General features: G+C 33.8%; 4 protein-coding genes across 4 annotated transcripts; 2 read left to right on the forward strand and 2 right to left on the reverse strand.

Annotated features, from left to right (window-relative positions):
* Nucleotides 1-18,482: 18,482 nt before the first annotated feature.
* On the forward strand, nucleotides 18,483-24,770 carry LOC132269436 (serine/threonine-protein kinase PCRK1). The gene is made up of 4 exons (XM_059770623.1): nucleotides 18,483-19,240; nucleotides 21,306-21,566; nucleotides 23,373-23,495; nucleotides 23,815-24,770. The coding sequence occupies exons 1-4, from the start codon at nucleotides 18,851-18,853 to the stop codon at nucleotides 24,367-24,369; spliced, it is 1,329 nt and encodes a 442-aa protein (XP_059626606.1). The 5' UTR covers nucleotides 18,483-18,850; the 3' UTR covers nucleotides 24,370-24,770.
* Nucleotides 24,771-27,279: 2,509 nt separating this feature from the next.
* On the reverse strand, nucleotides 27,280-31,181 carry LOC132269437 (probable serine/threonine-protein kinase PBL9). The gene is made up of 7 exons (XM_059770624.1): nucleotides 30,890-31,181; nucleotides 30,575-30,697; nucleotides 29,760-30,091; nucleotides 29,307-29,442; nucleotides 29,071-29,213; nucleotides 28,844-28,967; nucleotides 27,280-28,140 (listed from the first exon to the last, which is right to left on the reverse strand). Exons 2-7 carry the CDS (start codon nucleotides 30,624-30,626, stop codon nucleotides 27,701-27,703), a joined length of 1,227 nt encoding a protein of 408 aa, XP_059626607.1. The 5' UTR covers nucleotides 30,627-30,697; nucleotides 30,890-31,181; the 3' UTR covers nucleotides 27,280-27,700.
* Nucleotides 31,182-36,277: 5,096 nt separating this feature from the next.
* LOC132269438 (triosephosphate isomerase, cytosolic) lies at nucleotides 36,278-42,213 on the reverse strand. Its single transcript, XM_059770625.1, has 9 exons — nucleotides 42,086-42,213; nucleotides 40,966-41,041; nucleotides 40,637-40,760; nucleotides 39,433-39,517; nucleotides 39,130-39,262; nucleotides 38,697-38,791; nucleotides 38,018-38,096; nucleotides 36,710-36,792; nucleotides 36,278-36,612 (listed from the first exon to the last, which is right to left on the reverse strand). Exons 1-9 carry the CDS (start codon nucleotides 42,122-42,124, stop codon nucleotides 36,568-36,570), a joined length of 759 nt encoding a protein of 252 aa, XP_059626608.1. The 5' UTR covers nucleotides 42,125-42,213; the 3' UTR covers nucleotides 36,278-36,567.
* Nucleotides 42,214-56,423: 14,210 nt separating this feature from the next.
* On the forward strand, nucleotides 56,424-60,615 carry LOC132269439 (uncharacterized). The gene is made up of 3 exons (XM_059770626.1): nucleotides 56,424-56,962; nucleotides 57,731-57,947; nucleotides 58,143-60,615. Exons 1-3 carry the CDS (start codon nucleotides 56,717-56,719, stop codon nucleotides 58,631-58,633), a joined length of 954 nt encoding a protein of 317 aa, XP_059626609.1. The 5' UTR covers nucleotides 56,424-56,716; the 3' UTR covers nucleotides 58,634-60,615.
* Nucleotides 60,616-72,089: the final 11,474 nt, after the last annotated feature.

The following is a 72,089-nucleotide window of genomic DNA, read 5'->3' on the forward strand; positions in this document are numbered from 1 at the left end:
GAGAAGGAGCACAAGAGCTGAAACACGCACCGGGGACGAAGGCTCACACAGGAGGTGAGAGCCGGCTCCATGGAAGTGGGAGCCGGCTCCCACAACAAAGTGGAGCCGGCTCTAAGAAGTCCTAGAGCCGGCTCTAGGCTGGAAAAGAGCCTGCTCCAAATTCTGGAGCAGGCTCCCTTGTTCTTTTTGGTTTATTTTAATCTTTTTTAAGTTTTTCTACGTACTAGGTTCACTGTTTGGGCAATCTGGGTTATTAACCGATTTTAAAATTCTAGTTGGGTGTTAAATAATAATTTTAACTTGTAACTAAGCTCTTGAATTGTATAAATTTACCCCTTAGTTTAAATGGAATTAACAGTACGCTATTTGATAACTTTGCGTACAGTTAACGGCTGGAAGGAGATTTGTTGATTAATTTTAATCTGATGGTTTAGGGTGCTATAAAATGATTCTAAATTTATTTTTGACGCACGATGAAGTCTTTTAAAGTAATATATTGGACTTGTGGCATAGTGGGGGCTCTGTGCTAAAGGCTACAACACAGTATAAGTATATGACTTAGTATTCTATTACCGGATGGAGGGAACTAGATCGCTTAGTTTAATCTAGCGATTTATTGGACTATAATATTATTATAGAACTAATTTTAAATACATGATAGGGTCATTGTTTTTATTAAATTTGAACTATGCATGTGTTGGATGTTAATTGTTAGAATAGTTTATTCTCCGATGCAATTACATGAATTATTACTGGATTTTATTTGCTAGATTGTTAAGATTCCTTCTGCAAGTATTGGATGGTGGTTTTTGGACTGTAAATTATTGAACTGTTATATATGTTGTAATTTACATGGATATGGAGGATTGTATGTACCGGTATGGGACGGTGACATACTAGGGACGGTTTAGCTCAAAACGCATAAACCTAACCTAATGGATTAATGGAATGGATTAAAAGATATCGAATCCTAATGGTGGCTAAGTCAGATCAGCTGTAACCAAGTTGGATGACTTCCTGGATTAACGGATGGTAGTTAAGTCATATCCACTGAATAAGTTGAGTGACTAACTAGTTGGTTTATTGTAGGTCAGTTTAATAAATAGTTGAACTGCTTACCCTGGATTTGGACAGACTTTATATATATGTTTATGGTACCATGAGTTGAGCTTGAGTCTCAGACTCGTTGGTTAGGGTGCGTATATGCAGGGGATGCGTAGCTGGTTATAATAGGTCGAGGTGTACCCTGTTAGGTCTAGGTATTCATGCCCACCCTTGGGTGCGTATTCGCATGTTGCCTTCTATTCAGGTTGAGACCCCTATTATAGACTAGTGAATGTCCCTTAGTGTGGATATATTTATACGTATGGACTAGATAGATATTGTGAGGTGTCTACGGTGTATCTGCGTATCGGGTCACTGTATGGATTGCAGTTAGATTAGAACTTGCTCGTGGGTCTGACCCACTCCTTCATTATTCTTTTCAGGTACAGGACGGTTCCAACCTTAGAACTTGATCGTGCTTGTCGAGGACAGTCTCACATCCATCTGACTACGTAGGACTTCCCTCGATGTTTCTAGTATTATTTATTTTCAGTTTTCAGTTTCAGTTGAACTTTTAGTTAGGGGTCCATCAGTGGATTCCCAAGTTGTAACTTTGAAGTTTTGGAGGATTGGAGTTTCACTTTTTTGTTACACATGGAGGATTTTATTATTGTTATTTCTTTCAGTTTTATTATATCTTTGTTGTTCTTTTTGTCATCTGTGTTCGGTTTAAAATACTTTAATTGTTTGATATTCCCTCAGGTTTGGGCCTGGACCTGATCAACCCGTGTCTCGGATCCGAGGGGTATCACACTAACCCTAGGCAATTCAGAAAAAGGCCTTAGTATAAAAATCAAAAGATAAATAAAGATACGAAGGACAACAAAAACAAAGATAATAAGGTAAACACTTTACCCACAAAGGAAAGACACTGCAAATGTTTTATTTGTGGAGATCCAGGACACATTAGACCAAATTGCCCTCATCGATACAAACAAAACCCTATTAAAATGATACAAGACAAGATCAACATACTCGAAGATATTGACGAATAGATAGAGGAATTATATGAATTAGAAAGCATTTATGACTCTGACGATGATAATGAAAGTATATATAGTATCGAGAGCTTAGATAGCAACTTTGATAATGATGAAGACTTTGAACAAGGACTTCTTTCATTAGAAGATTTCGTTTATATTATAAGTAATCCATCATGTCAGTATAACGCGGTTAGTTTTCAATTTTCTTCTTTTAATTGTAAACAGTGCAACATATCTATTAAAAAAGGTCATTACTGTGAAAACCATTGTAAAACTTTATTATGTCATAATTGTTATACAAAATATGAAGATAAACAAGAAGATATTTTAGTTGAATCTATAAATTCAATATATAAACCATCTAGTTTAATTCAATTCCTAGTAACATTAGAATTTAGAGAAAAATTAGTTTAAACCTCAGCTATGCTTGATACTGGAGCATCTAAAAGTATAATTCAAAAACATTTAGTCCAAGACGAAGCCTTAGTAAAGTTAAATTATAATGTTAACATGAGCCAGTATAATAATGAAAAACTTTCAATAACCCATTGTTTTCAGAACATTCCTATATTAATTAATAATGAAAAATTTGTTTTACCCCAAACTTATATAGTTAATAATATTCCTCGCACCTATGATTTTATCTTAGGATTAAATTTTATAAACTCACTTACTGGAGGATTTATGTATACCCCTACAAGCTTACAGTTTTTTAAGAAAGGAACCTTTATTCCGTCTAAAAATCCTTTTATTCCTTAAAAAGATAAAAGAGCAATTACATATGTTAATACTCTACCTATGACAGAAGAAACAACAGAAAATTTATTTGATGTATCCGAATTTTTAGAAGACGTTTCTGAAGCCTTAATGTTTCTTAGTCATCTTGATGAACCAAAGATTTTCCTTAATAATAAAGTCATATTAAAAAACCCCAAACTAAACATTGATGTAGGAGTCCAGCTTTTAGGTGAAGATCCTCAGAAACACTAGTATAAAAATAAAATTGAAGCAAAATTAAATATAATAAATCCTTTTATAACTATAAAGATACAAGATAATCCTCATACCTTAGATGATCAAGAAGAATTCCAAAGACATATTAAGGAACTGTTATTACTAAAAGTAATACGAAAAAGTAATAGTAGATATAGGAGTCCAGCTTTTATGGTTAGAAATCATGCCGAAATAAAAAGAGGAAAGGCTCGTATGGTTATAAATTATAAAAGATTAAATGATAATGCCTATGATGATAGTTATAAAATCCCTAATAAAGATGTTTTAATAAATCGAATCCAAGATCGAAAATGGTTTTCTAAATTTGACTGTAAATCAGGATTTTGGCAAATCCGGATGGCTGATGAATCCATTGAATGGACAGCGTTCACATGTCCTGAAAGACATTATGAGTGGTTTGTTATGCCTTTTGGATTAAAAAATGCACTCCAAAAGTTTCAGCGAAAAATAGATACTATATTTAATAAACAATCAAAATTCTGTTGCGTTTACATCGACGATATCTTAGTCTTCAGTTAAACTAAAGACGAGTATAGAAAATATCTTGAAATTATATTCACTGAGTTCATAACATAAGGACTCATTATAAGTAGTAAAAAGATGATATTAGAAAAATAAGATATTGAATTCTTAGGTTTATACATAAAAGATGGAAAAATAGAATTACAATCTCATATTATTAAAAAGATTTTAGACTTTCCTGATAAATTATAAGAGACTAAGTTGTTACAAGCATTTTTAGGATTATTAAACTATGGTCGCAATTTTATTCCAAAATTAGGACAACTAGTTGGACCTTTATATTCAAAACTAGAAAAACATGGTCAAAAGTATTTCAATACCCAAGATATAGAGTTAGTTAAGAAAATTAAATCTTTAGTTTTTTAGTTAGAACCTTTACAACTCCCACTTGAAAAAAGTTATAAAATTATTCAAACAGATGCATCAGCTCAAGGATGGGCAGGGTTACTTCTTCAAAGACCAACAAAAGAGTCTTCCCGAGATGAAGAACAAATTTGTCGCCATACTAGTGGAACCTTTAATAAAGCACAATCTATTTTACCCTCCACGGACTTAGAAATTTTAGGGGTAACCAACTCTATTGAAAAATTTCAGATTTTCCTTGATAAAGAATTTCTTATACGAACAGATTGTGATAATATAGTTAAATTTGCAAATAAAGCAAAACAACAGCGGATGTCTGCTAAGAGATGGATTTCCTTTATTGACTGTATTACTAGACGAGATTTTAAACATATATTTGAACATGTCAGAGGAAAAAATAATTATTTAGCAGATATTCTATCTCGTTTACTTATCGATTGTTAAATTTTGCAGGAATGGAGATCAAGAGCAACAATAGCTATAGCCTTATACCAGACACTTCAAATCCTCTTTTAATTATCCAAAACCCAGCTCAACAGTTCCGCGCTAGACATAATCTTTTTCTTGACCAAAAACTTATTTTAGATAATATTTGGTTTTCCAGAAACAACCCCGATAGAACCCTCGTTAGAAATCTAAACACCTTAAGTGAATATTTTGTATCAACTAATACAGCATATCAGAATTTACAAAAGGAGCACGAGATTCTTATATCTCATTATAAAAAGTTAAATTTAGCCTATTAAAGATCAACAGAAAACCCCACAGAGCTAACTATTTCTGAACAGATAACTGTAATACCCCTAAAATTAAAAAGGATAAAATTGGGATTTAAATTTCATTCTATGTGCATTTTTGTCTATTGATTTTGTAATTGTTGTATTTTGTTTGTTTTATTTAATTATTTGTAAATTGTTAATTGTGTATTTGTATTTCCTTATTTGGTTAATTATTTTCTTTATTTGAATTATGGTTTGTTTAGTTATCTGAGTTATTGTATTATTTGTTTTATTTTAAATTGTATTTTAAATGCCTTATTTGGTTAATTATTTAATTGTCTTTAATAAGTGCTTAAGTAGAAGTTGAATTAACAGTTTTCAGTTAGGGTTTCTTGGAGCCGTCATACAAGTATTTAACGTGTATGTGACTTAAGTTTATGGGCCGACTCTAGTTTAATTAGGATTCTGCCTTAGCTCTAGTTTAATTAGGGTTTTCTAAAGGCCTATATATATATAGTTTAATTAGGATTTTCCAAAAGCCTATATATATACGTGTATGAGTTTCACTAAGGGTTTTGGAAGAACCCTATTCATGGCACAGTAAAAATAGAACGTAACAAAGAGAGAGTTGAGATAATAGAGGCAATTATAAGAGCTACCAAGGACAAGAACAGAGAGGGTCAATGGAGGGTTGTGGTGGATTAGATCACACCCATAAGAGGCTTGAAGGAAGTTAGTAGTTGCCGGAAACTTAGAGACGATGCCGGGATTTCATAACTGAAATCACAGGCAAGTTCTTCTCTTTCTCTTTCTCTTTGGCTCGTGTTATATGCACCTAGATAATCTCTAGGGTTTAATCAATCAATAACTGGAAGTTATATGTTTAATATATGTTATATGAATGATCTGTTTGCCGTAAATTCAATTCTGTTTACAGTTCATGTATGGTTGCTCCCAATTTTGTTCTTAAAAGCATATTAAGTTTTGTTGTAATGTTTGTTACTGTACTTGCTTCCATCTTCTATAAAAGAACCATGGGGATGTTAATGGGGTGATAGAAGACTTTAGGTTCAGTATTATTGAGGAACAGAGGGGTTGGAATGGAGCTGTGGTTGCAAAATAGTTTCAGTGTTGTCTCTAAAGCATGTCTAGTTCGGTAGCAAATTTGATCTATGTAATTGATTTAAATGGTTAAAATCAAACCTTTGGAATGCTAGTGGATATTAATAAGACCCTTAGGATCAGTTTTTGAAACCAATTGAAGGGCAGAGACATGCCGGAGAAGAAGCAGAAAGTCAGAACGGAGCAGAACGGGGACAGAGGCTCTCAAAGGAGGTGAGAGCCGGCTCCATGGATGTGGGAGCTGGCTCCCATACTCATTGAGCCGGCTCTAAATTCTATAGAGCCGGCTCCAGGCTCAAAAAGAGCCTGCTCTTGGAATTTAGAGCAGGCTCTTTCAAATAGTGGTTTTCTGAATTTTTTTTTTTACGATCTGTTTGCAACTGTTGAAGCATGGGAACTGTTTGGATGGGTCTGGGTCTACACAGAGGTATTAAGAAATTTGTTTTGGGTGTAATTAAGACTTTAAGTTGATTAAAGTTGACCTCTAAGTCAATGGGATAAACAGTATAAAATTAAGAAATTTTCTATGCTGTTAACGGATGGAAGAGAAATAAATTGCTTAATTAAATTTCAACAATTGTTATGGGATTTAGTAAGTTTTTAAAACTTATTTTATATGTAGGGTGAAGTATTTTAATTAACCAATTGGACTTGTGGCACAGTGTATGGCTCTGTACTAAAAGATGAAATAGAATACGAGTATACAACTTAGTATGCTGTTATGGGACGAAAGGAACTAAATTGCCTAGATTAGTTTAGCAATTGATTGGACTATAATATGATTATAAAACTTATTTGTAATGCATGATAGAGTCATTGATATATTAGATGTGATCTACGCATGCTTTGGATGCTAGTTGTTGAACCTTTAAACCGTTTCCTGCAAATACATGGTTTAACTCTTGGATTTAAATTGCTGAAACTATAAATAGTCTCCTGCAAGTATTTGGGATGGTTTTGGATTGTAAATTGCTAAACTGTTAATTATGTGTTGTAATTTACATGGGTTGGATGTTAATTGTGAAATCTTATATATTATTCTACAATAAATTGGATTATGGTTTTGAACTGTAATTGTTGTGGCATTGTATAAACTATTATGCAATAATATGGATAATAGTTTTGGACTGTAAATTACTTGCTTATTATTTATATGTTATAATTTACATGGATATGGAGGATTGTATGCACCGGTATGGTTTAGATCAAGACGCTCATTCCTACCTTATGGATTTTAATTGGTGAACAGTTTTATCTGTTCAATCAATTATATGGATTTTGTGGATTGTATGCACCGGTATGGGACGGTGGCATACTAGGGACAGACTGATTCAAAATAACTCAGTCCTACCTATTTTGGATTAAGGGTTCGAATTATAAAAACATAATTCTCCTTATATTTAAGTCTGTGCAGCTGAATAAGCTGAACGATTTATTGGATTTCCTATGGATGGATATGAATGGATTTTAAATATATGTTTATGGTACCACGAAATGAGCTTGAGTCTCAGACTCGTTGGTTAGGGTGCGTATATGCAGTGGATGCGTAGCTGGCTATAGTAGGTTGAGGTGTACCCTGTTAGGCCTAGGTACTCATGCCCACCTTTGGGTGCATTTTCGCATGTTGCCTTCTATTCAGGTTGAGACCCCTACTGTAATCCAGTGAATGTCCCTTAGTGTGGATATATCTATATGTATGGACTAGATAGCTATTGTTGAGACATCTAGGGTGTATCTGCGTATCGAGTCACTGTTTAGATTGTAGTTAGAGAAGAATTTGCATGTGGGCCTGACCCACTCTTATTTTTACAGGTGTTCGTTAGTTCCAGACTCAGAGCTGGATCGTGCTGAACAGATACAGTCATTCACTCCACCGATGCTGTAGGACTTTGTTTCATGTTTTAGACATGAGTTTCTTCCCAGCTATGTAAAGTTTCAATTGGGATTGTTAGGGGTCCACTAGATGAATTCCCGAGTTGTATTAGAAATGGAGAATTTGAATATATCAGAATAATTCTTTATTAATAAAATTTTATTCTAAGGTTTTTGGATTTTTATTCTAGTTTCTTTTCCGCAATTTATTTATTCCTGTTTTCTTAATTGTATTATGTGCTTGATTATTGCTAATTGGTTTGATACCCCTCGGGTAATCGGGCGTGGGCCTGGCCAACCCGCATCCGAAAATCCAGGGGTATCACAATAACTAATGAAGATGAAAATCTTTAGAAAGTTCAATTTTTGCAGGTACAAACCAAGTATGCTAAGCTTCTACCCCTCTTTTCCTCAACTTATAGAGAAATCCTAAGACAACAAGTTGAGCTCTTCCCTGATGATCTCAAAGACCTTATTCTCGAAGAGATTAAGTCTGATGGTTTCACATAGTGGGTTGATATCCAAAACTACCTCAAAAATAAAAGTCCACCCAAAGGAACCCGATATAACTACTTTTTCCTACGATTTATACAAACAGGTACCCAGATACCAATGTCCGTTATCTTGTTAGATGTAGATCCTATTTTCTTTATTCCTTTTGAAATAACTAGAAAAACCCTAGTCTCTACCAAAACAACCATTTGTTATTTAAGCAAGCTGTTAGAACTAGGAATAATCTACAGTGTCACAATACCCAAGGATACGCCCTTAGAATATCTTAATTCTCTGTGTAATTTTCCCAACCGTCTAAACCAAGCCATCGCCTTTGAACAAAAACTAACCCAGAGTTTTATGCCAGAAAGTCCAATTCTCCTTCAAATCCACAGTACTCCCCCAGAATGGGTAAAAGATGGAGCGATAATTTTGGGACAGCATCAAATTTACATTCATTCTGATCCAACTGAAGTCAAGATTCTAACACGACATGTTGATTTTGCAAATAACTTTCGTGTTGAAATTGACCCTACTACCTTTAACCATTTGGTATACTATAAAGCTTATCGACAAATTAACCAAAGCTACAATCCTGGTTTCAGACTCTACGATCATAATATCAATATGGAAATTTTTGTTAAGGCAAGAATTCCTCATGTCATTAAGTCTCCTCCAGAGATTGAGATATCACCAGAAGTTGAAGAAATAATAAATGAAGAAAAGATGTTGTTAGAATAGCTTGAGCTAGCCTACAGAAACGATGAAACTAGTTCACCAGACAGCACTGATAAATATCTGGCCCGCATGCACAGAGGAGATATCTCACCAGCTAGCCCAACCGACAGAGATTTGGATAATATGCACGAATTTTAAGCAAAAACAGATTCTCTACAGTATAAAGATAAAGGCAACTTCAGCATCCAAGAAAAAGTAGATCCTCAAAAGTGTACAGATAAAAGCAAATCCACCGAAAGCAGATTCCCAATAGCAAAAGTTGATATAATTCTCCAGAAGACGACATCTACAGTTCAGCAATAATTCATGTCATCTTATCTAAAACATCTTGAATCTCAACCATCAATGCAGCATCTTCAATCTCAACCGCCGACTTATCCCTCTCTTCTGTTATAAAAGGAACCTCCCTGCTCAAATGAAGATCATTGAGTTTTAGAATAAACAAGTCTCGCACCATCAAGCATCTCAGCCTTCAGTTTCCAGTGTGTTTTCTTTTGTGATTTCCTTCAGTATATATTTCCTTTGTAATATAGTGTGAGAGTGTATCATAAACAGTGTGTATCCATGTATATATTTCCCATGAAATAAATCATCCAGTTTGTTCCTATTCAAAAATTTCTTTTCCTTATTTAGAATTTTCAATACTTTCGGGCAAAAGACTTCTGTCGACAAATAGATCAAATATATAGATTTTATTTAGCCAGACAGTATAGATCCTAGAATTTTCTTGAATCCAACCGGTACAAGTAGCCTTGGTTTTAATTTTTCAATTCTTTCTGTGAGTTGACTCGAACTGTTGGCTTGTTGGCCCGTTCTTTGCCGGTATTCAGGTGTTTCTACAGGGCGTTATCAGAGCGTTATCAGGTTCGTTAGTCATTTCTGTGATTTAATTGTTAAATTAATTCTATGTTATTTTGCATGCTTCTATCTGGTCAGATCCAACTCAATTTTGGTATCAGAGCCATACTGTTTCGTTAAATTTAATTTATATATTCGATCTTTTGTCTAAAGAAGTCTATAAGTCTTTATTAAGCTACTGTCTAATTTTAATTTACCGTCAAAAAATTAAAAAGAAAAGAAAAATATTAAATATTTTGTTCAAAAAACCTTTCTGTAATTTTATTTCATGATCCAAGGCTTTTGTTCTATTAAAATATTACTTTGGGTCATTTTAAGTAATATAAGTTCTTTTGTGGTATAAAGCATAAAGTGGAATCCATTTTAGAGAAATATTCTCTAGGTCAATCCTTTTAGAGAAAATCAAGACTTTATCTCCATTTTAGAGTAACATTTGGGCCTTAAGCCCATGTATTAGTAATTATCCCAAAAAAAAATGGGTCAAAGCATTATAAAATAATATATACTAATATAAATAAACAAACAAACATCATTGAGGCCAGGGACAAGAGATTCAGAAAAACAAAAAAAAAGATTTTTTATTTTAAAATATGTTAAAAGAAGTAAAGATGATATAATAAATTATATATATATATATATATATATTAACTAAAAAATTCCTTACGGGGGCTAAAGGTACTCATTACCTTACACAAGTTTATACTAAATTGTTTTAAAATTATACTAACAAAAGATACTAATTTTTTTTGCAGGGGCCAGGCCCCCCCTCGCCTACCCCTAGCTCCGCCCCTGGTTTCAGGTCGGCTTTAGTGCGCGAGATTGGACCTATTTTTCGTGGTGGGTCTGGTTAATTCGGCGATGGTTTTGGTGGAGAAGAGAGGTGGGTCTGTGAATTTGGCAAACGGGTGTGGATGATCTCAGAATGTGCCGAGGACACTTTGGACTAAAAGAGTAGATTGGTAAATTTTTTTGGATAAGGTTTAAACCACTCATATATAGTAGCAGTGAGATGATTGAAATAATTGTAAATACATACCTAACTTTGTAATTTTGTACATTGCATAAAAAATTTTCATAATTGTAATTTAAGATCCTAGATCTAATTTTCTCTATTAAATAATAAGTGAGATTTTTATGAATATGCAACAATATATATCAATTATGTGGTTTAATAGCACTCGGGGGCTTGACCGAGTTGGTAAGGTAACGACCAGGGAACGCTCATGTTTCAGGTTCGAACCCGTCCAACGCCATTATAACTCTCGACTGAAATTGTTACTGAGGTGTGGGGCTATTTGTAGCCTGGGGTGGGCCAACCATAAACTAATAACTTTTAAAAGGGTTAAATGCAAAAAAAAAAAACCCCTGAACTATTGGCTAATTAACAACAAACCCCCTTGAACTGCAAAAATTGCAGGAAACCCCCTAAACTATACATTTTTGTTACAAATGACTCCATCCAGAGACACTCTGATTGAATCTCACCGGTAAAATGAACATGTGCAATCACGTGACCCAAAATATCTAACTTTATGACGACCATATTGTCCTTTATAAGCATGAAAAGACTCTATTGCCCTTCTTATGACCATTCCACTCCCACATCTTTAACTTACTTTTCCACCCAAACACACCCTTAGAAATACTATTCATCTTCTCCGCGAGCCTTCGCAGGGATGAGGGAATAACCTTATTAACTTCTCTGACTATTGATCTCTCTCCTTCTCTATATATATATTTGCGTTATAATTCATCCATTACAGATTGTCCAGAGAATCGAACAATTTTCAGAATCGAACAATTTCAGAAACAATGATGGGGTCACATGAATATAGAGATGAATCAACAAATTCAGAAACACGTTTGAATAAAACAGAGTATTTGAAACCCTAATTTGGTATACACTGAGTAAACATTTAAAAAAAAAAAAAAAAAACCCACACCACACAACTCTTGAGCTGAACTGTGATAAAAAAATAAAATAATAAAAAAAATAACAAAATCAATGGCAAACACATTCTAGCAGAAACTCAGAAACCCAATTTCTCACCGGACTTGTTTCTACACCGTCGGTTCGTTATCGCCGGTGCACCACCCACCGATTCCATTGGCCAAGCCCGTCCTCACTACTGTCCGTCCTCTCCACCGTCCAAGTTCATCCTCGCCGAAGCTTTCCACCTTGCTCGCAAGCTCGCCAACGAGTCTCCACGGCCGATCTTGTCGCCCACCGCTGAGCCATTCCTTCACCATCTACTCACAGCCGTCGCCACCGCCGGGCTGTTCGCTGCCGCTGCCGATCCGAACCAGCCTCATCTTCATCGTCCAAGTCAACCAGCTGGCATCGCAAACATCACTCTAAGCTGTGCTCTTTCTGCTCACCGCTGCCGATCCGAACCAGCCTTATCGTCATCGTCCAAGTCAACTAGCTGGCATCGCAAACATCACTCCAAGCTGTGCTCTTTCTGCTCACCGCCGCCTTCTCGCTGGAAAAGGAAGATCCTGGCCGCCGTTCTCATCACCGGTGGGTGTCTGTCGAGTTCCTCACAGCGACACACCACCATCACAACACTGAAATACACAATCAATACAGACAGTCTCACTTATATATACACAAAATGCAAGTCAGTCATTTTCCCATCCTCTCCAAACCCTAATTTATACATAAAATAATATACATATATACACATTTATATATCTGTATCTATATACACACAACAAAATTAGGCACCGATAATGATGGAGTGACCTGAACTCCTTATCATCATTGACCAATTAGTCTCTGTATCCCTCAACTTGATTGATGATGGTGCAACCACCACCATCGTCGCGATAGCTGCATCTGGTCCACTGCTGCCCTTATAATCCTCTTCCTCCCCGTTTCTCTGACCCAAGGGTCGTTGTTGATCCTCGGAGCCCGTTGACGACAACCCAGTTGATGGCGATCTTGCACGACCAATTCTTATGTGCCAGGCTTCCCGACATTCCGTAGCCGTGCGCCGCCTTCTTTGGGCTCGGGTCGATGGTAGATGAAGGTCAATTTATTACGCGTATGCTCGTTTAACCTCTGTGTTCAGCCTTTCCACGGCCTTGCAACTCTGAAACTGCGTCGTTTTATTGGAAGGGCAATTTAGTCCTCTTTTTTTCAGTGGCCTGAGTGGGCAAATTGCAAAAAATTAATAGTTTATGGGGTTTCTTTTAGTTCAGGGGGGGTTAGTTGCAAAGCCCCTATAGTTCAAGGGTTTTTTTTGCATTTAACCCCTTTTAAAATGATAAACAAAGTGGGTGTTTAAAGAGGTTGGAGTGTCTCATAAGTACAGCGAATTAATAAATAAATAGCACATACATTCTTCAAAACTATATACAATTTTGCCACAATTAGGATAGAAACATAGCTGAAACCTGCATTAGTCAAATAAATAAAAACACTTACGTTTACCTATAAATATCGAGCATGACAAATAATACTCATATTTTTTAGTTAAAACATACAACACACACATTAAACATTTTTTCACTCTAAAACCTTATAAAAAAATTATTCCCTTCAATTATTTTATCCTAACAAATAATGAATTTTAACTAATAGTTGTCCTAACCATTTCATTATCTCAATCAACAAGAAAGTTAATATTTTATATCTTATGAGCTAGCCAAAACTAGTTTAGTGTAATAGTAGAGTGAATTAGTTCAATAATTATATGTACTCTGCTAAAACTTTACCGAATTTGAGATATATGTTTTGAGTTAATGAAAATAGAATATCCAAACAAATAAATATGTAACTCTTATATCTTTGTATAAAACTTTATATAACTAGCGAGGTTTTTTTTTTTTTTTTTTTTTTTTTTTTTCTCCCTCTCTTAATTCGGTTGAATATTGTAGGGGTGCACATGGTCCGATTTGAATTGAATTGGGAGTATTTTGGGACCAAACCATTTATAACGGTTCCACTATTATTGAAACCAGACCGAACCATAATGTCCATAGAACCAAACCAAACCACGAAAAACCGGTTTGGTTTGGTTTGGTTTGTCGGTTTCAATTGATTTCCTTTTTATTTTATTTTAATTTAGAGGGGACAAAGTTTTTTTTTTTTTAAAAAAAAAAAATCAACTAACATTGATATAACAATAAAGAATTTTAAGAAGAAATAAAGGAAAGAAAATGGAGATATATTTGAAAAGGGAAGTATGACTTTTAAAAAAATGAATTTAAAGAACAAAAGAAATAAAGGGGGCACGTGAGAACTTTACTTGATTTAGGTTTAGGATATGATATACATATATAAATATATATATATATATATATATATATTATTATATAACATAGTAATGGTTCGGTCCTGACTGGTACGGTCCAGCACGACCCTAAACCAGGACCGGACCGAAAAATTACAGTTCCATAATTTTGGGTCCAGGACCGGACCAAACCGCTATATAACTAGCCTAATCCGCCTAATTTAGTATGGTCCGATTCGATTTTTCGGTTTACCAGATTTTTTGAACACCCCTAGAATATTGTGACATTATAGAAAATATTAAATAATAATAGTTGTGGTATATCTAAATATATGTAATTAAAAAAACAAATAAAAGGTAATATATCGTTGTATAATACTCTAAGTTTGGTCACATTAGCATTAACTTGAGCATGCAATTCTTGCATAAATTTGGATAGACTATAAAAAGAGAAAAACAAAACTCACCTTGCCTTAAACTCGTCACAAGTAGTTAAAAATTATCTGTACATGTTATTAAAAACTACTCTTTTATATATTCCTAAATTCACGATTTTTTGATCTCGAATTACGAAATTCAAAAAATTATGCAGACAACCGACAACTCTATAGGTATCATTTGTTACTTAGATTTTTGATAAAAGAAAAATATATCGAAACAAACTCATGTTGAAATTAAAACATAAATGAATAAGATGACTCTGTATATTGAAGTTGCTATGGAATTATTATTATATTCTTTTTCATAATTATAAAAATTAGACTGATTTAAAATCCATGTTGAAATTGAGATAGCAATGAAAAGAATATTTAAGAAAAGTTAAAATTTTTAAGGAGAAAAGAAAAAAAAAACAAAAACATTTGGTAATCACAACTAGAGCCTAACCTAATAAACTCAAGTCACACCAAAAACTTTGTCAATGAAGTTGGTGAGGAAAGCGAAAGGCAGTGGGTTCTTTTTGAAATAATGACACCCTTGGTCATAATAAATTTTTATTTTTTATAATATCTATATATTTCCTATCACACATTTTGCAAATTTTATTTTAAAACTCTCCTTCGATTTTTCTAAAGTTAAATTAACAATAACGAAACACGTTTTTCAATATTTCTATTGTTGAAAATAGAAAAATAAAAGAAAATAACATACATTCTAGAAGGGCTTTCACAGGGACAGCCCATCCGGATGGACAACTAAGTTATAACGCACCCATGACCCGGTCAGCACGCACTTTCAGAAATGTGGCAATTATTATGAATGGAATGTTACGTTATTGAAGTGGATAGTATTTTGTGAGTCACAGTTTTTAAATGTGATATTTTTTATAAAATATGAAAGTATATATATATATATATATATATTTGTGAGTGTGTTTTTTTTAGTGTTACTGTGTTACCCTTACAATTTAAATTTTTAGTTTGGAAAAGAAAACACTCAATATGTTATTTTTGGTATGGAGTTAGATTCAATATTTAATTTGGCATTACACCAAGAATTTAGTTATGAGGCATCTGGATGAACACGCGGGTAGACAAAGTGATCCAATCGCAACAAGGGTGTTACAACTTTTGGTTCAAACAGTCGAAACATATGGCTCGTTATAACTTAAACTTTTAGGACAAACTGTGGAAACTAACATGTAGATTTAGATTGAAAGTGAAATGCCTTAAGTGTTACATAATAACATTTGTAGGGGATGCAGCCCACTGAGCCACATAGCACACCCTGAGTCACTTGGTTCGGCTCGAGTCTGATATTACCAATGATACTACATGCCTCGACTGCAACACTGATAATCATATTAATGAATCCCAGCTACTGTCCCCTTCGAAAAGATGTGCATTTAATGTAATGGTACCTATCCTCGAACCAAAAGACCAGAATATCCCTATTAAAGCCTATAAGGTCATGATGGCTACTAGGAGGGGTCTCGAGGGACTTCGAGATTCTGGTAAAGGTCTGAGACTATAAATATAAGCTTGGATGCATGAAAGAAGAGGGACTTTTGGTTAATGCTATATTGTATCTTGTATTTATATATCGCCCTCTATCATTTGTACTATTGACATATATTCAAGAACCCCGACAACCTTTTAGATCGGAACGTTGAAACATTCTTAAGATCTTTTTTTAGAGTCAGTTTGGTGCAATGGAAAAGGGAGGAAAGGGAAGGGAAGGTGATTAAAAATTTATGTTTGGCTCAAATGGTTGAAAAGGGAAGGTTTTGGAGGGTTAACAGAAGGCTTCAACAGTAGATTTCTTAACTTCCTAAAAATGGGAGGAAAGGAAAGGAAAAGGAAGGCGAGGCTTGGTGTGTGATTTTTGTTGCAAAATTTGCCCTTGATTACACCATACTTACAAGTTAGTAGTTGTAGAGAGAGAGAGACGGGGGCAAGCTTGAGAGTTGAGAGAAAGAGGGCCAGCGGCTGAAGCTTGGGTTTTGATTTTTTGAACAATCTGAAATGATGCCGTGGGTTTTGAACTTTGATTCTTGTAGACAAGTATATAAATTGAAATATATGGGTTTTGAACTTCTAATTCTTGTAGTAGTTTGCAGTTGCAGAGAGAGAGAGAAGGAGGGAGGGGTCAAGTTCAGAGTTGGGAACGAGAATAGAGACGGAGGCTGAAATGTTTTGCCCTAAAATCTGAAATGATTTGCCCTAAAATTTGGTTTCCTTTTCTGATGGCCTATCCATGGGCCATTATATAGGAGCCAATATAATATATATATATATATATATATATATATATATATATATCTTTTAAAATATAAAAGTGCACAATAATAAATTTATTAAAATTATTGTCTTTTCTTTCATTTCTTTTTCTAAACACGATTATTATTCTTTTCTTTTTTTTTTTCTTTTTTTTTCTATTCATTAATTAGCCATAGGAGATTAAAATTATCCTTTCATTATAACTAATGTTATTCTCCCCCTTTAAACCCACCGTACCAAATATACCCTTAAAAAAACAAAACCAAGGTATGGACTTGATTTTCTTGGATCACTTTTTTCTTCCTGTTTCAAAAGTTCAAATAAACGCACATATATATTTTTGTTTCCAACACTCAGCTTCTTTAGAAGATATTGACTACTATAATTCATTGGCAATTCTGTTAGACCACTCATTCAACTAATGAGTCAAATCACGGCGATGAGTGTTCGGTCCTATCCTTTAAAGAAAAGAATACAATTTTGAAACGAAATACTCAATTGTCCAATTTTGTACAGAAATGAACATGACATAGATATGCTAATAAATATAGCATGTTATTACGTGTACAAATAATTGACTCACCAATGGATTAGTGACTTAGTTATATAAGTCTTTTCCCTTCTAAAGAAAGAATAGAGATTTATGTCTCTAAACAAATAAGCGTGTGTGAGTATTAATTAAAAAAAAAAAAAACAAAACAAATAAACAAATATCGGACTCACAAATATCATGGCTGGATAGTGGTGTTTTTATTTTTCAAAATTATATACATAAAATGTTTTAATTATATTGCGACTCTATATTTAAGAGAAAAAATTACAAAATGCTCTAGCGTGTCTTGAGTCTTAGCCATGTGCTAGTCATACACGTGTTGAACACCTATTATGATACCAAGTAAACGAGTGTTTGTGTTTTTAAATCTATCTCTTTTAAAAAATAAGGTTTCGTTTGTTTTGACGTATAATATTTTTTTTGAATTTTTTTTTTCTCTTTCAAAGAATATATACAACCTCGTTCGATGGATACAATTTAGACCTAAACCTTTATCAAATATATATATATATATATATATATATATATATATATATATATATTTGATAAAGGTTTAGGTCTAAATTGTATCCATCGAACGAGGTTTGTACAATAACTTATTAAAAATTGATGAATAAGTTATTTTATTAAATTATAATACTTTTTATAAATATTTTAAGATAATTAAATACTAAAAAATAAAAAATATTTTACATTCAAACAAACAATCTAAAAAAAGAAAATTGTGAGATTAAACACACAACACTCTTTTTAAATGTGATATTTTTTTCTCTTTAAGATAAAATATTTTTTATTTTTTATTTTTATGTAAAATAATTTGTTTAAAATTGGTGAATAAGTTATTTTGTGAAATTATAATTTTTTTTATAAATATTTTAAGATAACTAAATATTAAAAAATAAAAAACATTTTGTAAAAAGTATTTTATATTCAAAAACAACCTAAAGGAATAAAATTGTGAATTAAACACACAACTCTCTTTTTACGACTCTTTTGTATTCAAAGTTCTCTTTTTATGACTCTTTTGTATTCAAAGTTCTCCGAAAAATAAATAAATAAATAAATATTCAAAGTTCAAACACACTCAAATTATGAGTTAGGGCCCAACAAATTAAAATTCCCTCTCTAACCCTCACGTGCTTTCGTGTCAAGGGTCCCTTTATCGAGTCATACACGCTCCAGTTGCAGACCCGCTCTCTCCTCGTGACCCACACTCTCTCTAAAACAGTCTCTCTCTCTAGAAAAACATGCTGGCTCTGTTTATCTGCAGACGCTGCACCGCAACAATGGTCCAAACCAAGAAAACCTGCTCTCTTTGTTTTGTATATTGTAGACCGCAATCTAATTCATAATATTTTATACAACATTTCGCTTTCTACTGATTAAATTTATTTTCCAATACATTCACGAATCCAAGTTTCGGCGATCCCTATTGACTCTTATCTCTACGCACTTTCTCTATCTAAAAACAACAAAATTTCTTCTCTCCCTCCGCACCACTGTCCATGTCCATTTCTAGGGCTTATCACTGTCTGTTTATCGATTCACTCAAGACATGAAGTGCTTTCATTTCTCCAACGGAGAGACAAGGGACGATGAAGACGTCATCGTTTCCAGGGCTTCGAAGGTGTCGTGGGCTCGGTCGATGAGTGTAGCATCGAGCGGTTTCGATACGAGACGGTCCGAGTTTGATTCGGAGTCGAGGGACTTCACCGACTCGGTTGGGCTCTACGAGTTCTTGTCTCAGCGGAGGGCTAATGATCTGCGGGTATTCACGTTCGCCGAGTTGAAATCGGCGACGAAAGGGTTCAGCCGAGCTTTGATGATCGGGGAGGGAGGATTTGGGTGTGTTTACAGAGGAGTTGTTAGGATCTATGATGATCAGAATAGTCATGATTCGAAGATGGATGTCGCAATCAAACAGTTGAATCGCAATGGATTCCAGGCACGCCCTTTGTTCCATGTTCAATAATGTATTTACATCCATCCATACATATCTATCAAATTATGATGTGTGTGAATATATATATATATATATATATATATATATATATATATATGCTTAATTAGATTTTAATTAGTATCAGCCCATGTGGATGCATACGGAGTAAAACTTGGATTTTTATTTTTATTTTTTCTGGTGGTGTAAATTTTTAGGTTTCAGTGTTTTGTTATACGTGGTTAATTTGCTTTGCAATATATGATCTTAGGTTGTATTATAATAAAGAATTATGCTTTGATCTATAATTTTGTAGGCAGATTATAGGTCGAGTGTGTATTTTCCAGACTTAGATGTTTCGGTATCAATGTGTCATACAGGGGCTATTATTTTACATTTCGGTGTGTGTTAAATTTCCATGGAAATTGAAATGCCCCATTCTGTTATTTACAGATGTATAATTGTGGATTGACATGGATCTGCAAAATCAAATTCATGGCCTTAACTGGTAGCTCCGGTAATACTTAATGACCCAATTCCCAATGATCAACCAACAAAATCTATATCAAGAGCAAGTAAGTTATTCAAACTCCTCGGGTGTCAAACCACATCCTCAGGGTTTGGGATTGTTACAGAAGTCTATGCCCCACCTCACAGAGTCACAATCACATAAGGATAGGGGTGCACACGGTTCGGATTGGACCAGTTTGGGAGTAATTTGGAACCAAAATGGACCGTGAGAACTAATGGAACCGAACCGAACCAAAATGGACCGTGAGGGATTTGTTTGGTTCCTCGGTTCACCACAGAGAGAGAAAGAGAGGACCTGAATAAATTCTTCAAATTTCTTTCAATCCAGTCGTTTTCCCTAATAGACATACAAGCAAGCAAAAAATAATCACGATTCGATTGCAGTCAAGGAAAACAACAACCAAAAAAAAAGATACATTAGGATTTGAAAGAGAGAGGAAATGGAAAATGCTTTAATTGTTTTTTTAAAAGAATTATGTTGAAGAAGAATCCAACCAGACTAAGAAGATAACTGAGGTTTCAGCGTTACCTGAAGCAACAATATTTTTCCTGTGATGTTTACAGAGAGAATTTGGAGTCGAAGAAGTGTATAGAGAGAGAGAGAGAAGAATAGCAGTGGCTCGAGAACGAGATTGATGGTTTAGAGGATGTTGGAGATCGACGGTGGCAAGGAAGACAGTGTTAGCCTGGGCAACAGATGGAGGATTGATGGCAGTGGCAACAGCCTGTTCACCAGAGAGAAGGAAAGAGAGAGAGATGTGGGTGCGGCTGAGAGGAAATTAGAAGAGACTGAGAGTTAGGGTTAGGAAATGAAATTATATAAATATATTTTCTAATTTCTATTAGATATATTATATAATATATAATTATTATATATCTATACAGTAAACAGTTCGGTTCGATTTGGTCCTGAAGGATCCGAAATCAGAACCGAAACGTAAAATAATGGTTCAAAATGGACCAAACTAACCAGTCCGGTTTGTTTGTTCCACCAGTTTTTTGTGCACCCCTAGATAAGGATTGTTGTTCTGCCTTCCTAGCTTTGTGAATATGATAATTTCCTCGTCTGAATTCAGCTAAAAATGAAATGCTCTGAATATGATAATTTCCTAGTCTGAATTCAGCTAAAAAGGAAATTCTCTGAATATGATACCTTTCTCATCTGAATTCAGCTAAAAAAGAAATGCTCTGATTTTAGCTTTTCAATAAGACGGACATTTACTTGCCTATGTTAACTACAGCAATGACTTTATCCTGCAATGACGGACTATTTTCTCATACCGCATATAATATTTTGAATGTTTTGGAGTTGTTAAATAGCTAATTAAATCATCACTCATCCATGTCACTGACCACATAATGGACCAGTCGGTAGGTTCTTTTAATAGCACTCTCATTATCTTGTTTATCCATTACAGACTGATGAAGAATTAAACACAGTTTTTACTGCACAATTGAACTTTCAGAACATTACTTGAAAAACATTACTTTATACTTTGGGTGGTCTGACGAGGTTTCACAATTTTACGTTCTAGTTCAGGGGCATAAGGAATGGATAAATGAAGTAAATTTTTTGGGTGTAGTCAAGCACCCAAATCTTGTGAAGTTAGTGGGATATTGTGCAGAGGACGATGAAAGAGGTATTCAACGACTTTTAGTTTATGAGCTTATGCATAATAGAAGTCTGGAGGACCATCTATTGGCGCGGATGTCATCTCCTCTCACGTGGACGCTAAGATTAAAAATTGCTCAAGATGCAGGTCGAGGTTTGGCTTATCTGCACGAAGAAATGGATTTTCAGGTGTTCTACTCTCTTCTTTCATATGCACCTCATACAAATTTTCTTTTTCTAGCATTTAGAATTATGGTTCAGAAGTTGCTCATTCCGGGTGGAATTCACTGATTGTTATCATAATTTCTGGTTTGACATATGGCGTGTTTATGACTTGATTAATTATAGGACTGATATATGCCTTTGTGTCATTGTGCGTGTAGATGCATCTAGAGGAATCTGTTTTTGTTGCTGCAACCTCATATAAAAAGGTTCTAAAAAAAGAAAGAGAAAAAAAAAGAAAAGAGGAAGAAGAAAGGAATAGAAAAAATATATATTATAGATGCTGTGAACTAAGAAAACTTCTACAATGTTAAATGTTTCCAAATTCACACATTTTGATATTCTTTAGTATCAGCGTCTGCTCATCACTATTAGTATGTCCAACTGTTTCTCGATTTAGTTTTTGTTTCCCCTAATAAATCCAACTTTCTTGATGAAATTTTTGCAATTCAACGGGTGATTAACTACTTTTATTTGGGAAATAATGTTGCATTCCATGTCTTTTTGTCTGTATTGCAACTTGATGGGGTCATGCAAGATATATTAATTGCCTTCATTCTAACTTGACGGGGGCGTATAAAATATAATGTACATTCTGTCCAACAAAGGTTTGCTAATAAATGACTGGAGACCGTCTCTAACGTTCTTTTTCATTAGTCTCAATGCCTGGGAGAGGATTATGCTTTTTAGTTTTCGCATACCAGATAAAAGAAGAATCTATCTACTCATGTTTCTTTAAATTCATTTTCTCCAGAAGTATCTTTATTGGTACCAACCCTACTGTTCCGTTATCATCAACTGTTCTTTCATGCAATAACCGCAAAATAATTAATCAAGCATGTTGCAGCGGGATTTCAGATTAAGAACTACAATTGCCTCATTTATTCTGCCGCGCCAAGAAAAAAAAGGAAGTGGTATCGGATACTTTAAGTAGTAGGCGGAGATTGCTAATATAGAACATGATAAAAGCAACTTATATCACTATATATTTTAGTGTCAAGTTATATACTTCAAATAAAATCTATATTTCCTTTGCTTCGCTGGGAAGCTGGATGAAATGTTTAGATGATTGAGAAGAGAGAAGAGAGCTGCATGGGCAAGAAAGCCAAATTACTAATTGAGGTTCTCAATCTAGTGATAAATGAAATCCTGAATGCTCCTTAATGAAGTTAGTCTGCCACCACTAAGTTTTAGTTTTATTATACTACAATATCATGCTATATTCCTTCATTGGAGAATATTCTTATTGAAGAACTTGATAAATGTAATGCTTTGGGAAGGGAATTATCATCATATACCAAACTATCTTGACCAAGGTGTTGATTTATGTTGGTCACAGATTCACAGGATATGCGAGGCTCAAACTCATAATAGCCTATTCCTATTCAATCATTGAGCAGTGATTGTCTTCTTGTTGATTATTGTTAGACATATATTTTTAGTCAGTGCCTAAGAGGACTATAGCCCTGCACTTGTTATGTTCATAGTCTATATGCCAAAGCAATCTTCTTGCCAATTAAAATGCTAGTGCGTCTACCTTTGTTATTATCACTATAAAAATAATTTAGAATATGGACTTGTAGATGGAACACATAAATCTGAGATCAGAGTATGCATTTGCTAGACAAAAGAAAGAATAACGGTGAAGCTTTAGTTCCTTTTACAATTCTTTTTCTTTTTTTATGATGTAGCCCTTAATTCTGCAGCAACTAGGTTAGTTTTCTCTACTGTAAATTTCATTGTAATATTTGATCTGCTTTATATTTGGTGCAGCTAATATTTCGTGATTTCAAAACTTCAAACATTCTTCTTGATGAGGACTTCAATGCAAAGCTCTCAGACTTTGGACTGGCCAGACAGGGTCCAGCTGCTGGACTAAGTCACGTCTCAACATCAGTGAGTTTGTTTTTCTACGAATATCATAAAATTAACACAAAATATATGGGTATGCAACTCTCGTTGGGGGTTTAATACACAAGCTCCAAAAAGGAGATTAAAAACAAAGAGAAGAAGAGAAAAAAAAAATCCTCCTTTTCTCACAGCTTGGTAGGTGGGCTTGTCATAACACTCTATAACTCTAATACAACACATGCGTACTGGGTAAATGCCAGCCACCGACTAATAATATATGTCTGACATGGTGCGTCTTAAATGGAATCTGTTGAATGATGGATTATGACTCCTGCCTAGATAATGATAGATTCTTCTTTATTAGGTTGTTGGTACAGTTGGTTATGCCGCCCCTGAATATGTTCAGACTGGCAGGCTAACTGCTAAAAGTGATGTGTGGAGCTTTGGCGTGGTTCTCTATGAACTCATAACAGGGCGACGAGCATTGGAGCGGAATTTACCACGAAGTGAGCAGAAGCTGTTGGAATGGGTGAGACCTTATGTGTCAGATTCAAAGAAGTTCCACCTTATAATAGATCCACGACTTGAAGGGCAATACTGCCTTAGATCAGCTCAGAAACTTGTGTCACTGGCCAACAAGTGCCTCATGAAGCAGCCCAAATCCCGCCCTAAGATGAGTGAGGTGGTTGATATTCTGGGAGACATCATCAGTGAGATGTCATCACGAGATATTGTCCCCCAACCCGTCAAAGAAACTAGAGATGCGGGGGAAGTGGTAGAAGAAGCTGAGTCGGGCAAACAGGGAAACAATTATCGAAAGAAGGTTTTTGATTTGAGAGAAATGATCACCCTAAGGAACAAATCCATCGGGAAGTTGGATTGGAGAAATTGGACGCCAGGGTTAGTAAAAACATGGTAAAATGCCACACCCCTATTTTCCCAGCAATGGCATATAAATGCATCATGTTCAAAAGAAGATGATAAGTAATTTGACCATAAGCTTGGACAGTTGGAGGCTACTTGTTACTCTCAGTGATGAGTTGGTTGATAGCTGTAAGTAGAGGGGTGAGAAGCTGGAATCTTGAGGCACCCATATTTGCACTCAATTGGTATTAAATCCCACGTGTTCATTTTTTCTTTGTAATTTGTATTTTTGCCAAGTCTAATAGCTTGTAATTTAGATCCATTTCAGGTATAGTAATCTCATTTTACTGAGCTTGTATATATACTTGGATGGATGTAATGTTGAGCCCTGCTAAGGAGCTGGGTTAATGCTCGAACTTGTCTTAAGTCGTAGCAAAATCTCAGTCCCTTTTGAAATGTTGTGTGCAAAATATCATCCCCAATGTTGAATTCTACGATCAATCAATTTTCTACCATATTCATAATAATCATAAAGTGAATTGTGTATAACAACTGCGTGTTTGATATTTCAAAGAAGCAAGCAAAACCCGTGAACAAAAAGGCAGTCATCTCCAGTGTCCGTCCCTTTAACAACATGAAATTGGTGACAAGAAGTAGTAGTAGTCGTCGTCGTCAAATACAAAGCAAAGGGAGTGGTTTGAATGTTCAATCGTGTGTTAATGGCAGTCCTCATCATGGTTTTATTAGGTGAACTGCCTAAATTAGAAGTTGCCTTGGTTGATAAATTTGATGACCCACTTTCGCCACCCATTTCCCTTTTCCATCTTCTCAGCCCAATTTCAACGAAGCTTGTCCAAAGTTTGCCTAATCAATCACTTAACAAAATATCTTATATAATATTGTTACTTTTAGGAAAAAAAAAAAGAAAAAGAGTTTGCAAGGTATAAGTGACATTCGATAAAGATGAAATTATATTACCCAACACATTTTGGTTAAGTACACCATAGAAGAATGTTTTTAATATAAGTGACATTCGATAAAGATGAAATTATATTACCCAACACATTTTGGTCAAGTACACCACAGAGGAGTGTTTTCAATTTTTCTTCCAAATTGTAGGTGCCGAACGAATAGAAAGGTCAACAAAACTGGGTTTAGGTCATAAGAAATATTTTATTTTCTTGACTTAGTGGGATAATTTATGGCTTTGGAAGAGCCACTTAGATCATTGATTAACACATATTTGATATTAAATACTTGGAATATAATTCAATATTTTTTTCATGAGAAGGTGATATTCTCACTCCAAGAAAACATAAGCCTCTATATCTTCCGAAAATAAAAAAATAAAAAAAATAAATAAATAAATAAAAAAAAACATAGGCCTCTATGTCATCATTTTTTATTCATTTGGCATTTGGAAAGACAATATAAGGTGTCCACCTGAACCCCTTCCTGCAACTGGACTAAAACTTTTCCTGTGCTTTCCTGCAACTAGACTAAAACTTTTCCTGTGTTTCACTTTCTTTTCTTTCTTTCTCTTGGTTCTAGACTTTTAATTCTTTCCACCTTTTCCTTTTCCATTGGGGCTAGACTTTTTATTCTTTCCACCTTTTTCCATTTCCATTTTATCACTTGTGATCCTCAATGACGATGATTCATGAACATTGTATAATCACCTCCTGAAATAGTGCAAACATTTGTTCCATTTTTGTGAATGAATAGTATTTAGGTGGGTAAAAAATTATATTTACTTTATACCGAATTTATAGATATATATATACATTGTTCAAATATATTCTTCTTTCTTTCTTTTTTTTCTTCTTTCCTTCCTCCTTCATTTCAGCGACCTATTTAAAATAAAATTGAAATCCCGCCACCCAACCCTTTTTCTCTCCCAAAATATCAATCAACCTAGTTTAGAATTTAGTAATTTCTTTCCAAATAGATTTTGATTGAAATCCCGCCACCCAGCTACCCTTCTTCTCTCCCAAAATATCAATCAACATGGTTTAGAATTTGATTTCTTTCCAAATAGAAGCAAGAAGCGGGCTTTATTTCAAAATAGAATAAACGATTTTATTTCCAAATTGAAGGTCATATTAGACTTCTCCAAATTGAAGTAAGAGATTCTTTTGGAAATAGGAAAATAGAATAAACGATTTTATTTCCAAATTGAAGGTCATATTAGACTTCTCCAAATTGAAGTAAGAGATTCTTTTGAAAATAGGAGGATTTCCTTAAAAATAAAATCTAAAATTATACCTGTATCCCAATTTTTTAACATTTTCGTAACATATATCCCAACGTATTTGTAACCAACTTATTTGTAAAAGTGCCCCAATGCTGTTCTGGTGCATCTCAACATTTTCATAAGGTGCTTTCCAATTTATCCCAACTTTTTCAACCTAACCTCAAACCTTCTCCCTTTTTCTTCGTTTTCCCTTCCATTCTTCTTTATTTTCGTTTATTGGAAATTCAAACCCTAACACTCAAACCTTCCTTCTTCCCTTCTGGTTCGCCTCAGACCTTCCCTCTTTCATTCTTCTTCTTCGCCTCAGACCTTCGATCTTCACTTCTTCTTCGCCTCAGACCTTCGATCTTCACTTCTTCTTCTTCACTTTAGACAGTCGTTCTTTACTTCTTCTTCTTTGCCTTACCGCCGTTCTTTACTTCTTCTTCTTTGCCTTTGTCTCAGACTACCATTGGTACTATTTCCTTCTTCCTTTTTAGAGAGAGAAAGAAAGACTGCCTTTTAGAAAGAGAGAGGGAGACAGCATGAGAGAGAAAGGGAGACAACAGTGTATTTTAAAAATAATATTTAAAATTTATATACATATGTAATATATTCTCGGCCACTTATTTCAAATGGTGGAAATGGTGACACTATGCAACTGGTAGTGATCCTAAAGATCCACGATACACAACTACCTAGCCATTTCTAGCCTCGATGAATACAAACACATGATTTCAACAGTACAATTTCTTTCCCTTATCTAGAAAAAAATTACACAAATAACATATTACATTGATTACAAACAAAACAATACATGTCAAACATGAAAGACCCACCTTTGGGGGAGAAAAAGATCCTAGTAGAACAAGAGCCAACTTTAATTTCGCAAAAAAGCACTTGCCTCTTTTACCTAGTGTCACAAACATTGTGGTAATCACACTAGACATGCAACTTTGCGGACGTTCATCGTGTTAAAAGTTCACCCTCAAACCATGTCGACATATAGTTTGATCTGAACATGTATTAGCCTAAGCAACTGTACAGTGATTGAACAGATACGGGCAAATGTCTCAGCCTGATACCGTTGCCAAACCACCGGGAATATATTCAAATGCAAAGAAAATCAGCTTCTGTCGAGTTTTCTTTTTATTCATTTACTATAAAGTGGGGAAGCAGATGGCCTGGGATAAGCAACAGTAGTCTTTCTATCGGACACATCATCTGCACTTCTTCTCCTTGGTCTTGTTCCACTGCTCGGATTGCTGTGACTATTTCCTGTTTCCTTTAAATCCTGGAGCTGCTCCAATTCTTTCACTACCTCATCCATGGTTGGCCTGAACTTGGCCTCCACAGATAAGCACCGAAATGAGAGGTTAGATGCCTTATGAGCTACATCCAGTGAGTACTGGCCTTCAAGACGGTTATCCAGGATGCGGAACACTTTACGCTTGTTGGCCAGGTATGGCTTGGCCCATTCCACCAGATTGTGTTCTCCAGATGGTCTATTCTTGTCCATTGCTCTTCGGCCAGATAACATTTCAAGGAGAACAACTCCAAAACTATATACATCGCTTCTAGCAGTCAAATGACCTAGAATAGGTGAAAGTTAGAATGGATATCTTCTAAACAGAGGGTACATATGCTCATATAAAGGAACAACAATGAATGACTGGAGCAGGACAGCAATGTTATTAAAAGTGATGATCTAATAAGGAAACTATATCAGCTATGCAATTAATAATGGAGAAACCTCAAGGTTTTGCCAATGGTTACAGCATCTACCCGAGTCTGATACCCTTAAATCATAGTGGGCCAAGAATGAAGTCAGAGAGAGGTGACATCAAAACTATAGGTCAATCCACTAAACTCTAACTCAATCTTAGGCCTCTATGAGGTTGAAAGGGGACATTGCCCCAATACTCTCATACACATATTAGGACTCCTGACAGCTGAAGTAGAAGAAAGACAATTTAATTAACAAGAAATTAAGCTGGACAGAACCTCCTATCTCCAAAACTGATCCAAGAGGAAGTAGGGGAAAGGAAATAGGTTGTTGGCCAAAGTAAATTTGAATCACCAAAATAGTTTAATGATGCTTCGATAAGGAGGCAGTGGTACAACAAAAATGAGAAACTGGCCCATATCTGTTTCCTTTTTTATATTCCAATATTGAAAAAGAAAATTATTAGGGAATATACGAGATGGGTTACTGAGGAAAAAGAAATGACTGGGAAACTACGCATGGAGTATGGACATTCAAATGTGAAATAGCACCACATGAATTGGAACATACCGGTAGCTAGGTATTCTGGAGCAGCATATCCGTAGGTCCCCATGACCCTGGTTGAGACATGGCTTTTATCGCCTGTCGGCCCATCTTTGGCCAACCCAAAATCAGAGAGCTTCGCATTGTAGTTCTGACATTGTAATAACAAAAATTGGTTATCAGAACCTCGCCAAAGTATAGCTTTCTGGAATCCAACAAATGAGGGTAACAAAGATCTGCTTCACAGGACATACCGAATCTAGCAAGATATTAGAAGTTTTGAAGTCCCGATAAATCACTTTTGTTTCAGCACTATGAAGAAAAGCAAGTCCCTTTGCAGCACCTAGAGCAACCTTCAAACGGAGATTCCAAGAAAGAGGTTGGAAGTAAGAACCTCCTGTTACAAAGCAACAACATGAGTCATTCACATTATAACAATCAAAATCATTCTAGGTTGTGAATTGGTCAGAGATGGATAAGTAGAACTCACTCCTGAACAGATGATTTTCCAAGCTGCCCCGAGGCATGAATTCGTACACAAGAAGCCGGTGCTCATCCTCCAAGCAGTACCCAATCAGTTTCACAAGATGAGGATGATAAAGCTGACCCAGATAATTTACTTCTGCCTACGGGATACAAAAATAAAACAAAATAAGTAATTGTGTGCATCTTGTTGTAGCAAATTCTATTGCAGATCAGTTGCAGTTATTGAGCCAGAACAAATAGAGTACATTGGATGATTTTTCCAAGTAGGCATTTCAAGCAAGCTGGTTTAATCCTAGGAGAGGACTCAAAGGTGAAGGGTGCCAACTATACATTAACCCACTAAGAATTTGCAGGTTGTTCATAAAAATATAATGATAATAAATGCCCAAAGCAAGAAATGGAGCCAATTGTCCAAATATGCATCAAGTTCTAAGCGACCCATAGATGAATAACTCACCAACCACTCCCTGTGACCTTGGAAACTTTCTAGGTTAAGCCTTTTCACGGCAATGACCATGCCGGTCCCTGGCTTCGTAGCTGTAAATGAGTTCTCATCAATCCATCCCTTAAAAACTGAACCAAAACCACCTTCTCCCAACACACTATCTGGACGGAAGTTCCTTGTGGCCATTCTGAGATCAGCAAAACTAAAGCTCTTCACATTGGACGACTGCAAGATTTCACCCTCGCTCCGTGGAGTTGCAGGCACCGAAACTGATGAGACCTTGCTACTTGAACTACTCAGATCATTCCCATCCGTGCTAATATATTTTGGATTTGAATTTGCCCCTGCACAAGCCAATGTAGAATATCTATATATGCCAGATGCCACTGTAATCATTGACATATATTTTTCTGACCCCCCATTTTCTAAAGAGGAAAAAAATAAAATAAAAAACACTCTAGGTTCAGAAACAATCAAGTAACAAGATTCTAGACACAAATACCTTTCTAACGGTTCTATATTACATACCCATATCTACTAAACAAATTTTTGTAGAAAATCATTTCTGCATGTGAAGATTAGAGTCATGATCAATTAATTCTATCAATTATTAGTCTACAAAAGATGCTGATTTGTTAGGCCAGCACAAACAAGCAATTCATTCATTTTGGGTGAGTCGCAAATAAGCATTCTATCAATCATCAAACTTAAAATACGTGAACGTAACATACAAAAGATTGCAATTCTTAAACCTCAAAACCACCCCCAACAAATCAAAACTCACACACATTAGGTTGACAATCAAACAACAAAGGAAGTCTCAGTACCTGTGTAAGAAGGACTCTCAGCTTTGATTCGAGCACTCAAGCAAATCCCCATAACACTTATCCAAGTAAAGAAGAAATCAGAGATACCTCTTTGATTACTTCCTTCGCCAGACCTCTCTGACCCTACAAGATCACCACAAGTTAGGGTTTATCAGCTGCACAGAACTAGAAAAAGAACCAACCAAACCAGATCTGGGTGTGAAAAAGCGAGTATAAAGTAACTTTTGTTTTCCCTCTTTATGTGAAAAGCTATTGGGTTTTCATCACCGAATGAACAAATTCAATTTAAAAATATAAAGGAGTTTAATTGGCCACCTTATACAACGCCGAATTCCAGCTCTGGGTTTCGAATTTAGAGAGAGAAATAGAATGGGTTTGATTGGAAGCTGCTTAGCTCTCTCGAAGCTTTTTAGAGAGAAAGAGAGGATCTATCTACAACTATGGTTCATTATTACTACAGCTCGAAAGTACAGTATATACAAATTTTTAGAGAGAGAAAGTAGAGGAGAGAGGAGGAAGGGTGTGGGAAGACTGCATTAATGGTGGACTGGTCCCAACGATCCTTAGCCTTATATACTCCGGGTCTCTTTCTCTCTCTAGACTCTCTCTGTGTGAACCGTGAAGTGCTACTGAGTTGGAAGGAAGAGATAAGCCTGTGCACAGGCTGCTGTTATTGTGAGCCGTTGGATGTAATCCAACAACACACCTTTCTATGACTCAAAAGCATGGCTCGGCTCGCTGTATTCAGCTGTAACATGGCTCGGCTAGCTGTATACTTGGAAATTTGGAATTCAGAATTTTAAATTGCAAGTGGATCAATTTTGTCGATAATAATGTATAATTATAATAATGAGAAATGTGAAGTTTACATGTCATTTATCATTTGAAAAAAGAAAAAAGAAAAAAAGATATGTTGAAGTATTAAAAGACAAAATAAATGACAGGTGAATTGAATGTTAAGCTAGTTTTTGTTTGCTAAAACAAAGATGTGAATTTTGAAAAAAATAGTACATTTAACTTAAAAAGAAAAGAAAAGAAAAAAAGTGGCCTAGTACAGAGAATTTTGTTGAAAGTGTATGTCACTAGTTGTTAGTGTTGTGTGGGGGTGTGTGAGTGTATATATATAAATCCAAAAATTTACTTTTTGAAGGTGTGACGTATGCGCTTGATCAAGGAGGGTCGCGTAGTCAAAACCTTGATCCCCCACCGACGCTCTCAGGGTAACACCCAGACCAGATGAAATCAGGAATGTTCAATTTGTATACTAACTTTTTTAATGTTTGTTTTAAAACCATCAAATCTTAGCTGTGATTATCGGATTAGGTTGACTATGGAGGTCCAAAAGTTGGACCCATGCCAACAGCACCGGTAAGTGATATATATTGCACATGCAAGCACAGTAGTCCAAACTACTGGGACCCACTTTGTTCGGCTCGGTCAGGAGCCGAGTTCTTTGGTGAGCCGTGGACTGCCTACTTGGAATTCGCGCCGTCGAAGGGATATTTTTGGACCACTACTATTGTGCTTAAGAAAGATATATATATATATATATTTTTGGACCACTACTATTCTGATTTGGTACGGAAGAATGAGATAAGATAGGAATTGAATTACCATTCTTAATATTTTGTTTAGAAAATTAACCTATATATGTATGTAAATAAAATAAATATATATATGTGCGTAAATAAATATATTTGATATATATATAGAAATTAAGGAAGGAATATCACGAAAAGGTTGACTTTTATTAGATATCGGTGTTTGAAAAAAGTGTGTTAGCAAATCAGATAGTTTAAGTAAAACGATTTTTAATATTATTTTTATCCAGTATTTTTTTAAGTAAGGAATGAAATGCTCATTTCTCTTCCTAGAAAATAAAATGATTTTAATGAAATGATTATTTTCCTTCTTTAAAATTACTTTCCTTCTTTAAAATTACTTTCCAAACAAAAAAAATAAATTTAAAAGCATTTCATTTCACTTTATTTCATTCTATTCCAACCTACCAAACTAACTCAATAAGAGACCCAAGATCACGGAAAAGTAATTTCGGCCCAACTTAATATATTGACTTTTTCTATACTCCACCAATTATTATGTTAAAATTAACCTCTAAACTGTGTTATAATATATTATATATAGAGAGAGTAGCACACGTATGCAATAAAAACTAATATAAATCAAAATAAATTGTAAAATAAAGAATTTCTTTATGTATGATGTTCAATTCAAATATTTAAACGGTCGTATATGTAAAAGCATTGTAAATTTGTAATGCACACCATGAATAAAAAAAACGAAAAAAACCATTTTATTTTCTGTGAGGCATTTAAGAATACATGCTCCTTAATTTTGCATCTTGTTCTGTTTTACCACTAGGCCACCCTTGAAGTTGAGATTGCAAACTTGAGAATGAAACATGGAATAAAAAACAGTATAAACCAGTAGGAGACAATGATAGGGATGGAATATCATAACACCAACACCTTGTATTCTTTGCCCAACTTGCTTCTGTATTTATGGCAAAGCAATGCTTTGGGAAGGTTCAACCTGGTCAACCCCAATGCTCAAGCAAAGACTTTGTTGACCTGTAATTGTAAAACATCATTCCCCTTCAATTGTAATGCCTAGTCTTGTGAAACAAAGTCAATCCATATTTTATGGTGCTAGAACAGAAATCCCGTTAATTAAAGGATTCATGCTTTCATAGAGGCATTAAACTTTCATTAATATCGAAAATTTAGTCCTCCTAAAAAAGTCACCGAAATTATAAAAAGAATAATGCTATTACAAGAATTTTCTCGTGACGAGCCCTTACTATTTTACTGAAGTAAAATATTTATTATAGAGTTCTGCTATTATGGCTGAATAGTATAGCACTCTAACCTATGCTTGAGGCCGAAACCATCAAAGCCTTTTAACGGTCTAAAGCGGAAATTAAACATAGATTCCATTTCAGGTCGTCAAAAGCCTTTATTACTTCAACTTCATTAGCATAGAGGTCAGAGTGTTGGGCTTTAAAAGTATTTTTCTTTATTACGGAGTAAATGACGTTTTTTTAACTATTTAAAAATAAACTCAAGAAACTATCGTTAAATTACACATTCAAGATTGAAAAGTATCTATTAACTGTACGATTTTGAAAAGTTAGATCAGCTTTGAACTTTTCCTATAAATTAAAATACTCTGGATAAGAAAGACTGGTATCAAATAATGGTCATCTAGAAGTATCTTTTTAATATATTCGAAAGAATAGGATTGATGCACTAATTAATTAATTGTTTTCATTAGTGAAAGGCAAAATAATAATTCTCAATTCTCACACGCGGTTCCATAATGCGCTATTGGTTCACATAATGCTGTTTTCAACAAATTTAAAGTTAATGAATATATTTGGTAGGTGGGTTGACTAATTCGTGTATGAGCACTTTGGTTGACATAATGAATTGTGCATGGGCATTATTGGCATACCGTACATCACAGCACTCTGAATTGTGTATGATAGTAATAATGAATATGGTTTCGATTGAGAGGGGACTTTCAAAAGTCATCCCATTTTGGAGACAAGAATATATGATTAGATTTACTTAATGCTAGACAACTACAACTATAAGGACGTTTTTGTTTCAACCACCTCAAACCCTTATTACACGATTTCGGTTTTCCCCCCACCAATCACCCCAAATTATAAGGAAGAAGGGTGAAATTTTACTTCCAAAATACTTGGCACTGTTTGTGAGCCGCACTTCTCAAATTGCTCAACTATTTTGAGATAAAGAGAGTATTACCTTTTTGGTTGGAGGGATGGAAAAATGGATAGAAAGGAGAGGCATCCCAAGTTTTATTAGGTTGGAAGGAAACGGAAAGAGGATTTTATATTCCTTTTTCAAAAAATTAGATATCAATTTCAAATCTTTGAGACGGTTAAAAATAAAAATTATTAATTATTCTTTCTTTCTCTTTTCTCTTCTCCCAATTTTGGGAATTATTAATTATTCTTTCTTTCTCTTTTCTCTTCTCCCAATTATGGGGATAGAAAAATACAATCCCTCCTTGCTTCCTCCCTCTTTTCCCTTCTCTCTGGTCAAACACGAAAAAACTCTTTTATCCCCTCCTTAATTCTTCCCTCAAACCAAACGGTCCAAACATAGTAAAGCAGAAAGGAAGATGGGTGAAAGGAAGTTCCTTCGGTTGATAGAAAAGAGACAATTAGAGATTAAGATGGATGACAATTATCCTTCCTCCATAAATTTTCATCCATCCCTTCCCTTCTCTCCTAAGGAAGGCAGTAAAGTTGTCTGCTGCTTCTTTTCTCTTCCCATTAACCAAACAGAAAAAAAGGGAACGTTCTCTAGGAGTATTAATGAATTAACTACAAATTGAAAAAGTGAAAAAACTCAGCCACACGATATCACATTTCATCAAAAGATCTTTTGCTAGTAGTGTCGCATGAAGCAATTTCATTGTCCAAACAGAGTACCATGGGATTGGAATAGGTGCATTTCACCATAGACACGCACCACTAAAGATATACAGAAACAACTCTTCAGAGCAGTCCTCTCCTCACTTGAGATATATATGCAAGTGACAGACACATTCCAACTAAAAAGATGCACGCCAACAACCCTTTAAAGAAGTCTTCCTCACTTGGAAGACATATTAAAAGCGAGATGAAGTAATCACACAGCACCAGCATGCAGAAAGCACAATGTTACTTCAAAGTTTTGCCAAACAAGTAATAATAAGAAAACACAGCACTCCCGGACCCGATCAGCTAGGGCAAACCTGGGTCATTTGTGGTCTTCCACTAGAGAAGAGAGAAATGAACACTTGAACTCTGTAATGTAAGGTCTCACCATCTCCAGAAAAGAGAGACAGATCTTCTGCTGTTCAGGTTTCTAATTTACTAAAAGCCAAAGTGTCCAAGTCTCCTCCGGTGCAATCATACCATCATAGGCTCTTCCTAATTTGGACTGTGGCATTGGTAGCCACTACAGCCATCATCACAATGGACCCAATTGATCACATATTTACATACAGTTCACTAGACCTGTATCCTCTACTTACAAAACATAATTAAATAGAAAATATGACAGTTATTGCCAACTCCTCATCTGTTTGTCCATTGGGAAAACTTCAGAACCAGACCCTAATTAATTTGTCTTAAAGTTCTAACCAAATGAGAAATTGGCACTAAGAATCAAGGGGGAAAAAGTCTATTTATGAACAGGGCTCAGCCTCTCAAGTCCGTAGTCACCACAGAAATGATTTTACAATTCTGCTTCATGTAGTCAAGCCACATGAATCCTAGATAATCAGTATTTGAAATGACCACAGAACTGTCGGTCTACCAAATTAACTTGAAACTTCAAACAAAGAATGAAAGGTGTTTCTGAAGAAGATTGCAACAGTTACAAATGCATTTGGTCAACTATGTTTCGTATAAATCAATTGCAGTTGTAACAAACTAAGCCAAAAGCATTTCAGATTTGGTATTTTTCATTCTACGTCAGGGAAGGGTGGCAGGCTTTGAAAGAATAAACAGATTAGACAATAGCCACCTGTTAATGTGCTCTGTATTCATCTTGTTTTTTTTTCTTATCCATTTTCTTTTCCTTTTACTCTAAAAGGAAATGGGTATCAAGGATGGATCAACCAATAGAAGATACAAAACACAAGCAAAGAACATCTTGACAAGTCTAGCTTGAAAATAAGATTTGAATCAGTAACAAAATGGCCCCATGTACGAACATGTTCGCAATTCAAGTACAATTTTTTTTGAGAGAGAGAGGGAGAGAGAGATTCTCATATTCAAATACATGAAGCAAAGAAAATGCAAGAAAACCCTGATTTATTATATCTGGAACCTAGCTGGGCTAATGTTTGTTTCAGGGACAGTACCTCGCGCACAATTTATAACTCAAGTACCCCAAACACCTTTTAGGAGGAAGCTAGAGGAAGGTTGCAGAATACCTGGCTTCAAAGTTCAATCACTTCTTAACTGTGGCAGACTTGATGATGTCAATAAATTCGGGCTGATTCAAAGGAAAGGTGTAAGCCAAGAGCACCAAATTTGAAAACAATTAATCATATAGTAATAAGATGTAATAATGGCAAACAATAAATCACCACCTTTAGGGAAGCTCCACCAACCAGAAAGCCATCCACGTCTGACTGAGTTGCCAGTTCTTTGCAGTTTGCTCCATTTACAGAACCTGCAAGTGTCATTTAAGGAAACAAACATTAACATGAGAGAGAGAGAGAGAGAGACCAGGAGGGTAAATGTTAAGTTTTAGAAAGTTGAGGCAATAAGTTAAATTTCCTATAGATGGACTACGCATCACGGAGAGTAAATGCGATTAACCAGCCTCACTTTCAAAGAGACACAGTGTGCCAGTGAACACCAGCATACTTGCTAACCCTGGGCATCCAGTGGAACCCAGCCTTACTTATTAACCCTTGTCATCCCTTCCCTAATTTGCAAGTTCCCAACACAGTAGAGGTGGATAAAGAAACAGTAATAGATGTAACCCTCATTATTACTTTGAATGCAATTCAATCCTGCACAACCTGAGACCCCAACAAATCCAACCAGAATTAACCGGTATGGAACCCTAGTCCGGTACTCGGTTAACAATTTTGAGAGACAACCAAGGCATATTCAATTTTAAGCATGTATTTGAGGTGGACCAAAGCAACTGAAATATCAAACCATTGCAATCATTCACAGAGACATTTTTTATCTTCTTCTGGTTTATCTTCTTCTGGTTAGTAACATGAATAAGGTGTTTCTTCCAGGTCATGCTTCATGTCTACAATTTATATTAGAAAGGTAAAACCATCTTTTACCAACCTGATTCCATAACTTTGATTTGGTTTGGTGCATTAGGGCTACTAATTCTCATTAGTCAAAATTGGAAGAAAAAAAATAGGTTAAGAAAACCAATTTAAATGAAGTTTCAATCTAACAAAAATTAAATTAAAAATTGAAAACCATACTGACCACACTCCTTCAGATGCCTTTGCCATCTCAGTGGGACGGTTTTGGCCTTATATTACATTGTTATAGCAAATTTAGGCAGTAAAGTAGTGAGTACTTGCAAGTTGCAACTCATGCGGCAATGGTGATAAAATTCCCACCATGATATGCCCAAAGACCATTTAGTTGTTCCTATGATAGGCGGAAAGCTAGTGCTGAGTTAATGCCTAATATTTTCAAGAATTCTACAATAAAATCTCTTACGCCCCTGTCAATTCTTAGTATCAAAGAAAGGCCTTCAATTGAAAATAACTTGCATCAAAATAGATATTGATCATATTCCTTACTTATCAAAGGAATTAAAATCAAATTGTTAATTCACATTTTTAGAAAAAAGATAAGGCAAAAGGATGTTAAACAGGGATTTGCAAGATAAGCGTTGTCGAAAAGGAGAAAGATACCTCCATAAATAATTCTGGTTGATGCAGCAACGTCAGCCCCAGCATTGTCTTTGAGCCATTTCCTCAATTCAAAGTGGACCTGCCACAAATATACAACATTTCCGTTAATGCATTATGGCTTAAATTGATTGATGCAGCATTACACTAAGAAAATGAACTAATAATAATTTAAAGATGGCTTAAATGAAACTGGATGGATAAGGATTAAATGAAACAAATATGGATGTAATGAAACAGGATCAGAAATTGTGAGCAAAAACAGCGTAGAAGTGGCTGAGCACATCAAATTATGCATCTGCACATTTTAAGGGGACACATGAATTCGCTCATGGGTCCTTTGAATGGTCAGGGTGGTTACCCATATACATTGGTCCATTGGATCATTGAGCATCAACTAGGAAAAATAAAATAAAATGTTTCATTAGTAATTTTACTGTCATGCATAGAGTGATGAAAACACAAAGAATTTTTAATTGCAACCATATATGAGAACTAAAATGCCAATACAAAGAGTTGCTACATTTTCATTCTGAACTCCTAACAGTAATTTTTACTGGACCTAAATCAATACATCAATATATGGCCTTACTAAAAAGGTTAAACCAGAATATGCTTTGCCCGTATGAGCGGATCTACAACATAAAACTGAATTCAGCAACCAATATAGACTAGAACTTACTTCCTGAGCCTGAGCAGGGGTGGCGACCTTCCCAGTTCCGATGGCCCAAACTGGTTCATAAGCCAAAACAACATTTGACCAGTTTGATACTTTATCTGGAAGAGAACAGTCAAAGTTTAATACAAATTCATAGAAAAACATGGAACTATCAGAAGAAAATGACATTAAGAATAAAATGAAGGGGAATGTCAAGCATATATACAATTGAATGGAAGTATGAACCAAAACAAGTAGCAGTAATCTTCTATTTTTCAGTGACTAATGATAGTGAATAGAGAATTAAACAGAAGATGTCATCCATGAAAATAACTCCAGAGCCCGAGTGCAAGATAAAATAAGCATCCATTATAACAACTCTAGGACCCAATTTCCAAAATTAAACACCAAACTTCTTAAGGAATGCACAACTTGCTTTCAGCCAGTAGATTTATACCTGCAATTGCTTTGGTTTGTGCAGCAACAACAGTCATTGTAGATCCTGACTCTCGCTGCTCAAGAGACTCACCAACACAAGCAATCACCTTCAAGCCTTGAGAAAGTGCATACGCAACTTTATCTCCAACAAACTGCAATGACATGCCAAAAGGAAAAGGAAAACAAAAAGGAACATAAAAACAGATGATAGATCAATATAGGGGTATAGATAGCGAGCATATATGAAGCAATGGTCATTGATGTGTTACAGAGCATGTACCTAAATAAGAAGTAATAACTATGTTGTTGTACCATAATTTACCTCATTTGATTCATTTAAAATAAGTCTTCTCTCCGAATGACCAAGTATGACCCAAGGAATACCCAAATTGACCAGCATTTCAGCACTGTGGCAACAAGAGAAATCATCTTAACATCAACAGGTAAAAAACACCCAAAAGCTACATATTGAATCACCTCAGTTATTTGTTCCCAAAAAATCAACATTTGACCTACTGAAAGAAATCAAACAGCATAAATTATATATTGATTTCCAGTGACAAATTAAACTAAAACTAGATCAAAATTTCATCAATTTACGGTGTATATAAAACAAATGATTCAGACACCTCAAGTCACTGATGACCTAATCATTTCATTTTTATTGGCTTTTAGTGGATAAAAGAGCATCAAGCCTGCTACCCAAAAAAAAAAAAACAACTAATTCGAATTGGTGGTAGGCTGAAACCACCTCAGAACAATAAATGGGAAGAACAAAAAGAGAAGCATATGATGCAAGGACGGAGCCAGGATGTAAGGTGGGGGGGAAATGAAATTCGGGGGGCAATAGTGCATTTTTTTAGTAATTTCAGGGGGCGCAAATGTAATATATCAAGGGTATATAATTGAAAATTAACAAATTATAAGGGTATATTACTAAAAAAAAAATTCAATGGGGGCAATTGCCCCCACTGACTTGAATGTAGGTCAGTCCCTGATATGATGATAAGTATCTATACCATTTTTTGATGAAAAATAAAAAACAGTCTTATTGCAAATTATGATACTAACACTTTCCCACACATCCCACATAGCTGTAAGCTCCTGTTCATTCTCACAATTAAAATAAAAAGTCTTTCAAGAAGGAACCTTAAACTTCAAATCATAATTATAAGGAGAGAACATTCCATGAATCTTCAAACAACTATTACAAATGATAATGACAATTTGGACAACAAATTTTCTTTTCTTTTTATTTTTTATTTTATTTTTTTATTTAAACTCACCACACACCCACTTTGCTCCCATGGGGACTTGAACTCTTGACTTTGAAGGTGAAAAATATCACTAGGATACAACTCTTGGTGGTAATTTGAACCAAAAAAATTAGACTACAGATAACATTAAAGTTCCTCAGCAAGCTTTTTTATGACACCACCAGAACTCATTATCACAATAATATTATTCTAAGAAATTTGCAAGAAAATGATTGAAAAGTAGATGATAGGATCAGATCATTAACATACCTAATCTCACCAGTAAAAGCACCTCCTTTCCTAATCCAACAATTTTGCGCAGCAACATGGAAATCAGAGCGCAACAAACTTTTTACCACAGGAAGAAAGACAAATGGAGGGCTTACCACAACCTCTACAAGAAAAAAATATATATATATCTAAATCAAAAACTTGAATATCTATATAAAAACCTAACAGCAGAAAACTAAAAGAAACACTCGAAAGAAAGTAAGAAAGAATGCAAAATAAGGTTCACGTTCCCCAAAAGAATACATGACAGAGTAAGTAGTTTCCAAACAAAATAAGTTAAAGGAAAACTGCCCTTAATTCAAACGTACCAACAACATCCTCTGAAGGTACTTCAGCTTCATTCAAAGTGGTGACAATCTTCTTCACCTCCTCGGTTGTTCCATTCTGCATATATAACAATAAGTGAGCTGATAATATACAAGTAACTTGATAATGGGGTTGTCCAGTAAGTTTTTTCTAAACCTCACAAGGAAATAGGTCCAAAGCACTATTACTCAACAAAATGCAACGTATAGCAGCGCACATCACTGTTCTACAACCACGTGACAATGGCACACTGAGACGATGCACTACTTGTATATATAAATTCAAGAAGTGGAGTGACTTTGGGTTTTTCTAGAGTGTCAATGCCATCTCCCTAAACTAAATTATGATCGATAAGTAAATTCTGAACATTCCATAAGCCTAGATAGTCATCATTCAGATCTCTAAGGTAAAACTACGAGACCCCTTAAATGTTTGAGCTGTGGTATGCTATTTAGTAAACAAGATATTGGTATTTGGTAGGAACTCGGAAGAGTTACGCCATAGAGACAGAAATAATAGGCAGACTGAACTCTCCCAGCTTAACCAGTTACTCAAATCAAGTGATGACTATCACAAGTGGAGTCCAATTTACATTTGAAATCCACAAGTATTCGTTAAACAAGTCCGTTAACTTGCTCAAGACTACTTAATTGGAATGATTAACAATTTTTCTTGGCGGAATTGTTCTAATATAGGGATAGGGATACCAAATAAGATTGAACTTGAAAGTTTAATTCCAGTGTGTTCATGGTTCACTGCATATATACCAGGCATACCAAAATCATTATTCATTCATATCAGGTTGGAAAAAGATAGTCCCAAAATAATAACTACAGAAATCATTCTTGAAATCGTGAAAGCCTTAAAAAAACAGAAAACATACATTTTCTCGTATCTAAAAATAATTGAAAACCTATTCAAATAAACAACTGCAACATACAATAAAGACAATCGAAGTTGAATCTAGATGATTGAGACAACGACTAAAAATACAACACTCATCCACAGTTCGAGATCTATTTGGTTAATATTATCAAAACCTTTAGAAATCAATACATAAACAAATATAGATATAAATTTAAGAGACCAAAAGATTAAAGAAGGTTGAAATTAGAGACATACGCATTTCCAGTTGCCACCAACGAAGAACTTTCTGCCCATTTTTTTTTTTTTTTTTTGGTCACCACGGTGTATGCTAAACAGATTGAGAGTATCGATCGGCGTTGGTTTTGGAAGCCTTTATAGGAGCGATGTTAGATTTCTGTCTTAAATGACTATATTAACCTTTCAACTTGTTGCACAAGTCATAAATATTTCCAATAGTTTTGGGCAACTAACTGCTGTAAGAAAAGAAATTTCCGAAACAAGTGCTATAAATTTTTCGTTAGGGCAAGGAAGTCCTATTTTTGACGTATTTCCAAATAAATTCAAATTTATTTTATTCTTTTTAATATTATGAAACTCATCCATTTATGAAAATGAAAAGAGAAATATAAACAGTAATTAAAATTTGTTTTATCCATCTTTCAACAAGGTTCAAAAGAAAGAAAAATAATAATTGAATTAAAAAAAACCACCCAACAATTCACTCATATTATGTATAAAAAGGGTAAAAGAGATATTCTAATTTCTATGGAACTTTGTTAGAAATTAATATCAAAAGTATGACTTATTTATTCTAATTAAATTTTTATAAGGCTTAGTTCTTTAACGTAGGATTAGGTATTAGTTTTTCCTCCCTTTTTTAATTATTAAATAATATAATTATTCTGCAAAAACATTCTAATTTCAAAATTCACAAATTTTGTGGGATATAATTTTGTCATTTAAAATTAAATCAAGCGTATCTCTAAGAATAATGTGTACGTACATATTTCCTTATATATACTTCCTTATAAGAGTAATTGATGTGTACTTATATATTTTTATTCATTTCTGATTTATTTATCAAATTTCAATCTACTACCATTCTGTTAAAATGCTAATTATAAAAGTGGAACAATCTCTTCTTTTAGTATCGCTAATTTTATCAATGGTTTGCCATTTTTAGGTAATTTACAGAGGGAAATATAAACAGCTTTGTGCTGAAATACGAAACCAAATGAATTAATTTTCTTGTTTTGAAATGTATTATATATATATATATTCAAGTCAAAGCCAAACATAATGGTGAGTAGTTGGAATCCCATTTAAAAATGGACGGATGGAGTCAATATTTCAATTATTAATCCCGCATGCATGGTGATACATTTAAATCTAATTTATTTATCACTAATCTTAAGCATATATCACCATGCGCCCTCATTGTTAGGTCGGAGAGTGGACATTTAATTTTGGGGAATTTAAAACTTTCAATCATAAAATATTCTATAGAATTTTAATTATATAAGTACATTACAAGTGTCTTTAAACAAACCAACAAAATAAAACAGGTCGGACAAAAAAATAAAAAATAAAAGAGCAAATAAAGATAAGTCTCCGAATTGAATTATGAAAAGAACATTTAGAAGCGAGAGTTAGGAGTTAGTGATTGTCATACAAGTGAGTTTTTTTTTTTTTTTTAACACATAAACAGTCTCATTAAATATGTTATCATTTAATTGCTGGAGTTACGCTTTTTTTAATACCCACTTAATTTAAATTGCTTTAGGTTATAAATATTGGAGTATATAATTTCAGTGAGTTACATGTATAATTTTAAATATTTATATATATATATATATATATATATATATATATCTATATAATACCCACTTAATTTTAATTGCTTTAGGTTAGAAATTATATATATATAATTTCAGTGAGTTATATGTATAATTCTAAATATCTATATATCTATTATTTAAAATAATAATAATAATAATAATAATAGTGTAAGGAGTTTTCTTTATTTCTTAATAATTTTATTTTTATTTATTTTTCATTAAAAAATCTCATATAGCATGAACACACTATTCACGTTCTAATTCAAATATTAAAAGATAACACACATTTTCACTCCTTTTAAATGCATAACCCAAAATTGCAGGATGTCGAACCATCTCCCACTCTCTCTTTCAAACTACACAAAATCTTATTCCTGTCATTTTGAAGGCTCCCAAAGTAAAAATATGTGAAAATATGTGATGGGTTGAAAAATTAGCATCTTGGATTTCTATAAATTTTTTGTCAACAGATAGAAGTTGATAGACAATTCGCGGTGGTCATATTCCATCGACATTCTCTCGAGTACACGGATTCAATCACAAATTGGTGAGTTTGAGTTAATTTGATTGTTGTGCAATGTTGAAGTGATTTAATGAAATTTATTATTTATGGGTGCCATCTCATTTCTACCCATGTATTGATATTTTATTCATTCCTAATAAACTTGTGTTTGGATGCCAATATAATGATAATATGTAAAGAAAAATCAAACTACCCTGAAAATAAATGAAGTGTACCCATCATTTTTATTTATTTTTGGCTATTATTGAATGCATTACCATAGTTAGTAAAATACGGTACGGAAAAAATACGGATATGGAAACGTACGAGTATAATTCGATATATTTTTTTAAAAATACGTTTAAAAAATTCGGCAAAAAAATACGGAGACGTAAAAATATAAATACGGATACGTACGTGTATAATACGTTATATACTCTAAAAATTAGGGATTAAAAATTCGACTATACACGTCTTATTATTTTCTTATATATATATATATTTGTAAGGACAATAAAAAATAGGTAACAAATAATAAAATAAATATATTACAATTGACAGTATCACAATAATCATAAAAAAAAAAATTCATAAGTATATAATGTGATATACTAAAACATCTAAGGAGTGTGGTGATCTACAAACTTCTAAAATAATAATAATGATAAAGATATTAACAAAATTTAAAAGATCTCACAGCAAAACAAAAAATCTATAAATATCTACAAATATCAATAAAAACTTATGATTCTTCAAGATTACAGTATTCCACAAATATATATATACGCGTTACATAAGGGGTGATGGAAAAAAACAGATATTTTACCGTATCTTTCAACTCTGATCGACAAACCGAAGTATTTTTTTAAAATTCGTACGTACGCGTTTAATTCGCGTATTATACACGAATTAACTAACTAGGTGCATTACTCTCTTCCAATCATGAAGTCGGTTGATATTAAATATTAAATTTTCATTATAAAAGTTTTAAATTTATAAAATTTTCCTTATAATTAATACTCTCCTCTCTTCTCTGATCCATCCTCTTATCTTATTTATTCTTTTCAAACAAACAGAATAAAATATTATATATATATATATATATATATTTTTTTTTTTTGTTTCAATTCAACTAAACAACAAGAGAAAATGATACAATCTCTTTTTAAAAAAAATCTCATTCATCTCTTTTTGTATCCATTTTATTTAATTTTCCTCCTTCTTAGCATTAATAATTGACTTAGTAGAAGAAAAGGAACGAAAAGAACACCATTTTGGTGCCTTTGCCCAATGTTTATAACATTGTTACCATCTAAAATGGGAAGAAAAGAAGTGGACATCAATTTTTTTTTTTTTGAAGGGTAGAAGTGGACAACATATCCTCAAAGTTCTTTACATTTTTTTATTCACTATTATTATTCAATCAACCAAAGAATGAGAAACTAGTCATCTTTGAGGACTTTGTCCATGGTCTAGCCTACCATTAGTTTTTTGTGTCCGTCGTGAAACCGAACATTTAAAACATGCTGTAGTTTCAAGACTTTTATAGTCCTCAAATTGCAGCGTTAAACAAAATTAATTATAAAAATATAAATAAAGAAAAAAAAAAAAGTAGTCTAAGCAATTTTATTACCACGAGGGCTAGTCCAATACGGAATACCACGAGGGCTAATGCAATACGGATAAGGGTGGCAATTCGTGTTCGTAGGTTGTGTTCGTGTCGTGTCAATGTAAGGGTATTATACTAAATAGGTAAACCCAAACCCAACCCATTTAATAATCGTGTCAAAATCCTCAACACTAACCCAATCCATTTATTAAACAGGTAAGCGTGTTAACCCGTTTAATAACTTGTTTATTAATACGAGACATTTAATATGTAATTAAATACTAAATAATAGAAAAAAGTTGTCATAATTAACCCAAATATTCAAAATAAAAAGAAAAATTTTAAGGCATAGACAAGGTTTATGTTGAAATGACTTAACTATTCATAGTAATTGGGTTTAAACAAGTAACATATTACATAGGTCATTTTCACATAACATGTTGAGTTAGATGGGTCATAAACGTGTTACACGAGTTGAACCCCTCAACTCTAACGCGACACGATTAAGTAAACGGGTTAATCGTGTCGACCCTTTTATAACCCAAACTCGTTTATATCAAACCCAAACCCTTTTAACTTGTGTCGTGTTCGTGTTGTGTTATCGTGTCCTGTCTTAATTTGCCACCCCTAAATACGGAGTAACATTTAGACGAACCATGAAACCTTAATTTGAAAATTTTGAACTCTAGGGCTCTTTTGGATTATTTGAAAATAATAATAATAATAATAATGACCTATAATTGTTGTGTTCTCAAATTATTGCAATTATGTTGTAATATATTGTACGCGTGCACTGTGCACATTCTCTGATTCTCAAAGCAAATATAGTGTATGAGTCCTCAATAATGTCGGTTGCATTTGCAATTAAAATTATATTATGAAGCCCACTATATATATATATATATATATATATATATCTTAATTGATACTCACACACACATATCTCCATCAAGGATCGAACCCCTAATTCCCTTTAGGAAGTAGAGTCCTAGTACCGCTAGGTCACTAGCCTGTTGGTAAGCCCACTACATTAGTGGTATCTCATTTTTTTTCAAAGTGAAAGAGTAGATGGTTTAAATTTTTTAAAAATATATGGTAAAAAAAAAAGAAGGTGGCTTTTTAAAAGTATAATGAGAATTTACAAAAATAAAATAATATCGTGCCATAGTGCTATGTTTGAAAGCACCAAATTTGCGTCTTAATTTTGAAATTGAAGAAAATTTAGTTCAAAATTTAAATTATATTTTCTTCCATTCCAATCTCGAAAAGCTAATTCGATACTCCAAATGCAACATAAATGTATTTGATACTTTAAAGACACTGAAAATCAATTGGTGCTGGATTTGCTACAATTGCTTTAACGGGAGTTGCTATTGCCATTTCAGAGACAAAATTAATATATTATTTCACTTAGTTTGCTCATCCCTTTGATTTCAAAAAGTAACATAAATGTATTTGATTGGGAAATTATTAAATTATCCTAATTCATTTGATATTTAGTGGGTTAATTCAACAAAAGTTAATGTTTTACACTCTTATGGACCATTTTTTCAATTCAAATGTCTCAATTTAATTGATCCACTGAATGTAGTTAATAGTACTGAACCATCAAATAATTTTTCTTATTTGATATTTGAGAGATTGAGAATGTAAGTATTTCAACGAACGATTAATTTTTATTTTGTATTATAAAAATAAGGGGTAATTTCATAAAACCCCCAATACTATCAGATTTTGTATCAAATACCCCCAACCTACTTTAGAAAACCCCCAACATTATGAAAATTCATCACATTGCACCATGTCTGTGATAAAAGGACGAAACTACCCTTCTGATATACCAAATCAATTAAAAAAGCCAAAATAGATATTTTACCAATTACTAAAATACCCTTGGTGACATTTAAGTCACCAAAGCACAAAACGACCGCATTTTCTGTGTTAAATCCGTTCCTCACTCATGTACAAGCAACTGATTGTTCCACTTCTTCACCTGATAACACACCATCAGAGCCTCCACAGCTACATTCCCTTCCTCACTAGGGCAAATCAAGGTACCATGATACCCACTCAACACTTAATGTAAGATTACGAGGACGACTAAAATAACAGCTTCTGGACCAAAATTGGAGAATGTATGGCATATTTGACCAAAGATCCTAACTTTACCGCGGCTTTAGCTGCAGCGGTTGCACACTCCATTTCTGAAAAGCTTGAACCAAACAATGCATAATTTTCTTCTGATGTATGAACTCGTTTATATTTTGTCTACAGGGATCAGAATTGATTCAGAATTTTGAGTTTTAGTGTATACTGGGAAGGGGATTAGAATTGATTTAGAATTTGAGTTTTAGGGTCATGAATGATCCAAATGCTCAAATGCGTATTCTATAATGTGCAGTGGTGTTGAAATTTCAGGTCTAAGCTTGCAAAATTGAGAATTAAATCAAGTTCTTTCACATAATTATAGTAATCTATATGTAAAATTTGTATATATCAACATTTACATTACCTATTCAAAAAATTACAGAAAAAATACTATAAAAGAGAGAAAAAAAAAAATGCTAAACTATTCAAAATAATTTTTACAACAAAATTTTGGTAATGTAAATGTTGTATGGAACTGCTGGATAGTCTTTTTATGGCTACTTCTTGCCCATCAAGCAATGTTCCCTGTAATAGAGAACATATTCATTTTTCCGACTTTAGGCAGCAGTAGAGTATCAATTGCTAGATGTGATACCCCTCATTCTAGAGTCACGGGTGATCAAGTCCGAGCGCAGATCCGAGGGATACCAGACAATTAATATGTAAACCAGCAGGAATACAAAATGAAATAAAAATAAATTAATAAACTGAAAAGAATTCTAAATATGAAAATCCTCCAATAATAAAAGTCGAGTAAATTTTAAACCTCCAAATCCGTACAACTCGGGAATTCAACTAGTGGACCCCTAATTATCCCATACTATAAATAAATTTATAGAAAAACCAAAATAAGAAAGAAAATCCTATGTAGTTGGAAGAGTGAGAGTCTGTATTTGCATCAACACGATCAAACTCTAAGCTTGGTACTGACGAACACCTGAAAAATAAAAGTGGGTCAGGCCCACATGCAAGTTCCATCCTACTACAATCCGTACATAAACCCGACACGCAGATACATCTTAGATAACTCAACAATATCTGAAATAGTCCATATAGATATAGATACACACTATAGGATACTCACTAACCTATAGTCATCACACTTGAGTAGAAGGTAACACGCAAAATGCCGTAGCGTTATCATGCACACCTAGACCTACTAGGGAATGTCTTTAGGTCCAGTTCTTCATCCAAGCGATATACGCACTCTAACCGTGATCAGGAGACTCAAGCTCGTATCACGGTACCATAGGTATATATATAAATTCCTTCCTAATGCAGAAAGATAAAACAAATATCCATTATGTCGTTCAACCGTTTTAGTTAACAGGACATGCATCCATGTAGGATTTAACTATTTTAGTTAATCCATTCCGTATGTATGAAGAGGTAGGACTTAGCTTTTTGATCTAATCCATCTTTGATATGCCACCGTCCCATACCGGTGCATATAATGCATATAATTCACAGACGATGCACACTCAAATGAACATCAAGTTTATCCAGAAACCAGCATAATAGAAATCAGATATTATTAAGATCCTATCATGCATCCAGTATATGATTATAATCATAAAACTTCCATTTAAATTGTTAAAATAACAATAAATAATTTAAACCATCCATTTCCATATAATTGACAGAACAGAAATTATAACAGTTCAGCAATTAACATCCATAGCATGATATAATGATTATCATAATTATAAACTGAGCAACATTATACTAGAATTTCCAAACCATACTCCCATACTAGTTCATTTGAATTACTAAAACCGAAACTAGTAATTATATCATTCTCAATCCTTGACGGTATGCAAATTAATATTTACATCATAGGTCGTCTATTTAATCCTTCATCTTTAAACGTGTGCATGAAATAATGACACGCAGAAGTCCAATCTGCACAGTAAATAAAACCCTAATGGTGTTTTATACCAATCCATGTTAATTGGTTAAAGCACAACCGGCAAGTAAAACCTCCTCAACTCCTGACAGCGTGTGACTTAGTATTTAAAGCTCATGATATCTATAACCATATCCTAAACCAACCTTTTCGGCCCTCATTAAATTATATATATCATTTATATAACATCCCAGAAATAATTTAACACCAGTTCGTTTCAGTTGCTAAAACAAACTAGCGATTTACACCTTCCTCGTTCCTTTCTTGACAATATGCCTATTGTTTGTTTATGTTTCATGATGCCCCTTAGGATTAGCACCCTAGCATAAACCAACTATTTTAAGGCTTTAGCAAGTTAATTTAAACATTTAAAATCCCACAACATTTTCCAGAAATTCCATTTAAGCCCCTGGACTCAGAAAATTACGTGAAAATAATTTCTGGGCAATTACAAAAGGTAGAGCCGGCTCCAATTTTAGGTTGAGCCGGCTCCACCCACTTTGGAGCCACCTCAACACCTTGTGGAGCCGGCTCCACTTCAATGGAGCCGCCTCCATTGAAGGGTGGAGCCGCCTTCACTCACTTAGCTTCCGTTTTTCCTTCTCCGCTTCCTTGCCTTCTTCGCTTCAGGCAAAGTTTCAGTCCTCTGTCCCACTTTTGTTAAAGATTTTTAGGGTTCAATTTTAAGTCCTAACAATCTTAGAAACTTCTCCAATTCCAATATGAATTCATTGACAAAAACATAAACCATAATCGAAACAGTTTAGGCTTCCTCTGTTTGTCTTCTTCGCTTCTGGCGAAGTTCAACTCTCTGCTCCAGAATGTTTATAAAGTTCTTAGGGTTCAATTAAGTCCCAACCATCCTAAAGACTCCTCAAATATCAACAAGCATTGCTTGACAAAAATTTAAAACTGAACAAAACAGTTTATGCAAGAAACACAATTTCAGTTCAACTAAATATACGAACAGTTTAAAGTCTGTTAACATGCATCACAATTCCGTTTTAAAGTTTAATTAACTTCTTGGAGACTATATAGAATGCACATAACACAAGTTTACAGGAAGGAGATAGAATGAAACTTGCCTTTAGGTTTCGGTTTGAAACCTTATAGCGTCGTCTCTAAATTCCGGCAACTGCCAACTGCCGGCCAACCTCCTACTGCTCTGTTTCAATCCCATAAGCCATTCTTTCATTCCTCCTTGGTCTGATCTTCAGTCCATAGCTGAAAGCCTAGTTGATTCTCCCAGTTTTCCCTCTGTGTTTTCCCTTCCAACCCTCTCTGTTTTTCCTCTCAATACACTATTATGTGAATAGGGTTTTTCCCAACCCTAGCAGACTAATAAGAATATATATATAGCCGTCCTAATCTTAAGTCTGTTTATAACCTTACATCTACAAGTTTTAATTAAACCTAATATAAGTCGACGACCTAATTATACAAAACAATAAAACCCTACGACACAAATAAATTCTGTTAGCTACCAAATATAAGCTACCAAAGACACGTCAATTAAAACATTAATAATCAAATATTTAAACTAACCAACAATTAAATTAAAACAATTTCAATTAAATAATTAAATTAAAATAAATACACCCTTAATCAATTAAGTAAATAATAAAATAAATTCACCATTAATCAATTAAGAAACCAAAACACATAAGTCACATAATTAAATAAAACTGTAATAAAAATCAAAATTAAATTCTCATTTTATCCTTTTGAAAACTAGGGGTATTACACTAGACTTACTATATGCGGAAGAGTTTTGCATAACTAATTGCAGGAAATAAATGTGGTGTATATTGGTGTATGTTTCTATGCATTCACAAATGCTGTGTGGTATTACCTTGTAGACTGGTCCAAACCCTCCCTCTCCAAGTTTGGTTGCAGCAGAGAAGTTATCGGTTGCAGCTGTTATGGAAGCAAAACTGAATAACGGCAAATTGTGATCCTTCTGCATGCCTAACTCATCATCTTTTGAGGTCGTTTTAAATGGACCAAATGGAAAATAGATCGTTGATTTCTATTACTTCTTTTCCCTAGTTCATAAGAAAAAGCTAGTTATTTCCTGCAAATTTACCTGAAATTACATGGCTATATATGAAAGTGAAAGAATACCTTTCGTAGTGAACTTCTTTCTCTTCCATGTATAGCAAACGAAGAAGCATAAGAGAAGCAATAACAGACCACCATTATTTCCACCAATAGTTAACAGTTGTTTTTTTTGCTTACTTGAAACCATAAACCAGGACTTTTTGCTCCTTCTATCTGAACAAAAAAGGAACTATGCTTCATATGTCCTCTGTCGTGAGCCGTCCCGTCATCTCTGATTGTCGTCGCCTGTGATACCCCTCGGATCCGAGACACGGGTTGATCAGGCCCAGGCCCAAACTCGAGGGAATATCAAACAATTAATATTTTATAACGAACACGGAATACAAAATGAATTAAGAAATGAAAGTTTAAAGCTGAAAAGAAAACTAAAAGATAATCCTTAAATAATTAAATACTTAAAGTTGATAAACCAAATATTCATAATTTGAACAACTCGGGAATCCATCTCTAGTGGACCCCTAATAAAAATCTCACACTGAATAAAAGTAAAATGAAAGATAAAATCCAAATCCAAGATCTGGAAAGAAATCTTACATCGTCGGTAGAATGGAAGATCGTCTCTACTCAGCACGAACAAGCTCAAGCCTGGAACTGACGTACACCTGAAAAATAGGAGTGGGTCAGGCCCACGAACAAGTTCTATCCTACTACAATCCAAGCAGAGACTCGATACGCATGTACATACTAAATAGTTCAACAATAACGAATAATCCGTACATAAATATATCCACACTACTGGACTCTCGCTAGGCCATGAAGGGGGTCTCAACCTGGATAGAAGGCATCACACAATACGCACCTGAGTGGGCATGAGTACCTAAACCTAAACAGGGTATACCTCAACCTTCACAGTCAGCTACACATCCAACTGCATATACGCACCCTAACCGTCGACACTGAGACTCAAGCTCATGACACGGTAACATAAAAATATGTCTAAACTCCGTTTCTAACCATCCACAAGAAATCCAGTAAGTCACTTGGCGTATTCAACCGTACTGACTTATATATATAAGGAGGATTGTATTTTATAACCCGTGCCCTTACTCCAAAATAGGTAGGACTTAGCAATTTGAGCTAATCCAAACCTAGTATGTCACCGTCCCATACCGGTACATACAATCCAATCCGTCCAATAGTTGATAAAGCATATACAAGTACATAACAATATCAACGAGTCCATATCAAGCATATCAGAATATATTAACAACCATTCTTGAATAGTCCCAACAAATTGATTAATATTGAAAACTTAAATATCAATATTAATTACTCTATTCCACGCATTTAAATAATTTATAAATGCCAAAACCAACAATTCCAACCTAACCATGTTAGAATAGATTAACCCTCATGCTTTAATAAATCCAACCATTGATTAAGTACTAACAGTATCAGTGTCAAAACCCACAGTTCCAAACTAAGCACATTAAAGTATACTAGAAAAACATGCTTAATTAATCCAACAATAAGCCGTTACCTGATCACCCACAGGACTGTGTCTGTAAATATAAGTTTATTCCCGGTATCCATAATTAACAGAGCTTAAACAAATGTTATAATATTTATTTCCATGGCATGCATAATAAATCTAGACAATTTATCATATTGTTAAGCTCCTATTCAACAAAATTGACGAATTAAATGTTAAGTTTAATCATCAATTAATCTTTAGCAAAAATACAGATTCCTTGTATGTAGGTATACTCTAAGAATTTGCAATTAGCAGTGCACAAACTCTCACAAGAAATTTTACATTATAATCTGGAAGTTAGAAACTCCAAATCCACACAAGTTTACAAGACATTCGTAATTAACTCTATGTAATCCTAATGATTAATGCTTTGTGTCCAATTCTATGTTAATCTGATCTTTGCATATTTATGTTTACTCTAGACCACTCCTAAACCATCCATTACAGTATTCATTCTCCACTAAAACATATTAAAACAATCACTAGGAAGCCTAATCACTGAAAAGTGGAAAAACAACCAACAGAACCAAAAACCCACGAACAAACAACCTGGAGCCGGCTCCAGAATATTGGAGCCGTCTCCAATGGCCCTGGAGCCGGCTCCTAGACCATTGGAATCGCCTCCAGTCCAAGGAGAGCCGGCTCCAATCCAATAGGAGCCGGCTCTCTCCCTCCTCTTCTTCGTTTTCTCCTCTCCAGTCGTCGTTTACGCCTCCGACACTTCACAGTATAGGTTTTCAGAGAGTTTAACTTAATCCCAGAATATTCCAACCCTTAATTCAGTCCTTATTATGCTACTAATATGGATTAAACCAAGAATTAAACAAGAAAGTTCAAAGTTAACCAGTTTAACAATTTTAAAACAAATTCAGTTTCAGTTAAACTCTAAACATGAAACAGATAACGTTTTTATTTTTAAACATGTAATTCATCCTGGAACTATTGAGTATGCAAAGAACACGAGTATAAGGGAGAGAGTAAGGTTAGAACTTGCCTTTGAGATCTTTGTCCAAAAATCTCTACGCCGTCTCTAAAGTTCCGACGAAAACCAACGTGAACACTCTCTGTTCTTCCTTTGTCTCCATAGTCGTATACTTGGTTTTGTTATGTTTCTCAAACCCTAACCAAACATCTAACATATATTTATAGGATTTTCTAAACCCTAAATTAATTCAAGCCCCAACTGAAATCCTAACCGGCCCATCCAACATACTGAGAAACCTACGACGGCTTACAAACTGATTAAAAGTAAAACCCTACTTATTAAATCAAGACAATTACCAATTTAACCCTAATTATTAAATCAAGACACTTACCAATTTAAATTTACAATAAAGAATTAAATATAACACCATTACAATTAAACACATAATTAATGTAAATAATTCAAATAATTAATTAAACCAAAGAAAACAAAGAAACCAACTAATTAATTCAAATAACAAAAATAAGTCAAGTAAATCAAATAATTAAAAAAAAAAAAATCAATTAAAACATATTAAAACATAATTCAAAACGATTAATGAACCAAAAACAATTAATGAACAGAAAACAATTAACCAAAATACCGAGACTATCCTTTTGAAAATTAGGGGTGTTACATCGCCGGAAATCCTTTGACGTCGTTCTCTGCCGCCTCTCTGTCGGTGTTCTCAACTGCATCATCACACCACATACATCACGACGTCCTCACCGCTGGCGCAGCCCTCTGACGTTGCTCTCACCACCACCCTCTGCCGCTGCTCTCTGTGCATCGTCAACACTACCAAAGCCCACATACGCTGCCGCCTCCGCCAATTCTCCATCAATCTCGGCTCCACTCCTTCACCTCCCTGGCCGACGAAGTCATCACACAACCTTCACTTTCTCTCTCTAAAACTATTCTCTCTCTATATATATTATATATATTGATGTGTCCGAATTAACACACAAAAAGTGATATACATACAAAACGACAACGTTTTGTGCTTTAGTGACTTAAAGTCACCAAGGGTATTTTAGTAATTGATAAAATACTTATTTTGACTTTTTAATTGATTTGGTTTATCAGAAGGGTAGTTTCGTTCTTTTATCACACTCATGGTGCAATGTGATCAATTTTCATAGTGTTGGGGGTTTTCTAAAGTAGAATGGGGGTATTTGATACAAAAAGCAAAAGTATTGGGAGTTTCGTGAAATTATCCCTAAAAATAAATAAAATCTTCATTGCCTAAAGATACTGCTTAATTTATATTTGGAGTATTCAATGTTTTTACTATAGATAAAAGGAGAGAAAAAAGTTTATATGGCTCGAGACAACATGATCCAATTCAATGGTTCGAGACAACATGATCCGATTCAATTACAACTGGACAAATTAATAAAAATTAAATGTATATTTATTTATGATTACTCGAGACTGTATAATAATCTATGCTGGAGAGGATAGTATAATCCGACCCAACTTTCTAATGGTAAAGTAGTTAAAGTACGCGCATGCACGAGAGACCCGTTTTACTCACAACCTATCCGTTTGATGAGCGTCGTGTGGGTCCCACTTGGTTGCGAGCATATTCGAGAATAAACTGTGTCATGCAAACTGCAAATCAATAGGGTGGAGGGGCCCCCGCGTCCCTCTCTCATCATCCTTTTTCCCGGCAACTTCCGTTACTGTTTTGCTGCCAGACTCAGTGGACCGTTAAAATGGCAGTTATACCCCTGACTGTAATTCCAATATTTTACCTTTTATTTTTGAGTAGTTGTAGTGTAATTACAATACAAGTGACATGTACAATTTGATCCACATACGAACTCAATTCTATTCCGAGTTTAATACATCTTTGGAGGGAATGGAGCAGATCATTTTGTTACTGTTAAAAATTTACAACCCTGTTATATTCCGTTTGGACTTGAATTTTTGTAAGACACGAAAGGAGCCAAAACATGGGTTAGTATGGGTTAATATAGTCATTTCACACGCATTCAAAGATTTATGAGCAATAGAGTTACTATTAAATTATGCTTCCAAATTATTGTAGAATCCCAAGAGACAACAATCAAAGAAGGCCATCAATATTGAATGCGAAGTCTGTAAATTTTGAATCATCCAGAAAGTAGAAACGGAGGCCAATTTCGCTAGACCGATTCGTTTTTTCAAATTCCATCGATTGAGAAATCCATATTTTCGGATTTTTGAATTTGAATTTGAAATTCGTGCTTCTTAGGGGAAGATTACGTTGTGAATTTTGGTGTGGTTGAGATAGAGAGTACTGGGATTATCGTGATCGTACGGTTCGGTGAAGCTAGAAAATGTGGGGTCAGGAACATCGAGCTCCGGTCGCCGTTGACGGTGGCCGAATGGATTGGGGGCTGAGAAATTGGCTGGACGGTGGTGGAGGAGGTCAGCTCGGTGGTTTTAGTCACGAAAGCGAGCATGATTTGGCGGCTATGGTGACCGATTTCTTGGAGAACGGTAGTTGTGGAGCTGAATCTTGCCCCAGCAGTGACAGCGATTCCGGTTTCTCTGACATCGCTTCTATCCCCGATAAGATTTCGGTAAGTTTCTCTCTCTCTCTCTCTATATATATATATATCATAGCATTTCTTCTAGCTAGGTTTACCACTGTAATTTTCCCCCCTATTTGAACATCAAACTGTTCATATTATTTCCTTATACAAGACAGTCAAAGTTCGAGCCAATACTATTATCACATTTTAAAACTATAAAAGGCTAATTTTATAGTAAGGTTGCTCCGTTGTGACCTAAACGTCACCGGTTTCGAAACAGGGGCTAATTGAAGATGCGCAATGATGTAGCTTGTCCTGGTAGAATGATTGGTATAGAGGCCAGAGGAGAGAAAACACCTAAATTATGTGACAATTTAATTATTCTGACGTAGGTGGTGTTGCAGGACAAATATAGTAGAGGCTTATTTATGTCATTGGTTTCAACTATGGTGAAAGGCAATATTTATCATATTTGAGCAACAAGCTGGTTCAGTATGTTAAGATTGAATTGGTAAAATCCAAGGGCTTGTTAAATAAGGATCCTGTTATTGAAGTCAATACAGTCCAGTATATAATATTTATTGAGGAAGGTGCAGCAAAATTTTTACTTTTGTATGTGGTATTATATAGTCCAGTTTGATACTTGTAAGAAATGCAATGTTTAAAGAACTGAAAATTATATATGGGTTTGCAGTTTTGCAGCTCTCCATTTTGATAAGCTCTTCTAGTTACTGGATTCCCACTCTTTCGCCACGCATTATTATCTCCTCTAATTGTAATATAGATATGTGACTTTATTTCGCTGATTATTTGCAGTTGTATAAGCACTCAGTGGACCAGTACGAGAGGGACTTGTTATCGGTGGTTCATTCTCTAATTCTTTCTATTAATGAGATGGACTATCACCTCAACAAGTCTGACACTTGCAACGCTAGCTGCATAAGGTTTTCTTTGGTAAAGCTCCTGCGGTCGTCTGGTTATGATGCAGCTGTATGTGCAACCAAGTGGCAGGGTTTTGGAAAAATTCCGGGAGGTATATTTGCATTATCTTCAATTTGAAATACTAATAAATTTTGTTTGAATAAACCTTTATTGCGACTGTCATCTACTCTTTGGTTAGGAAATTAGATGAATTCCCTTTCTAACAATTGATGGATCAAATTATCATAGCTATAAAGAGGAATATTAGGTTACATGTTTCTGATTTTTTATATTACTTGTAATGAAGGTGAACACGAGTTTATAGAAGTGATCATTCATCGTGGTGGTGGATGCTCTGAACGTTATATCATCGATCTTGACTTTCAAAGTCACTTTGAAATAGCAAGAGCGGTTGAATCCTATGACGCTGTTTTGAATTCTCTTCCAGCAGTTTATGTGGGCTCCTTGTCGAAGCTAAAACAATTGCTTCAAGCAATGGTGGATGCTGCAAAATATTCTCTCAAGCAGAACTCAATGCCTCTACCCCCATGGCGGTCCCTTGCTTATTTGGAAGCAAAGTGGGAATCTCACAGTCAGAGAGTGGCTAGTGTTTATGAGCGAAGCAACAATAGCACTTGCTCTTCCGGTCATCAACACTGCATTCGCCTACTAAGGAGGCTGAAATCCTGCATCCGATCTGAAATCAAAGCAGAAGGACTGTTGCTATATGCAAAGAATGATAAAAAGGGGAGATTGAAAACTGACAGATGGAAGTATTCTTCATTTCGGACCCTATAAGGATGCCAAAAGTCTTTGGGGGTAACTCCACAGTTTTATCACGAGGTAACTATTAGTAATATTTTGGAGGCTTTTGTTCGTGGAACCAATATGCCATTTTTCCCCCAACTCTAAGCATGGGTTAGTATAGTTGAGGCTTATAGGGATACAACTTTAATGAGCATAACATGCGATATCTTGTTCAGTTGGCACCAGAGGATAAGATTTTCTCACAATTTTGTTGTTTTCATGCTTGAAATAGAGGATCTTCATTGTAGCTAGTTTAGTTTTATTGCTTTCAGTTCTTGTATACTACGGCTGGGAGAAAATCTGAAATTCTCTTCCTTTTAACTTCTTCATCTTTTTCTTTAAATTGTATCAGAAGTTTTTATATGTATTGCGTTTGCAGTGTGTATTGCATCTTGTCTATTAAAAAAAAAAAAAAAAAACCACCTTAATATTTGAAATTGTTCGTTTTCCTGAGGAAAGAAGTTCAAATCTTTTTCCCTCTACTTTCAACGGTTAGGTTAGGGTTCAATAAAGTGAAAGTGACTTATTGAAATAATTTGCTGTTAACAACTGTGCCCAGACTTTCACAATTCACAAAGGATTTGAATTTCGAATGACTTCTAAACTTGAAAGAGAGAGACTAATATATATCTTACTGTATTTAGATTCTAGACTAATGGATAGATGTTTTAAATTGTCACCATTGAGGAGTATTAATTGGAATGGAGTTTTGAAATGTTGTAGACTTGTAGTGTTGAAATTCTTTGTTGTAACACTACCTAAACTTAATTTGAGTTTGTTGTGTAAATAACTAAATATTTACAGAGAAAGCCTAAAGGCCCCACCAAGGGTAGCAGCCGAAAACAAAGATTACCCATTAAAAGCCCAAGACAAGCTGGTACAAGTAACGGTTAGTTTAGGAAAAAAAAAAAGAGTAACCGTTAGATTGTCCCCAACTAGCCGTTGCAATTTCTAAAGCTAACTGTCAGCATAGACAACTCGGAATTGGTAATACAAGAATGAATGACAAAATATCATCCTAAAAAAATTTACATGTTAAGTTGTTACAAAACTTTGGGTTAAAATTTCTCATGATGTTGAATTAATTGGTTATGGGACAAAATGTTTATGGATTGATAGTTGATTCTCATTCGGAGAAGTCCAACCGGAATTACCACTTCGTCGTAGCAACAAGCATACTCAGTTTGAAAAAAAAAGTTGTGAAGTGGGCCATTTTAAAAATTGAGTGGGGGCATTTTTGAATTTTTAACTAAAACTTTAGGTAATAATATAAATTAAAAAAAAAATACAGTGGAGAAATTAGTGAGGTAAAAATGTGAAGGGGCATTTTAAAAAATTGGAAATTTTAATTAAAATTATTAGCAATAATGTAAATTAGAAAAAATCTAGTGGAGGCATGGTCCTGGGTCCGTGTCTAAGCATACTCCATAAGTAAATTAATTAATGTACAAATATTCTTCCATATTAATAATCTTCTAAGTTGCAATTTCACAAATTTAAGTTACTATATTATTTTGGAGCTTAATATTTAACAATAGAACAATCTTCAAATGCATAGAAGTCATTTAGGTTTTGATTGGTTAGATGGAATCAACTAGAAAAGAAAGAAAATATATATATATATATATATTTTGAAGTTTGAATAGATGAAAAAAGAAAAGTAAATTTAGTTTTCCGCACTTGGTCATTTTTCTCCAAAAAAAAAAAAAAAAAAAAAAAAAAAAAAACGCAAAAATAATATTGACTTGCATCAGAAACAAAATTTTTACAATTATCACCTAACCCTAACCAATGAAGTCATTGCATGCAGAAGATATGAACAAGATATGCACCCCCCAAGACATATATGACATAATCTAAAAAAGACTTATAAAAAACAAACAAGATCTATCTAGTGTATAATTTCATATCATGCAAAAAATTCACGAGCAGTTGAAAGAAAACTTAAAATTGAATTATCATATCGATCCACATGACCATTACGACTTTCATGTTGTCGAACATTTCTGTCTTCCCTCCATTTAATGGACAAACGAAATTGGCTTTGATTGACCCTAGCCTTTGATAAGGGACGTGGCTGTGTTGGACCCGGTGATGGTTCTTCCTGGGCCGCCCTCAAGGCCTTATTAGGATTGGCTTTTGATATGTTGCAAAACCTATTAGATCAAAAATGTATCATATACTATAGTATAATTTATTTAAATATTATTTGTAAATATAATATTTATTATAATAATCTATATATATTTATATAGTTTAATATCAAGAAAATAAAACTATAAAATAAAAGAACCTGTTAAAGTCGAGGCTAGAATTTAATTCAATAGTCTTAAGACAGATACGCCCCGTTACGGTGCTAACGGACTGTTGCTGTAGAGTATGACGTTTTTGTACATTGCACTCCTCTATACGATGACATGGAATGGTATCATGTCCTTATAAACAGGGGCGGCTCGAGCCTTAGGTAGGTTAGGCGGTCGCCTAAGGCCCCAGCCAATTAAAAAAGCCTCAAATATTAAAGTTGCCTTATATATAATATATTGTAATTGTTTCCTAATTAAATACTAATTCTAATTTCTAAAGAATTTATCTCCTAAAATAATCATTCTTTTTTTTGTTTTGTTTCTCCTTATCCATTCATGACTTTTCATTCAAGAGAGAAATAGGAAAAATTATATTTTGATGATCAAAATTAAATATAATTGCCATATAGTGACCTTAAAGTCAAGAAAATGTGAATAGTGACCAATTTTGAAACTTAATTGATATTAAGTGACCATTTGATGGTTTATTACTTAAATAACCTTCTTATAATATATTATTATGTAAGTAAACAAATTTACCCTCTGCATTAATCTAAATAAATACTTACTTAAATTGACTAACAAAAAGACAAAAAGACGACAAATTATTAGGGTGAGTCTCTGAAGAGAAGATTAAGATGGGAGAGAACTGATGATGGATATTATACATCGTTTTCTTCAAGATTCTAAGAGACATGACGAGAAAATTGTAAATTTTCTTCTTATTCATTATTTTCAAGGTATAGTTATTATACGTTACGAGTTGATTTGTCTGAGAGATCTTCCTTAAGATATAAGATTGTAATTTTTAGAAATTTTTAATACTACTTAGTTATAGTTTAAGAAATAATGACTATTGTTGATTAATTTTATAATTTTGCTAACTGTTAAAGGGTGTTTCAAAAGTATGATTTGCCACTGTAAATGTTATGAGCCTTCATACTGGAGAGCCTTGAAAAATAAATAAAGGATGGAAAAGAGATAATATATATTGATAAAGAAATTTTAAAATTTAAAATTGGTAAATTGTAAACCAAAAAGGAAAATATTAGATGGTTGAGAGCCTTGATAAATAGATAAAGGGTGAAAAAAAGATAATGTTGATAAAGAAATCTTAATTTTTTAAATTGGTAAATTATAAACTAAAAAGAAAAAAAAGAAAACGTTGGATTAGAGAAAGAGAGAGTAGGAGGAGAATGAATTCAATAACTTATTATTTATATTGGATGGCAATTTTGTCATCTAAAATTTATTTTTAAAATGTTTATTAAATTTTTAAGTGTTTTTGATCAAATTTTCCTTAAATAGTCACTTAATATCAATTAAGTTTTAAGATTGGTCACTATTCACCTTTTCTTGACTTTAAAGTCACTATATAGCAATTATGTTTAATTTTGGTCACTAAAATATAATTTTCCTGATTATTTATATATCTCATTTTTTTATTTATCTCCTAAAATATCTTTTTTTTTTTTTTTCCTTCACAAGTTATCTTTATTCCTCATTCACGGTTGTTTAGTAAACCAAACTCTAACTATCACACACACTTAATATTGGCCAAATATTTATATTCTTAAATAATATATTTTTTCTTTGTCTATCTTATACACTTTTTTTTTTATACACCTTATTTTTTACGCTAGCACTATATATATTTTTTCGGTAAGTCATACTACAATAAATATTTAGCGTTGTATTGGAAGTGAAGAAACTTTCTATATTCTTTATGTTTTTTTTTTTTTCTCAGATTTTATTTTATTTATTTATTTTTTCTTATTCCTAATCCTCACTTTCATTATCTATTCTCTCAGCAAACTCAACAAATTACAAGTTATTTACCTTCTCAGTCATCTCTCATCACAACTTTACAATTTTCTTTCTTCTCAACTCAATATTCATTAGTCTTAAATCTCAATATTCATTAGTCTTAAATCTCAATTTGAACGCACTTTTTTTTTATTGACCAATTTGCAGCAACATTGAATTGGAACTTTCTATATTAGGTTATATTGTTCTTTTTTTTTAATTATATACGAGTATTTTTTACTTTTACTAAACTTTTGTTATTTGTATATTTCTTTGTAAGTTGCGAGTCTTGTGAATATTTTTATTCATATTTTTTAAAGCAAGAAGGATGATTTTTAATTAATTATTATTTAATAATTAACATATTGCATAATATGAAAAGGCCATTTTTTTTTTCCGCCTAAGCCCCGAATCACATTGAGCCGCCCCTGCTTATAAAACATGCAAAACCGTGCTGGGAATCAAGAAGCCGAAGCTGCTAATTAATATCGTTCAGCAAATTCCAAACTAGGAGTCGCCAGTAGAAACACCTCTTCTATGTCATCGTACAGTGAAGACAGAGGTGCTTCTACCAGCGGCACTTGGTTTGGAATTTGCGGAACGATATATATTAGCAACTTCAGCTTAATTCGATCTTGATTAATTACCAGCACGATTTTGCATTTACACAAGGACATGATCCCATTCTATATATGTCATCGTACAGTGGAGTGCAATGTACAAAATGTCATAGTCCACAGTTTTTATCACCATATATATCTCAAGGAGAGAGAAGGGTTTCTAGAGAAAGAAATAGAAGGGTGGTGAGGCTTAAAGTGAGAGACAGAGGGGGGTGGTGTTATCTATATATATATAACAAAGTCACAGGTAACTTTTATGATTTTTCGGTCTGAAAATGACAAAAACAATCTCACAGGAAAAAGGATATTTACCGTGGTACCTCCACCAATGGACAATAATTTATTATTTTTTAATAATAAATTTCATTTTCTCTATTATCAAAAAAAATTGAAAATTTTCATGATTGTTCATTAAATGTTGGGCATGCACTTATTACCAGGCTATTTTCTTTAATTAAAAGATATCATAAATATCAACTTTTTTTTTTTTTTCCATGTTTTCAAAATTTTATTTTATGTTATATATAATTAAAATATTTTAAAAACTGTGGGGAATTCTGTATAGTTTGGTGGCAAATAAATAAAATGAACAAAAGAATATATAAACAAATAAAATAAGTATAATGATAATGGAGTTAGTAGTTACCGGTAACCTGAATTTAATGAATAATAAAATTTTGTTTTATAAATTTGGTAAAGGACAAAATAATTAATAAGGTCTTCTATTTCTTTTCTCTTTATTTTTTTATTTTTTATTTGGTAAGTAATATTGTCTTATGTTGATTTCTTCTTTTTATGGGTCGGATTTTACTGCATTTTTATTTTAATTAAGCTACCATTAATGAGTTTGCCTCATATTGGTCAATATAGTCTTCGCTCATTGCATTCATCCAAGTTTCACACCAAAAATCTCTTAATTAACATTAATTGCACCATTTTTTTTTAGTAGTTAATAAAATTTTCCTTTTAAGCATTAATAGTTATCACCAAATCTCTTAGGGATTGACCCTTTAAAGTTTTTCTTTTTAAAGAAAAATAGTACTTATCTCAATGAATTAAATGTAATCTGCATTTAAAAAAAAAAATTGATGTAATTTGAAAAAGCATTTAATGCTTTTTTTTTTATTTTTTTAAATCCGTATTTAATGTTGCATTAAAAAATCATTAACAAGTGCGGAAAATAAAATAAGTAAATATATAAATAATAGAGGCGCCACCTCTATGTGGGGCATGATTGATGAGGCACAATTTTAATCCTAACAGATCCAGTGTGTGTATGAAGATGCGGTAAAGGACAAAATAATTAATAAGTTCTTCTATTTCTTTTTTTATTATTTTTATTTGGTAAGTAATATTGTCTTTTGTTGAATTATTCTTTTTATGGGTTGTATTTTACTGCCTAAGTTTTTTTTTTTTGCTTTATAATTATGCTACCATCAATGAGTTTGGCTCATATTGGTCAATATAGTTTTTTTATTTATGGTGGTACTGATTTTGAATTTTCATTTTTACGCTTTCACTATATTTTATTGTTTACAAGTATATAATGGCTTATTGAAGAATAATCCAAGCCTTCCCATCTACGGACAATAATAATAATTAAAATTTTCGGGAAAAAAAAATCCAATTTCAAGAAAAAAACAAAAAAATTGGGTTGGGCTTTCAGCGTGGAAAAAAAAAAAAAATTCCCAATTTGTGTTCAGCAAGACTTTGGTGAATTGGTCTTTCTCTTGGAGTCTGGTCTAGACTATTTTGATTTTACTAAATCCGGCCCAAACTTATACCTGTCGACAGTTACACGTAAAAAAGCCCACTGGATTAGCAAAATACCAAAAGATTAACTAAACCCGGCCCAAATCTTAGACCCACCATTACCCAAGAGTGCCTTAATAATTAAAAATTGAATCTTTGAATGAAAATATCTCCATTAATAGGGTAAAGTGCATTAAACCCCCTTAAACTATTAGTCATTTGCAAGAAACCCCCTGAACTACAAAAAACCCTCCTGAACTATGATTTTGTTGCAATTTACCCCCTTAAACTATTGGTCATTTGCAAGAAACCCCCTTGAAATACAAAAAACCCCCTGAACTATGATTTTGTTACAATTTACCCCCATGACATCAGCTTTTGGCACCGAAAATTTTGAAAGACCAGTTTACCCTTATAACACATTGCGTCGTATTAACTTATACACTTTTTACATTTTTTTTTTCTGCCAAAAAATGTTTTTCATCCGACACAACCCAAAACAGAGAGCCAGAGAGAGAGAGAGAAGAGACCAAAGAAATTCGAGGTCGGCAGGATGGCTCGATCTCGGATGATGGCGGGTTGTGCGCGGAGGACTCGGCTGTGATGAGAGCTCGGTTGACTCGGCCGTAAACTATGGAGGCGGCGGCGAGCTCAAGGGGGACTCGGCGATGAACTGTTGACGGCTGTGTGCTCGAAACACGGACAACGATGTGCTCGGCTTCATCGTTCCTTTCAGCCAATCAATTCGCGCAGCCACAAGATCTCTTCATTCTCTCTCTTCGATTGATTGATTATTCTCAGCAATCAAATGCATTTTTGTGTTTCTTAGCTTAATTGCAGTAGTAAAATTTGTGGGTATATATAAAGAGAGAATGACTTAGGATTGTTTAGGAAGAACTGTACGAACAAAATGAAGAGGAAGAGAAACTGAAATAGAGATTATGAAGTGTTTGGGTGTAACAGTTGGAAGAAGGGTATTAAAGTCTTTTTATGTGTATAAGGGTGTTTTGGTCATTTAGTATAATATTTTGTGTCATGTGATAAGCACGCGCAACGCCGGTCGCCGAATGGGGTAAACTGCAAAAAAATATATAGTTAAGGGGGGTTTCTTGCACATACCCCAATAGGTCAGAGGGGTTTTTTTGCAACTTTTGTAGTTCATGGGGATTTCTTGCACATCCCCCAATAGTTCAGGAGGGTTTTTTGTAATTTTTATAATTTAGCGAGGTTTCTTACACATACTTCAATAGTTCAGAAGGGTTTAATGCACTTTACCTTTTTTAATATATAAAGATCATTTTGTGGGGGTAACGCGAGACACAATAGATGGAAGATTTTGATTCCTCCCGTGTAGCTGATACAATGTGAGAATGAGATCCTTTGGCGGCAAAAATTAATATTGCTACAATGCATATATAAATTAACAAGATTTTATGGGATATTCCATCGCGAATAAACATGTTATAATCGAGTTTTATTACAAGATGATATATATATATATATATATATATATAGGTTACAATGATTAAGCCTCATAGAAATGGTACGAGGAACCTCATCATAAAACCTCACCAACCGCCTGATCATAAAATAATTCGCAAGACGTACATGGAACCATGAAAGTTGTATTGCGATCATGAAGAAAAGTTATGGCGGTGGAACTTGGTCCTGCAACCATGAAAGTTACAGTCTTGTTATATAATTAATTTAGTATAAATATTATGAAACACACACGCACACGCGCACACATATATATATCAGGGTATCTCAAATCAATTAGAAGGGAAAGTTCATCAATACCTGTACATTATTTAGTGAAGTTATATACTCCATAAGCTCAGCTCGCGATCGACAGCGGTTTCCAGTTTCCACTTCGATATAATACTGCACATAATCATCATAAAATGGATATCAGTCCTCAGTATAAGGCTTGTTCAATTCAGTAATTTCTCATCATGCAGTAGTCTATGTAGTTTGGTTCTACAGTGTGTCATAGCTAGTCCGGTTGGCTTTCAAGAAAAAATTATTTCACAGCCACAAATATGATTGATCACATATATATCTAATTACCCATATATAGTAACTCACCATCAATCATCTCCAAATATGTCAAACTACATATTTCTTGTTCCAATTAATTGTAGAGCTAAGTCAGATGATGCTATATATATATATATATATATATATATATATATATATATATATATATTCCTTTTATAAATTTGAAAGATCAAGTATGGAATTAAACCTAGGGTTGGCAGCTTTGATATCTCTCCACTCTCTCAAATTTTTTTTTTTGGGTAAATTAAATTAGTTGAATTAATTAAGGTAAAACTGTACAAATACTAGGCAAATCCTAGCCTACAACAAATGCTATATATATTTGAACTCTCAGTTTTTAAAGGATTTTTAACTTTTATAATCTGTCATTCTGTCTGCTGATATACTAAAATTATTAAATATTATCATTTTTTATTTAAATTATAGATTTAAGATACAACAGTTCTTAACATGTACATTCTAATGCAAAATTAAATAAAAATAATTTTGGTTCATAAAAATAGATAAAAACTCATTCATGATATTAAGGACCAACAATTTATGGGGCACGAAAGATATATATGGCCTTATAAATGAAAGATCCAGAAACATTTCTTAAATTCGAAAGATATATGGTTTTTTCATTTTCATTTTTTCTTCCTTGGTGTGTGAACTTACATCTGGATCAAAAGCATGTTACTCAAAAAAGAAGCAGATTTGCATCCGATTATTATTATTATTTTTTATTTTTTATTTTTACGACAATCATGCACATAAACAGAAATGTGACTAAGGAATTAAAAGTGAACCCTAATAAGTCAATTCATGCAGAAGATATAAACAAAATATCATTATATAGAACACAATCTAAAAAAAAAACTGTAAACAAACAAGATCTAGCTAGCTAGTGATTTCAGATCATTGAAGAGAAACTTTGATTGAATTTTACCTTATCAAAATGGCCCGCACTCTTTCCTTTTTTTCGCTCTGTTCTAATTTCCATCCATCCAGCGGGCATCTGAAACTGGTTTTTATTGATCCTCCGACGGGGAGGATGCGGTCCTGGACCCGCCGGTTGACGCCTCCTGGCCGAGTTCTTCCCCGGCCGTCCTCGACGCCTTCTGGGGATCCGGCTCTGATCCATTGCGGAGGCCTCAGTCGACACTGCTGCTAAGATGTCTAGGCCACTCCTATTCTCATATGCATCCTCAATTTCTTGATGATCATGATGATGATGATCACCACCATCGCCTAGTTCCGCTGTTGCCGGTGCTGGCGGAGCTTCATTCTGCGGATCGGCCACCGGCGGGAGATTCCCACCAGCATCATCACCACCTACATGTGGTGGTGCTTCAGCTGGCGGCTCAGCCATGACAACCTCATCGTGGCCACCAATTGGCTGTTGGTTTGGATTTTGCTGAGCCACATTAGCTTCAGCTTGTTGTGTAGCTGCAGCACGTTTTTGCATCTCTTCAAGGACAGGATCCCATTCTATATCATGGTATAGTCGAGTGCAATGAATAAAAATTTCATAGTCCACAGGTTCCATCACTATCTCAAGAAGAGAGAAAGATAAGAGTTTCTCACGTGAGAAAGACAGAGAAGAGATTCGAGATCGAGAGAAGGGTTTCTCAGGTGAGACAAAAAGAGAGAGAAGAGATTTGAGAGAAAGATAAGAGTTTCTCACGTGAGAAAGAGAGAGAAGAGATTCGAGAGAGAGATAGAAGGGTTTCTCAGGTGAGACAGAGAGAGAGAGAAAAGAGATTCGAGAGAAAGATAAGAGTTTCTCGCGCGAGAAAGAGAGATCGAGGAGTTTCGAGAGAGAGAGAGAGAGAGAGAGAGAGAGAGAGAGAGAAGGGTTTCTCAGGTGTGAGAGAGAAGAATTTTTCAGGTGAGGTAGAGAGAGAAGGTTTCTACAGAGAGAAAGAGAAGTGTTTCTCAGGTGAGGCTTAGACAGTGGGGGTGGGGGTATTTATATATAGTCACATATATCTTTTCCTGGTCTGAAAATGACAAAACCACTCTGAAGAACACAGTATTGCATTTAATTTGAACCAGATACCCTAGATTGGTTGATAAAAGACATATAATAAGATAATTTTAAAATTATTTTTGAGGCAGTGATTGGTCAGTCATAGTGCTTATGAGATGATACTAGTTAAAATTTACTTAATCAGAGATAAGCATACTAATTTTGGAGTTTTGTTAATTAAACTTGAGAAAAAGCCTATCCTTCACATTTCTAGCATGGGATTACACTGCTATGAGTTGAATGTTGACATATATTGGTTTAGGGTTGGTATATATTTCTTATTACACATCTAAAGAAAATTTTGCCCTTTTAAAATAATGAAATGCCCCTCCTGCACTTTGTAAAGAATAAATAATGAAATAAATTAATCATTTATTATTATTTTTTCATGATGAGAATTATGGATGTTACTTTGAGAGTTATTCGAAGGAGAACATAAGTAAATTTAATTAATTTGTACTTTGTAGTTTTATTGCTGCAACGGTTGTTCGTTTCTCATTACGATTTCAAATGCCGCCAAAAATGGATTTTTAAATTTATAGTTTTTGAATTACTTTTTTTTTTTTTTGCGATAATTAATTACTATTAACTCACATAACATTAAGAAACCAAATCATTTGTCGAGTTATTCAAGGGAGAGTATAATTAACTTTAATTAATTCGTGCTTTGTCAATCTTATCGTCGTGATGATAGATGTTGGTTTCTCATTGCGATTTAACGCGCCGCCAAAATTAGTTTCTTTCATTTGTTGTTTATTGTCATAATTGAAGTTGTTCGATTCTCGATTTTGTGCGCCATCAAAAATAAAAAAATTTATTTGTCAATTATTGTCATAATTATAGCTGTTCATTTCTCATTGCGAACGATTTCACGCGCCGCCAAAATTAGATTCGTTTATTGTCATAATTGAAGTTGTTCGTTTCTCAATGAAATTTTAATTTGTCAATTATGTCATAATTATTATAGTTGTTCATTTCTCGTTACGATTTCATGCGCCGCCAAAATTAAATTTTTTAATTTATCATTTTCGAATAGCTATTAACTCTCATAATGTTAAGAAATTAAATTTTAAGTTCAATAATAACCCGTTCAATTTATTGTAAACTTATTCATTTTAGATAGTAGGATTGATTAATCCGTTAATTTTTTAGGTAAATAATAGTATAAATAAATAGTATAATTTTTAGGTAAATAATAGTATAAACTTATTCATTAGTTATTTAGTTCAACAGAAAAACCAATATGGCTGAAAATGAGATGTTCTGTGACTTCTGTCTGTCAGGGCTACTCGGACTGATTGGCTTAAAATCCTGTTGAAATTATTATTATTATTATATACTAATATTTTTGGACAACGGTTATGTTTATCTGTGCACAAATCATTTATTTATTACATAAATAAAAAAAATATGTATGACTTTAAAACAAACAAAGAACTATTTGACTAAAAAAAAAAAAGAACTATTACAAGCTTACCCTTTTAACTAAAGAAAAATAATAATAAAAAATAACTATTTGATTTTTAAAAAAAAAAAAAAAACTATTTTACAAGCTTACCCTTCTAATTAAAGAAAAAAATAAAATAAAAACTATTTTACTAAATAAAAATTTCCATTTGAGCATTAATAATTATCACCAATCCTCTCTTTGATTCTCCCTTAATTTTTTTTTTATATTTTAAGGAAAATAGAACTTATCCCAATGAATTGAATGTAATTTGCATGTGGACCAACAGAAAACGTCATTAGATTTTTCTTTTGCTACTTTCATTTAATGTAATTAATACTCATTAGTTACGATAAGTGCATTCAAATCATGTTTATCTATGCACAAATTATGTGAATTATCAAATAAATATAAAGAATTCAGGAAAAAACAAAAAACAAAAAAAACTATTTGTAATTTTCTATTTCTATTTGGTTGCCTTGTTTTGTCTTGTCCACGGAATTTTTATTTGACTTTGTTCATTGCGTTCATCCAAGTTTCACACCAAAATTCTTTTAATTAACATTAATTGCACTATTTTTTTTTTACTAATTAATTTTTTTTTTTTTCCATTTGAGCGTTAATAAATTATCACCAAACCTCTCATGGATTCACCCATAAATTATCCTACTGAATTGAATGTACATAAATTGAAAAATTGTAGCAAAAATGCATGAAATGATTTCGATGTGAAATTCATTTGAATTGAAATTGTAGTGAAAGGAAATTCAAAAATTTAACCCAAACCGCCCTAAGGAGTGTTCAATGCACCAGTTAGTTCCTTGATTTTGTTTTATATATTATAGTTCAGAAATTAAATGTTACAGTTATTACCAGACTATTTTCTTTAAAACAGGGCCATAAATATCAACTTTTCACTTACCACGTTTTCTCAAATTTTATTTTATGTTATACATAATTAAAACATTTTAAAAATTATGGGGAATTCTATATAGTTAGGTGGCAATTTTTATCACTAGACTTTATATGGTTAAAAAGTTTTAAATCAGGGTTTAAAAACATTTTGTCTGCAAAAACTTAGGATTTAGGTTTGAAACGCTAGGGTTGGTCTCACTTTTTAGGTTTAGGTTTTCAAACAAAAAACCTATTAGGAAACCAAAAAAGATGTGGATCAATTTTTTTGTTAGAGAACCTGAATGATGATTAAAGCGCTCGATGTTATTGAGTTGCATTAATATTAAAAAAAAATCAATAACAATTATGAAAAATAAATAAAATGAATAAAAAATATTTAACAAATAAAATAGGTATATAGATAAATAATAGAGGCTCGATGTTGTGGAATGACTAATGAGGCACCAGATGACCAGAATTTAATGAATTATAAACTTTTGTATTGCTGAACTAAGCACCTTGCACAATTTAACCCCAAACAAATTTATTGTGT

This window comes from Cornus florida, unplaced genomic scaffold (assembly GCF_030987335.1).
Source record: "Cornus florida cultivar Cherokee Brave unplaced genomic scaffold, ASM3098733v1 CherokeeBrave_3.0.0_Hap2_Chr08, whole genome shotgun sequence".
Lineage (NCBI taxonomy): Eukaryota > Viridiplantae > Streptophyta > Magnoliopsida > Cornales > Cornaceae > Cornus > Cornus florida.

Bases quoted from the DNA above. Each gene is read 5' to 3' on its own strand.
- LOC132269439 (XM_059770626.1), top strand. From the start codon at position 56,717: ATGTGGGGTCAGGAACATCGAGCTCCGGTCGCCGTTGACGGTGGCCGA. The intron at 56,963-57,730 runs GTAAGTTTCTCT...GATTATTTGCAG, and splicing joins CTATCCCCGATAAGATTTCG to TTGTATAAGCACTCAGTGGA. The intron at 57,948-58,142 runs GTATATTTGCAT...CTTGTAATGAAG, and splicing joins TTTTGGAAAAATTCCGGGAG to GTGAACACGAGTTTATAGAA.
- LOC132269437 (XM_059770624.1), bottom strand. From the start codon at position 30,626: ATGGGGATTTGCTTGAGTGCTCGAATCAAAGCTGAGAGTCCTTCTTAC. The intron at 30,092-30,574 runs GTACTGAGACTT...TGGCTTGTGCAG, and splicing joins TGAGAGTCCTTCTTACACAG to GGGCAAATTCAAATCCAAAA. The intron at 29,443-29,759 runs GTGAGTTATTCA...TGTATCCCGTAG, and splicing joins AAGGTCACAGGGAGTGGTTG to GCAGAAGTAAATTATCTGGG.
- LOC132269436 (XM_059770623.1), top strand. From the start codon at position 18,851: ATGAAGTGCTTTCATTTCTCCAACGGAGAGACAAGGGACGATGAAGAC. The intron at 21,567-23,372 runs GTGTTCTACTCT...TATTTGGTGCAG, and splicing joins ACGAAGAAATGGATTTTCAG to CTAATATTTCGTGATTTCAA. The intron at 23,496-23,814 runs GTGAGTTTGTTT...CTTCTTTATTAG, and splicing joins TAAGTCACGTCTCAACATCA to GTTGTTGGTACAGTTGGTTA.
- LOC132269438 (XM_059770625.1), bottom strand. From the start codon at position 42,124: ATGGGCAGAAAGTTCTTCGTTGGTGGCAACTGGAAATGC. The intron at 39,263-39,432 runs GTAAATTATGGT...ATGTCATTGCAG, and splicing joins TTTTAAATGAATCAAATGAG to TTTGTTGGAGATAAAGTTGC. The intron at 38,097-38,696 runs GTAAGTTCTAGT...TATTTGTGGCAG, and splicing joins CCCCTGCTCAGGCTCAGGAA to GTCCACTTTGAATTGAGGAA.